Raw genomic sequence first — 65662 nt, forward strand, 5'->3', positions numbered from 1 at the left:
GGCCTAATTTTTCTTCCCTTTGACCAAGCTCTCTAGATCTGCTTCATTATTCCTAGGGCAATGCCTAGTAACAGTGTCTGGCCTTTAGTAGGTCCTTCATAAATATGTTGAATAAACTGAAAGGAGGTGGCTTTTCATCCGCAGGTTCTGCTCCAGGCAGGGGGCAACGGTAGCCTGCCCTTGGTGGACGACCGCGCAGGCAGGCAGGATCAATCACAGAGCCTTTCGGACTGAATGGGCGCACAGCGAGCCGACTCCTCCACTCTTAAGAGTCCTATAGAACAGGATCCCCAGTCCTACCCCTAGGACACGTCTGAGGTCGCACTCGTTAAGGAAGGATACGGCTTTCCCCATCCTCCCATTTTAACTTTCTTCTCCCCTTTCAACACTCGAAAATGAAACATTCCACGAAGCTAGACTCGCAGCTTCTCCCGCACAGCACTGTAATAGCGCGGGCCCAGAACCCTCTTGGCCCCGCTACTTCCCCCTCCCCCGCCCTGGAGGACCGTGGGTGGACGCTCTTGCAGAGCGCCTCTCTCTGGTCGGGGCGGGGGTGGGCGGAGCCTGCGCCGCCCAGGCTGTGGAAGCAGAGGGTGGGGACACTCTGGCCCGGCTCTCGGTGGTGCGGGAGCGGGCGGGAGCAGCGGCCGCTCTGGTCGGCGGACGTGCTGCCGAGCAGTCCCGGAAGCGAAGCAGCGATGGCGGAGAGTCCGACTGAAGAGGCGGCGACGGCGACGGCGGGTGCCGGAGCGGCGGGCCCCGGGGCAAGCGGCGTTGCTGGTGTGGTCGGCGTTAGCGGCAGCGGCGGCGGGTTCGGGCCGCCTTTCCTGCCGGATGTGTGGGCGGCGGCGGCGGCGGCGGGCGGGGCCGGGGGGCCGGGGAGCGGCCTGGCTCCGCTGCCCGGGCTCCCGCCCTCTGCCGCTGCCCACGGGGCTGCGCTGCTTAGCCACTGGGACCCCACGCTCAGCTCTGACTGGGACGGTGAACGAACCGCGCCGCAGTGTCTACTCCGAATCAAGCGGTGAGCCGGGGTTTTTCCTCCCCCAGCCCCGAGTTCCGGGGCTCGACCTTCCCCGCCCCCAACCCTTCCTCACTACCCCGCGGCCCGGTTCCCAGCCCCAACCTTGCCAGCCCAGTGCACCTGGATCCTAGTCACTTCTCCCCTTTTCCACCCCGCCTCCAGAGCCACAAGCCCTAAACCCCTCCTCGGGTGCCCAGGTCGACCCCGCCCCTCGGCAACCTCCGGTGAGCCCTCAGGCTCTGTTCCGGACACCCTCCCCCACACCCTTACCTCCCGCCCGAAACCCGACCCCTTCGCGCTTCAGTAACACCCCCTCCCGCCCTCCGCGCCGCCCCTCTTCCCCCTTCCTCTCCTCACACTACCTAGGTGCTGCCCGCAGGCCGCACCCATCGGTCCCCCCTGGTCTCCTCTAGAGCTCGGTTTGTAACATACTGTTTGCTCTCCCCTGCCGCACACTCGAACCAGCTTCGGTTTTACCCTCGGTTTCCTCAAATCCCCACCACATAGCCCCTTCCCTTGGTCTAAAGCGCTGCCCTCACTCATTCAGATCTTCCCTTTCTGGTATCCCAAAGCTGTCCACTCTCTCACTTGTTCCAGAAACTCAGGTTCCCTTACCCTCAGTGTCACTCTGGATTGTAATATCCCATTCAGAACCTTTTTTCTTGTATTCCCCCCACCCCCCGCCGGGGTCATGTGGTTAACTTTTGTGAAGTGAATGTACTCAATTCAAATATAGGAACAAAGGCCTAAGTCCTTTCTGTACTTACTTGTTGGGTGATTGATCTCAGATCATATCATTTAATAGGTAATATGTTTTGCAAAAGTGTTTAGCATAGTACTTACCGAATAGGAGAAGGGTAATACTGGTTAGGTGCTATTAATACTGACATCTGTTTCCTTGTGACCAGACTGATACTATGCCCCCATCACAGAATCCTCATCTAGGTATTATCTCCCACTTTCCAAGTTACTTAATATGTCTCTCTACCTACTTTTCAAGGTTATGATGAAAATTAAACATTACAATGTGTGTAAAGTACCTGGCACAGTGCCTGACACAGGATGCCAACTTCATAGGGATTGCCACCTCTAACTTAAAACTCAGCACTCAACTCTTACATTCCTTCAGCCATTTCATTCCTAATATACCTTTGAGTTTAGCACATAATTCTTTGGCTCTGCTCTGTCACCTTTTTACACTTTTTATGCCCCTACCCACCCTGGCAAGTCCCTAGATATTTCCTCATATAGAATGTATTTTTTCCTTCAACCTATTGCTCTCAATTGATCCATTACAGGAGGTATGACCTAGAAATTCTCTCATCTGTAGTAGTCATTATGTGTTTATCTTCCAGATGTGAGATTCTAACGATATCAGAGGGTCTCCCTCTCCCCAGCCTGAAAAGATCGCTACCCTATTTGTCTTCTGGGCAAGAAGATCACTGATAATCTTGCTCCCTGTAGCTTACTTGTTCTTATAATTACCTTACCAATAAGGGGTCCTCTGTATGGTTTATGAAATTAGTTTTTTAGTGGAGTTAATTATGCCTTCCCAGTTACTAAAAATGAGCTTCATTTTGCATTCAGCATAGTACCTGGGAATCTGGGAGGTGGAAAGTGAATGAGTTGCCATGTGGGAGGAAGTGAGAGTAAATGGGATGTGGCTCTTCCAGGGTGATATCTGATGCCATTGGGATCTCTGATTCCCCCCCACCCACCCACTCTTCCTACCCTCCCCCTAAGGAAACAATGCCCCTTTGATAATAATTTGCTTTCTGCCTGCCTGACAAGTACTGAAATTTCTCAGCCAACAAGGCAGTGCAAACATTTGTGGTACCTAGTACCACTTTCTCCAACCTGGGCCTCACTGAGGTGATAGCTGTCCTGCTCAAGGGATTCCCTTTTCCCCTCTTCCCTCACTCCTTCCCCCACCTCCTCTTGGTGTTATACAGGGATATCATGTCCATTTATAAGGAGCCTCCTCCAGGAATGTTCGTTGTACCTGATACTGTTGACATGACTAAGGTATGTAACTTTGGGGGGGTTGGGGGTTACTGGGAAATGGGGCCCATGAAGTTGGAAGACCCTAAAAGAGATTATTCAGCTCACCCCTCTGGTTATAAATGAAGAAATTAAGACCCCAAGAAGATAAAATGACTTGCCCGAGGTTGAATAGTGAGGTAGAATAGAGCCTTGAGCAGGTGTCTGTTATCAAGATGCACATAAAAACTGATTGGCTTGGAAAATCCCAGTTCATGTCTGTTGTCCCAGCTTAACTATTAGTAGGCCACTCTTTCCCTCTCAAAAATGCTGTAATCTGGCTGATAAATTATATGGTCACCCTATCCATTGTACTACACAGCTCTTTCCCAATCTGCCACTCTCGACTTTACCTGTGGTACTGTAAATCAGATCCGGGGAAAGTTGGGGATAGGGCCAGCTTGGCTGCAGCGTTTGTAGTTAAAGGGCCTTTTTTAGGTACCTGTCCTTTCTGGTTGTTATTGAATGTACCTACCACCCAAAGACCATTCCTCTCTTGTCCTCCACACAGAGAACCCTTAGTACATAATGTCTAAAATTCTTCTGGCATAGATACCTGGGCTTCTCTGTCATTAAGTGCTCCAAACTCAGGAGTGAATTCTTATGTAAACTGATGTTGGGAAGAAATTAGATTCCCTATATCTAGTGTTAAGTAAAAACTTAGTTTCAAATTTCTTAAAGTAGAAATTTGCCTTTCTTGTTTGTATATTCTTTCTAATTTTGAACAGACTTCCCTTTAAATCTTTTTTTTTTTTTTTTCTTTTATGTGATTGGGAATGTTTTTCCTGGGACATCTTGTCTCTGATCAAATACTAGTGTTAATATCATGGTTCCTGGGGTTCCAGAATTGATGCTATGTTGAAACCAGTTGAGTTTGCTATTCCAAATGATTGGGGGCTAGAATATTACCCAAGGTGTTCCCTGGGAAAGGTAGGGACTACAGCTTGAGGCATGGGATTGATTGCAAGGTTCTTTTCCTCTTTGCTATTTGAATTCTGAGCAGACTTAAGTGTTTAGGAACCTTTGAAATAGACATATAACTGAGTCACTTTAGGTTTTCCTCCATTTAAAAAAGAAAATCTTGTTAATAATTAGGGCTTGAGGAAAAGAGAATTTAGAGTTCTGTTTAATGCTGATTTTATTTATTTATTTAGGGAAAGGTCTGGGAATGGTCTAATAGCTTGAGTGGAAGCTGAGTTTTTTCCCATTTTTCTCAGCTAGATGCTGCCTGAATCACATCCTCCACAGTAGTTTTGATCCTCTGGAGGAAGCAAGTGGACACACTAGATATCATTGTAATCCTCAGGTCTACACTGGCACTGGGAGTGGTGCTGTGGCCTCCAATTCCTTTTGTCTTCCATTCAGCATATCTCCCCTTCACACAACATAAAAGTGGGCTGGAGTTGCATCATATGCATATTTATCCTAGGCAAATGCAAACATACATACTTAGTAAAAATAGGTATGGGTATCTTAAAAATGCTAACATTACATTTTGCTTTAGTTTTTTTTTTTTTTTTAAGTTATAGATGGACACAAGACCTTTATTTAATTTTTTTTATTCTTATGTGGTCCTGAGGATTGAACTCAGTCACTCACACATTCGAGGCAAGTGCTGCACCACTGGGGTACAAGCCCAGCCTAATGCTAACATTACATTTTACAGACCCATATTATATCTTACACACTGATGTTCTGTCCACTTGTTGTTTGTAATACTGATAAGGGAGGTCCACAGAAAAACCAGTTTTGCTGGGCTTATTGGTACAAGCCTGAAATCCCAATGGCTTGAGAATCTGAGGCAGGAGTATCATGAGTTCAAAGCCAGCCTCAGCAATGGCGAGGTGCTAGACAAATCACTGAGACCCTGTCTCTAAATAAAAATACAAAATAGGGCTGGGAATGTGGCTCAGTGGTTGAGTGCCCCTGAAATTAATCCCTGGTTCCCTCCCCCACCCCCCAAAAAAAAGGCCTGGGGATGTCGCTCAATGGTTGAGCAACCCTAGATTCAATCCCTGGTACCAAAAAAACAAAACCATGCTTGAAGGGAGGGACACTTGGGTGATTTTGAATAGATTCAGTTTTCACCTTGGGATTTACTTTAGAATATGACCACTGACTCAGATGCTACTCCACTGTAATGTGATTTTTTAAAAAAATGTCAATCCTTGTGTGAGTACAGGATGTTCATTTTGCATAGTGAGGATATGGAATGTGGACGCCAGACTGTGAACCCTGCTTCTGCCAGGGGTACAGGTGGAAACCAGGAGGGGTTGGGGTCGGGCATCACCTCACAATTTTGAGATGGGGTTTTATTTTGCAGATTCATGCATTGATCACAGGCCCATTTGACACTCCTTATGAAGGGGGTTTCTTCCTGTTCGTGTTTCGGTGTCCGCCCGACTATCCCATCCACCCACCTCGGGTCAAACTGATGACAACGGGCAATAACACAGTGAGGTTTAACCCCAACTTCTACCGCAATGGGAAAGTCTGCTTGAGTATTCTAGGGTAAGAGGAGACTTCTAAGTGGCCAAGTTGGTTTTTAGAAAACAATTACTGTAGGACACTTTATCAATTCTCCCTAGGGTGGTATATCATTGGTATTATGCTAGATGCAAAGGAGGGAAGTTAACTTATTACATACAAGGGATGTCTTATGAAATGGTTCTCAGAGCATGGTCCCTGAGCCACGGCAGCAGCATCTGGAGATTCAGGGGATCCACCCTAGATCTACTCTATCAGGAACTTTAGAGTAGGGCCAGCAGTCTGTGTCACATCCTCTAGTTTGAGAAACACTCCCTTAGGAGACTAGGGCCTTCTGTCCCAAACAAGTTGAGAAAGGCTGCACATCTGAGCCATTCAGTGTTGTGGATATCTTATTTGAGTCTCTCAATGAGTGACTTTGGAGGCGGCGACAGTGGTGGTGGTGGTGATAATGGTTGTAATTTAACAATTGAAAATGGCTGATGTTGAAAATCCTGTCATATATGAAACAAAACTATATCTTCCTGGGTGCTATGGAGATTTTACTTCATGGAGTTTCCGTTCATTTCATTTTATTGCCTTTGTGAGTTAAAACCTCTGAATGAAAATATTTTCTAGCATATTGTGGATTAATCTTTTTGTTGTGGTCTGAACTTCTCTGGGGTGGAGAACAAATATAGGCTGAAGGTTGGGAAAGTTGTCTAAACTGGTGATCCTGTTTCTTTATTCCTTTCAAGACATTTCCAGGTTTGTGTGGAGTTTGAAAGGCAGCATACTAAAGATATGATTCATTTTTCTAGATAGAACTTTATATCAAATACGGGGTTATGTTCTACTATGATTGTGGCAGTAAGGCAGTTCTTTAAAGGAGGTTCCTTAAAGAAATTTTTCATCTTATTAGAGTACATAATTGTCTGCACTGGTGGGGTGGTTGTGTGTGTGTCTCTGTATCTCTCCCATGATGGAAAGGAAATTTAGTAATGGCTTCTGTATGAAGTTTGTTCATGAAAGTGTGTTTGTAATAGATTCTCCCTCATTAAGCCAATATGAAGCTCCTTGAGCAAATACCAGCTCACAAAAGAAACAGGGAAAGTAAGTGGTGAGGTGAAATCAGCAGAGGTGTGTTGTATGGAAAAAGAGAAGTTACCCAGAAATTGAAATTTTGCCAAGCCAGACATGGTGGCACATGTCTATAATTCCAGAGCCTTGGGAGGCAGAGACCGAGGCTGAGGCTGGAGGAGCATAAGATCAAGGCCAGCCTTGGCAACTTACACCCTGTTTCAAAAGTTTTTAAAAAAATTGAAAGGTCTGGGGGTATAGTTCAGTGTTAGAGCACTGCTGGGGTCAACCCCCTTTACATAAAAAATAAAGAAGGAGGGGCTGGGGGGATAGCTCAGTTGGTAGAGTGCTTGCCTTGCAAGCCCAAGGCCCTGGGTTCGATCCCCAGCACCCAAAAAAAAATAAAGAAAGAAAGAAAGAAAGAAAGAAAGAAGAAAGAATGACAGTCAAAAATTCCCACGTGTTCTTAATTGACTAAGAACATTATCATTTTCAGCCTCGTTGCTTCCCTCCCTACCTAGAAAAAAATACTAGGCTAACCCACACACAAAAAAGGAGTGAGAATTAACCCTAATGATTTGAATTTCCAAAAAGTAAAGTCATGGATGGCAGGGGTAGAGGGTGAGCAGATCTAAAAGAGAGCAGTTTGGAGGCACTTCAAAGCAGCCACTGATGAAGTTACTATTGCTTGTCACTAAGTTAGGCCTTTCTTGAGTGTAGCAGAGAAAGGACCGTGGCTGGTTAACTTGAACAAGCCAGTTCTGATTGAGGTTTTGTTCAGCTTTCAGCTCCAGTGCCATCTTGTCAATAAAGCTAAAATTAAATGTTATTAACTGACTTCTTCATACTTGATTAGGTTTATAAAAGGAGCGGTTTTGGTGTTTATCTTCATGTTCAAGTTGTTTTCCGTATATACTTCGTTTCTCTTCCTCCTTTGGCAGTCTCATGTGGTCTTCTGAACACTCATTGAGGGCTTGATACAGAACTGGATCCCTGATCATCAGTCCTACCAAATGGCCTCTAACCAGATGGTTTCAGTCACCTGTGTGCTTCTGTGCTCAACTACTTTCCCCTCACTGACTCTGTCACTACCTGTAAATAAATAAATAAGCTCTTTGTGGTCCACAGAAGTTAACATTTAGACAACCTTTAGTGTTATTTTCTTAACTTCTTTCATTTTGATATGGTAACTTTCCCTGGCTACTGTTTCCTTTCTAGCCCAAAGTTACCTTGCTTGCTTTTCAATTCTCTTCTGTCCCACTTGATATAAGGATTAGACAGTTTACTGATTTTTGGTGAATGAGGTTGAGACAGAGGCTAGAAATTCAGAGTATTAATAGTGAAACAGAACCTTATGGTAAGTCAGTTTACCATGGTACTGCTGCTGTCTGTGCTCCTGGTTATTTTCTGCCTTACCCTTTTCCTCTGCTGTGTTGCAGTACATGGACTGGCCCTGCCTGGAGCCCAGCCCAGAGCATCTCTTCTGTACTCATCTCTATCCAGTCCCTGATGACTGAGAATCCCTACCACAATGAACCTGGCTTTGAACAGGTAAGACTAGGTGTGCTCAACTCTGGGGTGTGCTATATTGGGTGCTTTAAGAGAGCTGAGAAACCAGGCGTAGTGGAACACACCTGTAATCCCATCTGAAACCAGCCTGGGCAACTTGGTGAGACTTGTCTAAAAATAAAACTGTAGCCAGGCATGGGGAAGCATGCCTGTAATCCTACTAGGGAGGCTGAGGCAGGAGGATCAGAAGTTCGAGTCCAGCCTCAGCAATTTAGTGAGACCCTGTCTCAAAATTATAAGTAAAAAAGTCTGGACTGGGGTTGTGGCTTAGTGGTAGAGCATTTGCCTGGCATGTGTGAGGTCCTGGGTTTGATCCTCAGCACCACATATAGTTGTTCATCAACAACTAAAAAATGTATATATTTAAAGAAAAAAAGTCTTTAAAAAATAAAAATAACAAAGTCTGACGATAAATCTCAGTGATTAAGCACCTGTGGGTTCAGTCTCCAGTACCTAAAAATGTAAAAGACTGGGAATATAGCTCAGTGGCAGAGCACTTGTCTAGCATGCACAAGGTCCAGGGTTTAATCCCTAGTGCCACAAAAAATGAGATTTGAAAAATCTGTTTTGAGTCTTTTTACCTGGTGTGACCCTATGCATTGTGCTTATGGTAGGAGTAAGAGGGAGCTAACATGTATGTTCCTTAGTAATGCCTTATTTCATTTGAAGAATTACAGTGGTACTGTTAAGTGTTTGACTTGTATTAGTCTACAGTGGAAGTCAGCGGAGTCATTTGGAATTAATTCTTCTTCCTTTTTTTTTTATTTTTTAAGTTAAAAATTCCTTAATTTTTTATTCCTGGTCCACTACCACAATTTATAGAGCAATATACCTGATATAATGAAAAGAAAAAGAAAAGGCCACAACAGATAAAAGACCTCAGGAATGTACATCTAATTGACACTACATTGTATTAATCAATAGCTGCACTTTTTGCAAACTGTGACTATGACAGTCCTGAACAAGAAGGGTTTCCTGTTTAAGCTGCAGTAACTTTTCTGACTATGGATCATCGTTCCTTCTGTGCTAGATTTTTACAATTCCTCTAATGCATTTGGGACGACTGTCTCAAAGTAACCTGCAGCTTTCCTGACAACTCCTTGCTTGCTCTCTTCTTGTTCCTGCTAAGAACTATAGCCCTTTTCTGCTGTTTTTAAAAATTTCTGTTACCACGTCCACCACTTCCACCACCAGATCCATAACCTCCACCATAGGGACTGCCAGAGCTTCTTCCACCAAAACTGTTCCTGCCATAATTTGATTGCTGTTGTTCACTATAATTTCCAAAATCATTATAGTTCCCATCATTACCAGTTACCACCACCAAAATTTCCTCCTTCATTGTAACCATCATATCCTCCTCCACTACCATGTCCACCACCACCATAGCCTCCTCTACTACTATAACCAGGACCACTGCCATAGTTGCAACCATCACCTCCAAATCCAATATATCCACCATCACCTTTTCCCTAACTACCTCTGCTGCCACCACCTGTACCACGATAGCCTCCTCTTCCACCAAAGTTTTCACCAGGGCCAAAGTTACCTCCACCACGTCCCAAGTTTCCTCCATGACCCATAAAGTTGCTAAATCCACCTCCACGACCACTTTGCATCTGTTATTTAGAAAGGGCCTTTTTTCACTTCATAATTATGCCAATTAATAGTGTGGTATTTCAGGGCTGGGGAGATAGCTCAGTTGGTAGCATGCTTGCCTTGTATGCACAAGGCCCTGGGTTCAATCCCCAGCACTGCAAAAAAAAAAAAAATAGTGTGGTATTTCTGAGCAACAGTTTTTGTCAACTGTCATGATCATCAAGTTACAAAAGCAAATCCTCTTTTTCCCACTCTGCCTGTCTTCCATAACTTCTATGGTTTTAGTCTTGCCATACTTTTCAAAGTAATCTTTCAGATTATATTCTTCTGTATCTTCTTTAATACCACCAAAAATTTTTTCTTCACTGTTAGATGAGCACCAGGCTTTACAGAATCCTCTCTAGAAACAGCTCTCTTTGGTTCCACTACACGTCCATCAACTTTGTGTGTTCAAGCACACATTGCTGTGTCCACCTCTTCAACTCAAGAGTAACTCACAAAACCAAAGCCCCTGGAACATTTTGTTTGGGGGTCTCATTACCACACAATCCGCGTGCCCCATTTCTCAAAATGTTCTCTTAAACTATCATCTATAGTTTCAAAGCTCAGAGCACCAATAAACAGCTTCCTCAACTGCTCTGGTTCCTTTGGATCTTGCCCCCCCCCCTCCAGCTGCCACTGCCCCCCACCCCCCAACAGGGATGACTAGAGTTGGGCTGAAGTGACCATTTACCTCCATTTTAAGACTAGAGTCACCTCTTCCAACTTGAGTTCAATATCTGAAATTAATTTTGAGTCTACTTTTGGGGGTTGTTGAAGCCAGTGGATTAGTAAGTATACCTATATTCTGTAGCATCTCCATAAGGTGCTCCTGAGTGACTACTGCCCAGCCAGCTGTTCTTCTGGAGTTTTGAAGTACTATTACCTGTGGGGCCAAAAGAGGTAGTCGTTAGTTAAGACACAAAATTGAGTCAGCACTGTTAAAGAGAAGACAGAAAACACTTTTTCCAAAGATGTGGTGTTTGCTAGACACTGCCAAGGTTTTATATATGATTTCTTGTTTAATACCTTCTGTTTTTTTGTTGTTTCATTTGTGTGTGTTGAGTAAGTGTGTGTACACATACATGTGTTTTTGGTGCTGGGGATCTAACCCAGGGCCTTGTGCATTTTAGGCAAGTAATTGTTTAAATTTCATGGAGGCGTGTATTGTTTCTATTTCCAAGTGAAGTTATAGTGATTCAGAGAGGTTATTTAACTTTCACAAGGACACAAATCAGTGTAGGACTCAAAATTTACACTGGAGCCCAAGTTCTATTTCTTTTTAATTACTCAAACACAGGAAAAAAGTTCCATTGATGTTCTTAGAAGAAAATAATTCCATTTCAGTGATTAAAATTGGTTGATTTTTTTTCTTAACTGTTTTTGGTGCTGAAGATCAAACCCAGATCTTTGCATTTGTAGCATGTCCTCTATCACTGAGCTATACGCCCAGCCATTAAAACAGAGATAACAGAGACCTGAACAAAAGGGAATGAATTCCCTTTAAGAATGAACAAAAATTATTCCCTAAACCATCCTTTCCAGTGTATTGACTTCAGGAGTACATAGTAATAGAAGTGAACCTCATTGGCTAACCGAGGCACAGATTTGGGAGTTTTTCCTTGTTTGAAAATTGAAGAAATGTCTCTCTCTTTTCTCAAGACAGGGTCTTACTGTGTTGCCCAGGCTAGCCTCAAACTCTTGGGCTCAAGTGATCCTTTTGCCCCAACCTCTTAAATATCTGGGACTCTAGGCACATGCCACTGTGTCTGGCTGTGACTTTTTAGTACTCACAAACATTTTGGGGTCATATCACCCATAGTATCTTAGTGGGTTCTTCAGAGTTCCCCAAGGAAAAACCACTCTTCCATTTATTAAGTAGTTAGGTCTTAAGCAATTAAGTCCAAACAACTTGCTTCTTTCTTAAATAACTGTTAATTGCATAGTAGGATGTATGTACCTATTATGCACTGCACAGCTTTTAAAATCTTAGAATTAGGACTAGGATTGTGGCTCAGTGATCGAGCCACTTACCTAGCATGCTTGAGGCACTGGGTTCAATCCTCAGCACCACATACAAAAATCAAATCAAATAGAATTATTTAAAAGATGTTTTAAAAATAGACAAAAACCAAGAATTCATTCTTTAAAAATTTTGGAATCAGATTGGACCTCATATTCCCATTTCCTGTTCCCTGTTATGTTCACATGGTATTTACTTTTTCTCAAAGCAGTGGCTGAAAATCCAGTTTCACAAAGATAAATTGTCAGGGCTGGCCAGGCATAGTGGTACACACCTATAACCCCAGCAACTCAGAAGGAGGAACTCAGGTTCAAGGTCAGCCTTGGTACCTGTGAGACCACATAAGGGTGGGGATGTAGTTCAGTTGTAGAGTATGCCTATTACTAAATAAACAGTAAATAAAAACTCAACTGCCTACCTTAAGCTAGTACTGCTCATGATTTTTGATAGGTGTTGAATACTGTAGTTATCTTTTTTCAGGGGTGGGTACTAGGGGTTGAACTCAGGGGCACTCAACCACTGAGCCACATCCCCAGCCCTGTTTTGCATTTTATTTAGAGACAGACACTCAGTGATTTGCTTAGTGCCTCAACCTCCCAAGCCACTGGGATTACAGGCATGTGCCACTAGGCCTAGCTATTGTGTTTATCTTTAGAAGTTTAAAATATCTTTCTATGCCCCTGTGATTTCACAGTAGAGCAGTTTAGAAACCATGATAGTAGGCTGAAGGTTTATGTCACTTTCCTGGTCATCATATGTTATCAGAGGCCTACACTCTATAAACAACTAGGAAAGTGGGAGGGAGAAGTCTTAAAAAGCAAAGAGCGGGGTACAGTGGTGCACGCCTATAATCTCAGCAGCTCAGGAGGCTGAGGCAGAAGGATCACAAATTCAAAGCCAGCCTCAGCAACTTAATGAGGCCCTAGGTATCTTAGCGGGATTCTGAATAAAAAGGGCTAAGGATGTGGCTCAGTGGTTGAGCGCCCCTGGGTTCAATCCCTGGTACCAAAAAGAAATAAAGGAAAAAAAACCCTGCTCCCTTTCATTCACACTTGCACATTCATAGGAGTTTTATAGGCCAAATTTGGAGTTTTTCAAAATCTCAGTTCTATTCCTGATAGATTTATTATAATAGTGGATTCAATGATGGTAGAACCCTACAGACATGGAAAGGAGTTAATCAGAAGTATCCTTCACTGATTGATCCCTAAAGGTTTTCCACACCAAGACTCCTAATGTCATTTGTACCTTTCTGTCCCACCATTATTTCATTTCTATTATTTATTTGTTTGGTATCAGGGATTGAACCCAAGGGCACTGAACCACATCCCCTAGCCATATTTTTAATTTTGAGACAGGGTCTAAGTTGCATAGAGCCTTGCTGAATTGCTGAGACTGACTTCAAATCTACTTCAGATTCCCAAGATGCTGGGATTATACCATGCCTGGCTTTGGTGAGCAGGACATAGGAAATTTGTTTGTTCTTGTTGTTTTGGTGGTGTACTGAGGATTAAACTCAGGAGTTTAAGCATGCTAGGCAAGTGCTCTATCACTGAGTCATATCCCCATCAACCACTGATACTCTACATGTGGTTATTTCCCACTTAATTATTTCCTGATGGTCCTTTCGCTTTGGGTTCAGGAACTTTAGATAGATCTAGTTTGCTGATTATAGGATCTAGTTTTTTGTATCAGGATGGATGTTGGTACATATGGGGGAGGTAAGTGGTCTCGAAGGGTTAAGCCAGGCACTGTGGTGCACACCTATAATCCCTACAACTTGGGAGGTTGAATCAGGAGGATCACAAGATTGAGGCTGGTCTTGGAAACATACTGAGACCCTTCCTCAAAAGTAAAAAAGCAACCAGGCGTGGTAGCGCACGCCTGTTATCCCAGCATCTTGGGAGGCCGAAGTAAGAGGATCACAAGTTCAGAGCCAGCCTTGGCAACTTAGTGAGGACCTAAGCAACTTAGCAAGAGCCTGTCTCTAAATAAAATATAAAAAGGGCCTGGGGTGTGGCTCAGTGGTTAGTGCCCCTGGGTTCAATTCCCAGTACCAAAGGAAAAAAAAAATTTTTTTTTAAAGACAGGGGGTATAGCTCAGTGGAAGAGCACTCCTGGGTTTTATCCCCAGTAGTGCAAAAACATAAAAATACAGACTAAAGTTTAGTTGTTCTTCATTGATCTGCTCTTAGTTCATTTACCTTTATGACTCCTGAAGTCTCATTGACTTCTCTATGCCTAAATTTTGTATTTGGTTACTATGGCATTTATCAAATTACAGGAGAGACATCCAGGAGACAGCAAAAACTACAATGAATGTATCCGGCACGAGACCATCAGAGTTGCAGTCTGTGACATGATGGAAGGAAAGTGTCCCTGCCCTGAACCCCTAAGGTATGTGTCAAGAAGACCTACTGAGTATTAGATGGTTTGTACATTTGAGGATCATTGGGCAGAGTCCATTGTTGAGAGAAAAAGGAAGACAAAATGTGGCTCATGTTTTTAAATACCAATTGGTTTGAGGTTACTCATGAGAAAGTTCAGAGTTTCTCAGTTCTTGGAGATTTCCAGGTTGGTAGAAAAGGTAGTCCATGCCCTCAGGGAGCCCCATTTTAATGAAAGCTTGAACATACTAACTGTTCTACAAGCAAGTGAGGTATGGTTGTAGAACACTTCATAATAAAGCTGTTTCTTTGTGTTCAAGTTCATTTCTAAGTGCTAGGACTGGACAAAGTCAGAGTTAATTAAACTTTTAGGAGGATTTTGAGTAAGGTTTGGGATTAGTTATGGCCTATGGAAACAGTAGAGATTGAAAATGTAACAAGTTGAAATTCCAATGGTGAGTATTACAGACACTCTTTGTATTATCTGAGGCATAAGGGAAATCAGCCATGGCAGTCACCTGTTCCTTTCCCATTTTCCATTTAAAGATCTGTGTGGGAAACCAAATCCAGTCTTGGGAATTCTAGCTATTTAATTTGGTATTAAGATTAGGAGGTGAGCCAGGTGTGGGGGTGCACACCTGAAATCACAGCAGCTTGGGAGGCTGGGGTCACAAGTGCAAAGCCAGCCTAAGCAAGTTGGCAAGGCCCTGAGTAATTTAGCAACACCTTGTCTCAGAGAAGGATGTAGCTCAGAGGTTAAAACACCCCTGGGTTCGATCCCTGGTACTCAAAAAAAGATTAGACTACAAAAGGGACCTGAACCTCAAGGTTTCTAACCTCTCTTCTTGTTTTCTAGAGGGGTGATGGAGAAGTCCTTCCTGGAGTATTATGACTTCTATGAGGTGGCCTGCAAAGATCGCCTTCACCTTCAAGGCCAAACTATGCAGGTAAAACAGCCTCTGCTGCTAATTCTAGAAGCCCCACAGCAGACCATGGACACCCCTCTCCCCAAAGGTGACATTCACTTCTCTCGTAGAATGTCACAGCTAAAAGGAACCTGTGTCATTTGAGGAACCTTGGCCCAGAGAGGAGACTGATTTGCTTAAAGTCATGTGGAGTTGTTTCCTAGTTCCTGGCATAAAGTAGGTACTCAGGGTAGGATCTTCATTGTCCTACCTTCTTGGTCAATAGACTTTTCAACCCAAGAACATTTAACCCTCTCAGAACTTAGGGATGATAAAAATCATTATTGGCATTTTATCCCAATCCCTAAAGGGATCACAGAGAAAGTTGACTTACAGAAATAGTGACTGTGCAGTGTCATATACTGAGGTTCCTGTTCCAAAGATGGTAGCCAGTTGTTCATTCTCTGCCCTACTGGGGAAATGTGCTCTTACTTCCAATAAGAATGCAGAGTCAATCTTATTTTAATGAAGAGATTCTTTTTGATCAAATTGTAGGTGGACTCACCTGGTTATTAAGAGGTCCTGTCCTCGGAGGAGCATTTCTTGTGTCTTTGCATCATTCACTAGTAGTCTTGCTTAGACATGATGACTTGAGTAACTAAGATCTCCTAGCTCTTGTGCTGTTTCTACCCACTGACACCAACAACATTAGAAGTAGATGTCTTGTTTCCTTTGGGGCTGCTGCTAAGATTGTAGCTTCCCTATTCTGCTTTCAAGGATTTCCCACTCACCTGCCTTACCTAAGTGCAAAGGACAAAGCAGGTTCAGAGTTAACAAATTTCTTGAACTCCCTCTTTTATTTTTGTGGTACTGGAGATTGAATCTAGGGCCTTGTGCATGCAAGGCGAGTGCTCTACCAACTGAGCTATATCCCCAGCCCTCTTGAACCCTTTTTGAGAATATACTACGATATACTGCCATGTCTGCCCTAGTTTCTTCCCCAGTAGGAGTTCTCATTGCTGGTGTCCAGCAACATTACCAACATTCAGTCTCTGAAGGAAGAACAACTCTTTTTTGTGGTGGTGCTGGGGATTGAACCCAGGGCCTTGTGCATGCCAGGCAAGCACTCTACCAACTGAGCTATCTCCCCAGCCTGAGAAACAACTCTTGATGAGGAATGGGATAGGAGGGGCTCCATCTGGAGAGGAAGGGAATGGGGGGAAATGGAACCAAAGACAAAAGAAGGAAGATATGGAGCATAAGAGTGGAACTTCGCCTCTAAGGAATATAACCTTCACAAGTATAAAGGTGGGCTATAGTCATAGTGACTATAACTATCACCCAATGATACCTTGCTAGTGAGGGTAATGTATAGGACAGAAATGTGGGAACAGGACCCTGGGGTATGGCTCAGTGGTAGAACACTTGGGTAATATGTGTGAATCTCGGTGTTCATCCCTAGTACCACCGGAAAAAAAAAAAAAAAAAGTGGAAGGCATTTTTGTGAGAGGAGAGAAAACCAGAAGGAAAATACAAATTCTGTAAACTTTTTGTGACTACCAACGAAAGATCAGTACTTGTTTGAACTCTGGCCGTACCTCTTTGCTGCCAAAGTCACTATATAGCATTTTAAACTTTTGTGCCCGTGTGTGTGTGTGTGTGTGTGTGTGTGTGTGTGTGTGTGTGTATGTATACACACATACACGTTTATGTCCTTTGTCCCAAGCATATTCATTTTTGAGACTTTGAGGACAGATAAACCTTTCTGTAAAGTGTTTAGAGATCTTTGATCTAGTATGACAAGGACTAGGTGGCCCTGGAGTGATGCCCAGGAACCTGGACAGGAATGTACTGATGAGTCTCTGGGGAAGAGTACCTGTGTTTATCTGAAAGTCAGAACTCTTGAATTCTAGACTTGCCTGTGACCTTAGAAAAGAAAGATGTCCTTTTTTTTTAAACTAGGGACTGAACTCACAGACATATTTTATCACTGAGCACACACACCTAGGGATGCTTAACCACTGACTACAGCCCCAGCCCCAGACCTTTTTATTTTGAGAGGGGTCTAAATTGTTAAGACTGGTCTTGAACTTGATCCTCCTGTCTCGGCCTCCAGGGATTGCAGGCATGCTCGCCACTGTGCCTACCACAGAGTGTCTTTTTTTGACTATAGGGAATGAAAGATAATTGCACCCACTTTGGCATTTAGAAGTTGGTTGAAAACACGGGCACACTTAATGATTACAATTCTGGTCTTGGATTTCTCTTTGCTAGCTATCTAATTCCAGAAGCCCCATAGAAGACTGTGTAAGATCCCCCCACAAGAGTGACAGCCACATCTCATAGAATGTCTCCCATGCTTCCTTCTGCATATTCACTTTCAAGGAATGCAAACATATTTTAATGTCAGCCCAAGTGACATCTGTCTGGGGTAATAAACATGCCATACCATTTGGGACTGTTTGGGTCTCCCTGTGTTGCACTGTGCCCTCCTCTATTCCCATGACTCAGAAGATGAGCTTGCATTTCATATGGGCCCAAAGCTGCTCTCCAAGCTAAGCCACCCAGACTTGAATCTTCCATCCCCCCTGTTTCCTTTCCCCCACAGGACCCTTTTGGAGAGAAGCGGGGCCACTTTGACTACCAGTCCCTCTTGATGCGCCTGGGACTGATTCGTCAGAAAGTGCTGGAGAGGCTCCATAATGAGAACGCCGAAATGGACTCTGATAGCAGCTCGTCTGGGACAGAGACAGATCTGCACGGGAGCCTGAGGGTTTAGACCCTGCTCCCTTCTCCCCTCCCCCCACTCGAGTCCCAGCAGAGCCCCTTCCCCCCACCCCAGGGATGGAGAGGCACTGTGTATCTCCCTCCACACGTGACGTCATTCTGCAAGATGGCAAGAAGCAAGCAAGCTTGGATCCCAGGGTGTGGGAGTGGGGGGCTATTCCGATCTGACCTCCTTGGCGCTGGAGCACCTGGGGCTGTGTTCATCCTGGATCAGGGCCAAGGTACCTTTACAGGATTACCTAGAACAAGGGCCTCTGGCAAAACAAAACAACCAACACACCTCTCTGCAGGGCCAGCTCCTTAGAGTTAAAAGACAGAAATTGCAGTTCTAAGAGGGAATGTGCCCAAATGGTTTATGGGGGTATCTGGAAGGAAGCTTTGGGGTAGGGGGCTGTTTGACACTTACGCAGTCTGGGTGGTTGTCTGTGTCTGTCTTTATTCTTAAAGCAGGGCTTCCCATTGCCCTTTTCCTCCCTGCACCCCCCATTATTTCCCATGGGCCAGCATAATTTTGTTTTTCCCTAATTTATAGTCACTGTTCTAGACAGACCAAAGAGAAGGAACAGTGGTGGAGTCTAGGCTGCTGATCAGTAAGCTTTACCTAGCACCTGAGCACCTTTCTCCCCTACCCCTCATTCCCTTGCCCTTTTAGGTTTCAGACAGAACGTAAAACAGGACCAGGACTGAACCAGGTCTTGGTGAAGCCTGCACAGGCACCATGAGAAGCCGGAAGTACTGTGTGTTCCCGAAATCACTGATTTGAAAAGTTCCCAACACAGGCAGCTGCAGTGTGTATGGGATTAGAGCCACTACATAGAATAGTCTTAAAGATTTTCTTTAGTACTAGTCACAATGAGGATATTTTCTCTTGGGGGTGGGGTCAGTAGGGGAGACTGATGCTTGTCCTTATTGTATTTTGTTTGGTTGACCTTGTGTATTTTTACCCCAGCCTGTAGTCCCCTACCTCACTTCAACCCCCAGGGATTTGCGGGGAGCCGGAGTAGCCAATGGCAGAAGGGGATCTGGGCTGGGACTCTAGAGACTCCTTCCCTTCTCTCCCCTCCCCCTCCCAGCTGCTCTTTGTCACTGGCTCCATGGGTGTTTGCCTGGCTGTGTTGCTTCTCTATTTGTATTTAGCTGCAGTGATCCTTTTAACTGGTTGGCTCAGAAAAGTGTTTTAGGCGCCCTATAATACTGGGCATCAAGGGAATTCATCCTTCCCCCTTTTTGCTGTGTTCTCCCCCTACTTCCAGATTCTTGCTGTTATGGCCCCTCATGGAGTGTTGGTGATCCATGTGACACAGGGCCCAGTCAGTATCCAGCCATGGGCAGAAGAGAGGATAAAATGTACCTGCCCTGCCCACTGCTTTTAAGGTCTCTGCCTTATGGATCATGGGACTGCCCTGGGGGGAGTCATGGGTGAGGGGAACAGGGCACAACGGAGAGCATCCTACTTAGAAGGGCAGGAAGCAGAGGAACTGGGGAGGGAGTGGTACACTTGGGGAACAGAAGTTTTATCTTGGCTATCTGAAGGCTAGGTCTCTTCACATGGAGACTGAAAAAGGGACCCTGCTTCCAATGTCCTTCCATTTCCAGAGCTAGCCCAGGGCTGAGAAGAATGCCCTTGGTCTGTGGGTCCAGTGTTGTCTGTCATCCATCTAATTGTTCCCACTTTGAAGTGACAATCTTCTCCTTGGCCCTGCCATGGGGCAGAGCATGTCTGGCATAGCAGCCTGACTTTTACGCCCTAATCTTGAGTTGAGGAAATATATGCACAGGAGTCAAAAGAGATGTCTTTATATCTGACTGTACATAAATGAAGTTTTTTTTTTCTTTTTTCTTTTTTTTTTTTTTTTTTTTTTTGGTGCAATAAAGTTTGTTTTGGCAGAAGGAGGAAGCGCCTATGGGTATGGGTGGGGGTTTCTGCAAAGGAAGAATGGGATCATCTCAACCACCATGCTCACCTGGGCCTGGATCTGTTAAGGAGATATGCTCAGTGAATAGTCTGGAAGCTGAAGACACGGTGACATGGTGGAGGCAGGACTATTGGTGATTAGTTCTCTACCTGTTAGGAAAGGAGGGGCTTTTAGAGGGTGGCTGTGGCTCTGGTAGTCAGTGAGCAGACCAGTTTGGCCTCAGTGACTTCCAGAAGTTTTGAGAAGTGAGCAGTGCTCTGTAACAGAAGTAGTGATGGACCCATGCTACTGCTGGTAAAGAGGATGTCAGCATGGAGAAACCACTGGGATTTTTAGTTTCATAATACTAAATGAGCACTTCGGAAGAATGAGGACTCAGCTATAAAGTCTGCCTTGTCCCTCACCATCCTTGTTATAGCAGACTCAGCTATAAAGTCTGCCTTGTCCCTCACCATCCTTGTTATAGCAGTCTTGCTTCCTGGGGCACAGGCTTTTCCTCTTGGCTGGCCACGTGTGTAGAAGGCATTGTACACACATTATGTTCTGCCTGCCTGTACTGTGCAAAGCAGTGATACAGGGAAGTGTGGGCTCTGGTTAATAGACCTAGCTCTTTCTTTGGTGCTGCTTAAGCTGGTAGCCTCTGTCTGGTAAATTACTTTGATTTGTCATCTGTGAAGTTAAGGATACCTATTTTTATTAATGCAAGGATTAAAAATATATATATAAAACAGCACAGGGTAGGTGTTGAATAAAATTTCTACCATTGAATTTAGAGGGTCCTGGTATTCGGTCTAGAGGGAGAGCTAGCAGGGAATTTGAGGACCAAAGTAGTGTTCGCTATTCTCTGATTCTCCTCAAATTCTTTTTTCTTTCCTCCAGCTTAGCCACCACTTAACGCTGACTCCAGTTTCCTTCACACTCAGTTGAATCTGTCATAATTTAGATCCTCTACAGAGAAAGCTAGAAGAGACTGAATCAGAACTGACTGGTTCACAAGGGTCTGCTAGTGTAGGAACATGGAATAGTGAAGAGTTCTTAACTAGCGCAGTGGTAATTTGTTTGATGGCTACAGAAAAAAACTAGACCCTATAGCCAGGAGGTGACCTGCATTCTGGGCCCAGTTCTTCCATGACCTTACACATGACCTGCACAAGTCATTTTATATGTGCTTGCTATACTTGTGTTACTCAGGTTCTCCTTATTGGATAAAGGAAGCTTCCTCCAAAAAAGATGCAATGTGAAGGCACTTTTAAAAAATAAAATATCGGGGGAAGAAAGGAAAACTTGGAACTTCTTTTATAAACAACATTGTCCAGGTTTATTCACCAACAGGTCCTCCCTCTTCTCCCTGCCTGCTGTGCATCCCTTCAATACTGAGTCAGGGGAGGGCTTCTCTGGCCTCCTCAGCTGTAATCTCCTGTGAGTAGAGATCAGTGAAGAGAGCTGGCAACCAGTAGTGGGCCTCCCCTGGGGCCTGCAAGTCCAGCCAGGCCAGCCCTTCCTTCAACAGGTGTTCCTGGAGGGAAAAGAAAAAAATGACTTGAGAGCGACGGTTCCATGGGTAAAGTTTGGTAGCTAAGCAATCTCCAAACCTATTTTGGCTTCAGCAAGGCTTTCAAATGACCTCCACGTGCCTTCGCACATTTACACAACCAAACTGGGATGCTGTTTGGTCTTATTTGCCTGAAGTGTGAAGATATTCCACCAAGTCACTTAACTTGTGCTGCTAGTGAATAGATAGAGCCTGAATAAAGTGGGATGTAGTGGGAAGGATGCAGGGCTCCAATATTTATTTTATGGCCTTGAGCAAATCACTGCTTCCATTCTCCCTGGAGAGAAATGGAAATCACTGTTCTAGCTGTGGGTTAACTTGCTAGGAACAAATGTGAGGGACCACATTTATACTAAAATAGACTGAGTTCCTTTTCCTAAGATGGAAATATGCTCAAGATGGCCTGGTACTATAAGGCAGATATTTACGTTCTCCCACTTTATAGATGAAAAGTCCAGATACTAAATTGCCTGGGTAAGGGAAAAGCTACTGAAGGCAGGGCTCCTGCATTCTCATGCTGCTGCTTCCTCTTCACAACAACAGTCTTACATCAGTACCATGAATATATATAAAACTGTTATGTAATATGCAATATATTGTTTAGTATATACTTATATAAGTAGTAAATTCCCTTCACTCTGTACTAGTTACTTCCAGCAAAAACTATATTAAGCTCCTGACCAGCAACTCCAGCCTCAGTATGTCCACGGGAGTAAGTGGGCATTGGTGGTTTCCCCAACAGCAGGGGCAGCTGCTATTAGTGCACCCCAGGGTCAGAGGCCTGCCTTAACAAGTTCTACCTTCTCAGTGCCATCGGCAGAGAGATAATGGGCTTCTCCTAGGGTGGAAACTGCAGCCTTCAAGGCAAGAATGAGCAGAGCAAGACTAAAGTTCCTGCCTATGTGGTACCCACCCCCCAACCAGGAAACCATCTTTTCTGAGCCAAAATCACATACCAGCACTTGGCGCGCTCGCTCGGTCTCCCATTTAAGACTGGCTTTGATTTCACTGACAGTCACGTACCCATTTTTCTGAAGGAAGGAGCAGTGGGGACTGAGTCAGTTAAGAGTGCACTCACCTAGAGCCCAGCACCTACCCAGGAGCAGCACAGTTATCCAAACAGGAGAAAAAGCTGCCCTTGGGCCAATCCTGAGAAAGCATGGGAAAAGAATGTTTAGAGAAATGACTTTCAGGATGACAGGGGTAGTCTCGTGGGTTCAGTCTTAAAGATGTGGGTCCCAGGCAGTAAGATACTAGGTTAGACTTCCAGAGAACTCTTAGCATATGCCAAGGAGAGATTGAGAATGATAACTGATAGGAAGGAATGGTGATAATCATCAGCTGTTAATAATTAAAATATTTAAATATTCAGCCCTTACCCTGCCCCACCCAACCTGTTCCCACAAATAAAAAAAGCCTCTTCCTTATTTAGTTTTGTTTTCCATTACAGAATTGGGGAAATGAACATGTCTTCCCTAAAATACATGATGGGGTTCTGGGGGAAGATGGTATTTGCTTCAGGCATGCTAAGGAATGAGAGATTTGGCAAACAAAAGTAAAAATTTATTTTGAAGAATCCACAAAGTAGCTTAACAGGACATCAGAGAGTGCCTACCCCAGGAAATATAGTTAGTTGTCTGCATGTCTGTCTACCTGACTAGACTGTAAGCTCCTCGAGAGCAGGACTGTATTGGACCTCTCTCTATATCTGCCCCACAGCGTAGCCCAGTGCTTTGCACTGTAGCTGCTCAATAAATGTCTGCTGAATGAGCACAGGACTGAGTAGTTCATCTGTAAGACAGACTGCAAAAGACCTGAGCAGTGGGGAGAAAAAGATGAGAACAAGCTCACATGCTCTCCAAAGGTGCACCAGTACCTCTGCCAGCTGCAGCACCACGGTGTGATCCATATTCAGCTCAGCTGGAACAGACTGAATGAGGTAAGTACCGCCCACAGGGATGATGCCGAAGCCAGTGCCCAGTGCCTTTAGTTTCTTGATGGCCCTGATCAGGTCGTCTCTGAGGTGAGGAAGAGCAGCTTAAAGACCCTTGGCAGATCAGACCTGACAACAATGCAGTTTCAGCTCTGCCCGGGGCAGGGTACCCTGAGAGAAGAGTCAAATGGCACACAACACTCAACTACCTCAGTAAAACAGCAGTTAAAGAGCACCAAATAGTGCTTGGACACTTAAGGAAGATAGTACAGAAGTCAATCGCGCACTTAGCAAACCATTCCACCACCCCAAAAAGCTAAAAAACAGAATACATGACCAGTGTAACTCCACATCATGTACAATCACAAGATGGGAAGTTAGACTCCATGTATTATATGTCAAAATACACTCTACTGTCATATATAACTAAAAATAAAATTTTTTTAAATAGTAATAAGCCTACTGAAGCTCATCAGGAAATATGGGTAAGTTAGTTGAAGACAATAGGGAGTAGTGTGAACTGTGGAGGTTTTTTTTTTTTTGGTGCTGAGGACTGAACCCATGGCCTCTCACATGCTAGGCAAGCATTGTAAAACTAAGCTACATTCCCAGTCCCTTATCCTTTTTTTTTTTTTTTTTTTTTTTTTTTGCAGTACTGGGGATCAAACTCAGGGCCTTGTGCTTGCTAGGCAAGCACTCTACCAGCTGAGCTATCTCCCCAGCACCCCCTATCCATTTTTTGATGATTGTCATTTGGAAATTCAAGTCCAGCATTGCCAGATTTTCTGATTTCTCAATTGACAACAAACTCAGGAAAAAACTCACAAAATGAGGTCATATATCCAGCCCACAAATTGAAGGTTTATAAGCTCTGCCAAACCCCAGAAATATATCACCTAATCAGCCAGGGAAAGAGAACTTGTAGGTAGACTGAAGTGCTTTCTCCAGCCCCTTAGAAGAGCAGATTCAAATCTCTCTTGCCAGGTATGAAAGCATACACGTGCAATCCCAGCAACTTGGGAGGCTGAGGCAGGAGGATTTCAAGTTCAAGGGCAGGCCCCGAAATTTAACCAGACCCTCAGCAACTTAGGGAGACGTCTCAAAATAAGAAAAAAATAAAAAGACTGGGGATGTATTCAGTGGTAAAGTGCCCCTGGATTAAATCCCCAGTAATCCCTGCAAAATACAATCTCAAATGCACTAGCTCACCTCTTCATGGGAATTAAATCTGTAGTGAGTATGGTTAGTAATCTTGTCATCACTTCCGTTTTGAATATTCCTGGTCTTCATGATCCCATTCTGGGATGGCTCTTTGGGAGCTACATCTAAAACCACCACTCATTTTTTCTCAAGTTGAACTCAAACATAAGAGGCTTGTGAACCAGGTCAATGTACCACATTATCTCACCCCCACCTCTATGCCCAGAATTTCTAAGGGCCTACCCCTTTCTCCTTGGCTTCCAATAATCTCAAAAGCCATGTACATTCCCCTAAGTTAAAAACAATAAATATGTATGAAAAATGCTAATACCCCAACATGTATATAAGATGTAATCTCTTAGTTGAGAGAAAAAATGATTTTTTTGTTTGTTTCCTTTTCAGGTTTGTTTGTTTATTTGTTTTTGTGGAACTGGGGATTGAACCCAGGGGCAGTTAAGCTCGGTTAAGTGCTGAGCCACATCCCAGCCATTTCTTCTATTTTATTTAGAGACATGGTCTCACTAAATTTGCTGAGGCTGACTTTGAATTCATCATCCTCCTGCCTCAGCCTCCAGAGCTGATGGGAATACAGGCATGTGTCACTACGCCCAGCCAAAATGAGGTGTTTTTATCTTTTTTTTTTCAGTGCTGGGGATAGAATTCAGGATCTCACACATGCTAAGGATATGTTCTACTACTGAGTTATATCCCCAGCCTTCTTTTTTTAAAAATAGGTCTCTATAGTTTTCTTTTTTTTTCTTTTCCTTTTTTTTTTTTTGCAGTGCTGGGGATTTGAACCCAGGGCCTCGTGCTTGCGAGGCAAACACTACCAACTGAGCTATATCCCCAGCCCGGTCTCTATAGTTTTCTAATATGAAATTTTTTTTTTTTTTTCTGATCATACAGAGCAATAAAAACAGTTCATAGCTGGGCATGGTGGTGTGGCCTATAATCCCAACAGCTTGGGAGGCTGAGGCAGAGATCAAAAATTTGAGGCCAGACTCAACATATTAATGAGACCTTCAGCAACCTGGCAAGACTATCTCAAAAAATAAAAAGATATATAACTCAATGGTAAAACACCTCTCGGTTCAACCCCTAGTAATGAAAAAAATAAAATTAAAAAAAGAAAAAAAGTTCCGAAGCTAGCTTACACATGAGGAGTAGGAAGAAAAGATTTACATCTGGAGCAGGGCCTAGTGGAACATGCATGCAATCCCAGAGACTAGGGACACTGAGGCAGGAGGATGGCAAGTACAAGGCCAGCCTCAGCAACTTAATGAGGCCCTAAGCAATTTAATGAATCCCTGTCTCAAAATAAAAAGGACTAGGATGTGACTCAGTGGTTAAATGCCCCTGGGTTCAATCCCTGGTACCAAAAAAAATCTTAATGAATAAAGGCTTTCCATCTGACTTGAAAGACCTCTATAAGTGGTTAGAAGACAAGACTTACTGGCTGACATCCTGGGCAAACTTGCCCCTTCCTTTTAACACCTGCTGATGTAGTTCCTCCAGAGTTATCAGACCTGTTAGAGGGGGAGACAGAAAGCAAATGAAGAGAGTACCTTTATGGCTGCAATGTTCTTGATATCAGGGCTGTATGTGTTTAAAGCCAATGATTTACAACTGGTTTTTACATTTTTGTAAAAAAAAAAAAAAAAATATATATATATATATATATATATGCATATGTATACATATATATACATTTTCTTAAGTCATATAGGACACAGTGTCTTTATTTTTATGTGGTGCTGAGGAATGAACTCAGTGCCTCACACAGGCTACGCAAGCACTCTACCACAGAGCTATAGTCCCAGCCCCTACATTTTTTTTTGGTATTGGAAATTGAACCCAAGAGCACTTTACCCAGCTCTTTTTAATTTTTTATTTTGAAACAGGGTCTAAGTTGCTCAGGGCTTTGCTAAATTGCTGAGACTGACCTTGAACTTCTATTCCTTAGCCTCAACCTCTTGAGTAGCTAGGATTACAGTCATGTGCCACCACACCCAATTCATATGACTATTTTTTTAATTAAATATTTTTTAGTTGTCAATAGACCTTCATCTATTTATTTATAACCAGTGCCGAGAACTGAACCAGTGCCTCACACATGCTAGACAAGTACTCTACCACTGAGCTACAACCCAGTCCCACCAGATGACTATTTGTAACATCACATTTTAAGGAATGCAGACTCAGTTGGCATCCCTACACTTCAAACATGCAATGCAGGCCTATAGTTACTAATGAAAAACTCATAACCAGATGCATCACACATCATGGGAAAAAACCTACTTCCTACCTCCCTCCTATTTTCTGTAATGATCCAGGGCTGGATCTTCCCAGCCAAAGGTCTTTACAGATTAGAGACAATCAGCAAGGTACAGTGGCACATGCCTGTAATCCCAGCCACTTGGAAGACTAAGACAAGGTCACAAATCTGATGCCAGCCTCAGCATGTTATGAAGACCTGTCTCTGGAGGGGAAAAAAAAAAAAAAAAGGGACTTGGGATATAACTCAGTTGTAAAGCAGCCGTGTACTAGCAAAAGGAAAGGTGGAAGGTGGGGGTGGAAACAATCATTCAGGTAATTCTAGTGACACTTGGCTCTGGAGACATGCCACGGATTCAACTGCATAAAACAGCTAAGATGTATCTCAAGACCTTGCAGGTTTGCAGACTACAGGATGGCAAAGATAATCTTCTCAGAGAAGTTCAAAGCCCAATCCACAGATTCTAACCACAGCCCTCACCTCCATTCCGGTGCTTTAGAGCCAGGCATACTTCGATAATCTGGACGCCCAACTCATAATAGAAGTCCCCCACGCCCAGCATCTCAGACCAAAATCCTTTTCCAGCTATAAGAGAGAAAAACAAAAATTAAGTTATTCAGTAATTTTCATCCCTTGTTTTTCCAACAGTGGACTGAAACATCTGTTTTTCGGGAAATCTTATTGCCTAGCTTTATGTCCTGCTCCATTGCTACTCTGTGACAACCTGTCTCTTGAGAACTCCTGCTTTACAGGTTTGAGGGCTGGGAATATAGCTCAGTGGATAGAGTGCTTAACTTGCAAGCACAGGCCCTGGGTTCAAATCCCCGGCACCACAAAAAATAAAAAAATTTTTAAAAATTAAGAAAAAAAAAAAAGGTCAAGGAGAAAAAAAAAAAAAAAAAAAAAAAACAGGCTTGGACAGTTCCAAAGGGTGGGCAATATCAAAGTCCTTTTTGGGGCTGAGGTTATGATAGTTCAGTGGAGTTTTCCTTTCCCAAAGTATACAGTGAAATACAGTGGGAGATATGATCCAGACAAGGCTAAGAGAAAAAAACATGCAAACTTGGCATTCAAAAATCCACTGAAGGGGCTGGGGATATAGCTCAGTGGGTAGAGTGCCTGCCTGGGTTCAATCCCCAGCACTGGAAAAAAAAAATTTTTTAGTAAGTCCAGAGTAGTATTGTAGGCTTGTCATCCCAGCAGGGCAAGAGGATTTCAAGTTCAAGGAAGAGTCAGCCTCAGCAACTTACCAAGGTCCTAGGTAACTTGTTGAGACCCTGTCTCAAAATGAAAAATAAAAAAGGGCTGGGGATATAGCTCAATGGTAAAGCACCCCTGGATTCAATCTTCAGTACAAAAAACTAAACATTTAATACACCTAACCTATGGAACAGCATGGGTTAGAAACACAGTACACTGTAGAATATGTTATTTACTCTTTTGATGGAACTGCTGCTGCCCAGATGACAAGAGTATTCTACCCACATATCATTAACCTAGGAAAAGATCAAAATTCAAAGGATGGTTTCTAGTGAATGTCAATTGCTTTTGCAGTACTGCCAAGTTGAACCATCCTACAACAGGAACCATCTGTATCTTTTAACTCTCAGTGTTACTTACCTCTGCAATTACAGGACAGGGTCAAGCTTAAGACCCTGGGTTCAAATTCCAGCACTGCTCCCCCGCATTGTAGAACAGTAAGAAGACTCCCACTTCCTTTTTTATATAGCTCTTTGTTGACTACATGACCACATAGTACTTTCATTAAAAGTAGTTTGTTTTTTTATTTCAAATAAGGGAAAATGCCATTAAAACAACAAGTACAAAACTCCACTACAGATCATCTGATCATTCAAGGGAGAATCATGAACCCTGGCTACTTGGTCTGCATCCTAATCTTTCCATCTTCCCAGCAGAACAGGTACTAGCCATCCTGCTAGGTACTCCTAAAGAGGACATCCTCTGGATCTTCTCACAGGCCCTTCTAAAGGGTTAGTGGGCACCCTGACCATGGTGATGATAAGTAGATAAGCTTCTGTCCCTAAGAACCTTATGAGGACACTGGACCCCTACAGACAGTTTCTTACAAGCCAGAGGATCCACTCCAATAGTTGCACACATGTCCTGGAACTGCACCCGGAATTCAGGATTCTTCCTTATCTCCTGCTTGTGCTTGCTGGCAAATTCCTCCAGGTTGGTCTTAAACATGTCCAACTGTTTTGACATCTGTTGGAAGAACAAGGGGGAGCTTAGGAGCAGCCCATGTGATAATTAGTTACCTAAAATAAGACCCTGGCAGGGAGAAAAACCGAAATAACCTGTCTCCTTCAGGCCTACCATTATGCTGTTTACTGTCTCCTCTTTTTATCCTGCCTCTCCGGCATAGCTGTCAGCAGAAGTGAGATACTGTACTTTTTCCTCAATTCTAAACTATACATTTTTCATGTATCCCTGTTCTAAAATCAGGATGCATCCTATAATAGTCAACATGTATGTCTCATGTGGTATTTCTTTCCTTTTTCCCCAAAAAACTGTTAATAAATTGAAGGTACATCTAATCCCCTTTTCTTCAAAATAAGGGAATGCAGTATTCCCACAGTGGAAAATCTTCAGTCACTGATGGAAAAGCTAGGTAGGAAAAAAATGAAGCCTGGCATGAATTAGGACTATAGTGGTTATTTAACCACAGTCATGGCTCTCCTTGGGGATCCAGTCCACATAAAGAAATGGGGTGTGGGGGAGGCAGCTATCAAAGCAAAAACAATGTTTTGTGGATGCTATGAATTTTTATTTGTATAACCACCTCTCTTTCTCTCTTTCCCTAATTAACAAAGACTATTTCCCCCAGCCCTGCTTTTTTTTTTTTTTTTTTTTTTTTTTTTTTTTGGTTCTGGGGATTGAATCCAGGGGTGCTTAACCACAAAGTCACATCCTCAGGCCTTGTTAATTTTTATTTAGAGACAGGGACTCACTAAGTTGCTGAGGCTGGCTTTGAACTCATAATCCTCCTGCCTCAGCCTCCCAAGCCACTGGAATTATATGTGTGCCACCACACACAGCACAAAGACTATCTTCTATCCTACCAAATCAACCATGCCTGGCCCAACACCTCCTCATTTGCAACATAAAACTATCAGAAGCTGGGCACAGTGGCACATGCCTGTAATTCCAGCTATTTAAGAGGCTGAGGCAAGAGAATCTTAAGTCTGAGAACAGCCTGAGCTTGAGGAAACCTGGTCTCAAAATTGTAAAGGGCAGCCAGGCAGCTCGAGAGGTTGAGTCAGAAGGATCCAGAGTTCAAAGCCAGCCTCAGCAAAAGCAAGGAGCTAAGCAATTCAGTGAGACCCTGTCTCTAAATAAAATACAAAATAGGGCTGGGGATGTGGCTCAGTGGTTGAGTGCCTCTGAATTCAATCCCTGGAAACACCCCCCCAAAAAATAAAACATCTGCCCAACAGCTGTTCAACCTTAGACTGACACCACTCTTGTTATTAATCACTGTGACCAAGACTATTGTTTCAAAATATTCAATGTAATCCTCTTAATTTTCATCTTTGAAACACTCCCTTTGGTTTGGTGTAGTGTTACTTGCCTGTAATCCCAGCAGCTTGGGAGGTTGAGGCAGGAGGATCGCAAATTCAAAGCCAGCCTCAGCATCTTAGTGAGGCCCTAAGCAACTTAGCAAGACCATCTCAAAAAAAAAAAAAAAAAGGGCTGGGGATGTGACTCAGTGGATAAGTTCCCTGGGTTCAATCCCTGGTCCAAAACCAAGAAACAAAAAAAACAAAAATACTTCCCTTTGCCTCAATCTCTTTGTATATGCCCATAATTAACTTTGGCATGTATATTCCCAATGCAATGCTATTCCCAATAAGTATCAGTATTCTTTGGATAAACTGATTTTGTTTTAAGTTGACATGAGATTTTAATGAGGACTGAACAAATTGGCATATGTAAAGAACTAGACACGGGAAGGCAGTTCAGTGGTAGAAGGCTAGCCTGTACAAAGTCCTGGGTTCAATCCCCAGCACCAAAATAAACAGACAAATAAATAAACAGACAAGAGCCTGCAACCTAATAAGCATTTAATTACTCAAAAATGTTAGCTAGTGTTATTAGCAAGTTGCCTAAAAGATCACAGCAACCCAGAAATCCGGATTTGCCAAATGCCCTACTTTTACTTCAATCTAAACAATGCAGTTTACATCAATGGTGAACTGACCAGCCCTGTTTGGTCTCCCTTCCTGCCTGGAGCCCTTCAATCACTCACCTGGGCCAGCTGGTCCTCTGCCAAGACAGTCCCTCGCTCCTTATACTTGGCCTGTCAGACAAAGAAACCAGCATGAGCTGAGGAAGTGGGGCTATGGAGGCCCCCACTTTTACTGCCTCAGCTGAAGTTTGAAAAGAGAAGGGTCTCTCTTTAAAGTGTTTTTTTAGGAAGGACAGGGTGAGGGAATATAGTGGACGGCTTCCGTCTGTGGTCAAATTAGGAAACTCGGGAAAGGACAGGTGGATCGGGGATGTTGACACGTCAGTCCACCAGGAGATGGAGAGACTCGGTTCCCAGGCGCCCGAGAATCCTGTCTTAGCGTCTGCTGCAAGGCGATTTAAGGGTACAGAACTCTGCACTGGAAGAATTCAGTCTCACGGGATAGGGGTGGGCTGGGAGTCGACCTCTTCGCCCTCACCTCCGCAAGCTTCTTCTTGGCGATGGCGCCGGCTCCCACCCCGCGGCGGTGCATCCCCGCCCTGGGCCCGCGGGCCGCCCCGCTGCCGGCACCCCAGGTTTCCTCGTCCCGGGTTCCGCCACCGGCTCCCAACACGGAAGCCCGGGCAACGCGTCATCCGATCGCGCCGGAAGTCACCCTTCCACTTCCTGCCGCGGGGCTAAGGGTCTCCCTCCGCCACGGACCCCGGCCCCGCCTCACCCTGGTGGCAGAACTCCGAAATGCCCTTGCAGCAGCGAAGGGTCGCCGAGCGCTGCAACGAAAACCCCGACCCCCGACCCCTGTCGTACTGTTCGTCGCATCCTGCGCCCTTTGCCGCCGCAGGTCCTGGAGTTCCCGCAACCACCTCTCCACTGCCGGGAGGTCGAAAAATCCTCCACTTGACTTTTATATATATATCTGATAAAGTTACGAAAGAACTAATTTTTTTTTTTTCGATGTTGGGGGTCGAACCCACCACGGGCGCTTTACCACTAAGCTACGTCCCAGCCCTTTTAATTTTTTGAGGCAGTGCCTCGCTCAGTTGTTCAAGCTGGCCTCCAACTAGTGACCCTCCTGCTTAAGCCTTCTGAGTCTTTGGGAGTCTAGGCGTGCGCCTGGTTTTGAGAAATACCCCAAAACCGCCTGCTGCATGCCAGGCACTATGTTGACCTTTCAAGGTTCATTCTGAGCAAAAGCCAGAAGCCATTCCACTCTACTGGAACTTCACTTGTTGGAATCTCATGCAGAAATTCTGATTTGGGAGGGCCCTACAGTTAACATGACTTTTGGAGTCAGATTGCTTGGCACCACAGCTCAGTTCCACTTCATATGGTTCAGTAACTCAAAGCAACTTCCTTTATTTCTTGTGTTTTATTATCCACAATTGTAAAAATAGAATAACACCTATATGTGAATTGTGAGGATAGTAAGAAATTAATGTAATAGAGCATTTACTACAATGCCCAGCATAAAAGTAAGAGTTGTTATTATTCATCGTCTTGGGTGGAATCTGTCATTTTTGTGTTTAGAAAGCTGCACAGGTGATTTTGATAGCATTATTGAGCCTAACAAGGAACTATTGGAAGATGCTTTTTGTTACTTTTGAAACAGGGTCACACTATATTTGCTTAAACTGCTGGGTCCAGGTGATTCTGTCTTATTCCAGTACTGGAATGACAGGCATAGGCCACCTTGCCCAACCATGGAGGAGTCTAGGCCAGGGAATAATAAGATCAATTTTTTTAACCAGGCACTGTGGTGAATGCCTGCAAACCCAGCAACTGGGAGGCTGAAGCTCTAGAAGGGTCAAAAGTTTGAGTCCAACTTCAGCAATTTAGTAAGCCCCTGTCTCAAAAAGGGGCAGGGGCTGGGGATGTAGCTCAGTAGTACTGCACCCCTGGGTTCTATTCCCAATGCTGACAAAAAAGAAAGAAAAAGAAAAAACTTGACTCTAGTCAAAGGATAAAATTATAAAGATTGTAAATGACTATTTTCCATTCTGGAGTTGGGCAATTCTTCATCCTGTAAAATAAAGTGTTGCTGATGGTCACAGCTGAGAAGACTGGGTTTATAGACAGAAGAGATAGAAGAAAGCAGAAACCAAAAAAAAAAAAAAAAAAAAAAAAAAAAAAAAAAAACAGATTGATTATTTCAAAGATATTTTCCTGTAGTCAAGTGTGGAGGTAAGCCAGAGGGAGTTGTATAGGCTTGTATTCACAGCAACTCCTAAGGCTAAAGCAGGAGAAGCTCAAATTCAAGCCAGCCTGGACAATTTAGTGAGACCCTGTCTCCAAACAAAAAGGGCTGGCAGGGCTGGGGTTGTGACTCAGTGGTGCATGTGTGAGGCACTGGGTTCAATTCTCAGCACCACATATAAATAAATTAAAGGTTCATCCACAACTAAACAAAACATTTTTTAAAAAGGGCTATCACCGTAATCCCACAGTAGAGTGCCACTGAGTTTAACTCCCAGGATTGTAAAGTGAAGAGGAAAAAAATAAAAAAGAAGAAGAAGAAGGGGAAAGAAAAGGAAAGAAAAAGGGATTAAAATAGGGAACTTCATTATCAGGCCAGTAAACCTGGCCTTCTGGGAATTTTGGCAACTATCTGCCTAATCCTGATTTCTCAGGTCAGATAAACAGCTTAGTTTCACCTTGGTAATATAAAACTTTATCATGAGCAACTCCATTTTAATTTTTAGCTTGGTTTGTTGGAACCTAGTATAGGAGTTTAGTCCAAAACAATGGCTTTCTGTAATTTTTACTTGGGAGGGAAGGTACTAGGGAATTGAACCAGGGACATTTAACCACTGAGCTACATCCCCAGCCTTTTTATTTTTTATTTTGAGACAGGGCCTTGCCAAATGACTGAGGCTGGCATCAAACTATTGATCCTCCTTCAGCTTCCCAGGTTGCTGGAATTACAGTTCACCATTGTGCACATCTGGCTTCCTGTAATTTTCACTGAGCACTCTTCATTTGCACACTCTGATTTCATATCCTCATACTCTTATGTCACCCCAAACACAGAAACACAGTCCCTTAGGTACTTACTGACACCAACTCAACTACCAGCTTCCTGCCTTGCTGCCTGACTCCCAGTGTATGACTCCTTAAATTATACACACTCACCCCCTCTCTCACATTCACTTCTTACTATTCATACCCCCTCAACTATACACTTGCATACTCCCTTAGATACAGTTCCTCTCAGTAAATGTGACTCCTAGTCTCCCTTAAGCACATGTGCTCTTCCCTTTATACGGACACATTTTTACCTTTAATGGTGTTAGAGAAAGTATACTGACCAGTACTATATGCTGGTCAATGTTTAACAACCATGTCTCCAGGCTGGGAGGGGAGACATCTGATTTGTAGCCTTTGCCGATATCTGTGATGTAAATACTCTGACCATGGCCAGTTTCAAGTTACCCAAGATTTCACAACCTGTTCACAGAATTCCAGGGGATTTAACACTAGCTCTTCCATACCCTTTGCTCCATCACACCATTGAATGCTGACCATCCCAGATAGCCTCACTTGCTTTAAGTGACTCATTGACCTTGTGGCAAGGTGGCTGACTGCATGGATTTTTAACTTTCTACCTTAAAAAGGCAGTGCAGTACACAGTTAACATCTATTATTAACAGTTAACCCTTTAGGGTTGTGATGAGGCACTGACTTTTGTTGTTTTTGTTGTTTTTAGTTACTGTGGATTGAACACAGGGGTGCTCTACTACACCCCCAGTCTGTTTTTTTTATTTTGAGACAGATCTCACTAAGTTGCCCAGGTTGGTCTCAAACCTGCAATCTTTCTGCATCAAATGGCTGGAATTGCACCACACCCAGCTGTGCTGAGGCTTGAAGTGAGGTCATTTCCATTAAAGAAAGAGAGAGCAAGGAGGAAGGAAGGATGGGAGGAAGGGAGAAAAGAAAGGGAAAGGGAAAGGAAAGGAAGGAAGGAGAAAGGAAAGGAAAAAAGAAAGGAAGGAATGAAGAAAAGAAAGAAAAGAGAAAATAAATGATGTTTATTAAAAGTTTTTTGAGCCAGGCTTAGTGTCGCACACCTGTAATCTCAGTGGCTCTGAGGCTGAGGCGGGAGGATCACGAGTTCAAAACCAGTCTCAGCAAAATTAAGGTGCTAAGCAACTCAGTGAGACCCTCTCTCTAAACAAAATACAAAATAGGGCTGGGATGTGGCTCAGTGGTCAAGTGTCCCTGAGTTCAATCCCCTCCCAAAAAATGCCTTTTGAGCCAAGAGTCTAAGTACAGGTTTGTGATCCCAACTACTCAGAGAGGCTAAGGCAGGAAGACTACCAGCTAAAGGCCAGCCTGGGCAATTTAGTAAGACCCTTTCTCAAAAAAAAAATTGTTTTTCACAGTGCTTGGTCCATAATAAATAAGAACATTGTACAAATGGGGAGGTGGGGGACTATTCCTTTTTGATTAATTGACTAATCCCCAGATACCCAGTACCCCAGAAGTGTAGATCCAAACTTATCCCTAAGACTTTTTTTTTTTTTCCCCCACTGGGTATCAAACCCAGGGGCACTTTACTGCTAAGCTACATCCTCAGCCCTTTTTGTTTTAATTCTGAGACAGGGTCTCACTAAGTTTCCCAGACTGTCCTGGAACTTGCCTCTTCCTATCTCAGCCTCCCAAGTCACTGGGATTGTAGGTGTGTGCCACTGCACCCAGTCCCAAGACATTCAGTTCCTATTATTAAGAATCACTGTAATGTATCCTCTAAAAGACAATTTTTGGCATCATGTGGTGGTACAGGTCTCTAGTCCTAGCTATTCAGAAGGCTGAGGTGGGAAGATCACTTCAGCTCAGATGTTAGGGGCCAGCCTGAGCAACATAGCCAGACTCCAGCTCAAAAAATAAGTACAAATAAAATATATCCCCTGAGCAGAGGTTGTGATGGGCTGACAGATCTGGCTCCATGAGAATGTTATAGGCCAGACCATAGGGGAAATGACTAAACAGACTCCATTTTGCTCTAAGATTCCATGTTATGTAGAAAATAAGCTTCTCCCACGGGAACATTCTGTCTCTGTACCCATCCTCAGTTACTTAGCATGACATGTTTGGCAATACAAAATGACAATTCTTCCCTATGTAAATTTATGATTACACAAATGGTATGCCTTTACGCCATGTACAAACAGAGAAACAACATGTATCCCATTTGTTTACAATAAAAAGAAAAAAAAAAACAAAAACAAAAAAAAAAACAAAAACAAAAAAAAAAAAAAAAAAAAAAAAAACAAAATGACAATTCTTATGTAATGAAAAATTGCTCTCTTTTGATCTCTATTGCTCTTAAGCAAGGTACCATGTAAACAGTGATTGTATAGATGTTATTAGCCATTCTTTAGTTTGTACCTGGGTAAGGGTCATTTTGACCCACTTCCCCCTCTGCTGATGATCTAATGATGTTAGTTTGTAATTTCGAATCATAGCAACACTTATGATTGATGTGATTTTTGGTATAAGAACCCCTACAACCCTATGGTCGGAGCTGTTCTCTCAATAGCCATTTTTTAGGGGCATTGTGTGAGACAGTCAGCCGGCCGGCTTAATAAAGACTCTCAAATTTGGACTTCTCAGTGGTGATCGGTCTGTTCTTAAGTTGCACCCCAAAACAAGGTGTGCACTAAACTGTGTGTGCTCCAGATGAGGAGCTCTAGGAGTTTAGAGGAAAGGAAATCAAGAATATTAGAGCGGGGCCAACATCATTCTTAATGGAGAAAAACTGAAAACATTCCCTTTAAAAATGGGAACAAGACAGGGATGTTCTCTTTCACCACTTCTATTCAACATTGTCCTCGAAACTCTAGCCAGAGAATTAGGCAAAGAAATTAAAGAAATTCCTCCAGAAAACTTCTAGACCTCATCAATGAATTCAGCAAAATAGCAGGCTATAAAATCAACACGCATAAATCTAAAGCATTTTTATACCCAAGCGACGAAACAGCTGAAAGGGAAATGAGGAAAACAACTCCATTTGCAATAGCCTCAAAAAAAAAAAAAAAAAATACTTGGGAATCAATCTAACCAAAGAGGTAAAAGATCTCTACAATGAAAACTTCAAAACATTGAAGAAAAAATTGAGGAAGACCCTAGAAGATAGAAAGATCTCCCATGTTCTTGGATAGGCAGAATTACTATTGTCAAAATGGCCATACTACCAAAAGTGCTATACAGATTCAATGCAATTCCAATTAAAATCCCAATGACGTACCTTACAAAAATAGAGCAAGCAATCATGAAATCTTGAAATCATGAAATCTGGAAGAATAAGAAACCCAGAATAGCTAAAGCAATCCTTAGCAGGAAGAATGAAACAGGGGGTATCGCAATACCAGAACTTCAACTATACTACAAAGCAATAGTAACAAAAACAGCATGGTATTGGCACCAAAATAGACAGGTAGATCAATGGTACAGAATAGAGGACACGGACACAAACCCAAATAAATACAATTTTCTCATACTAGACAAAGGTGCCAAAAATATGCAATGGAGAAAAGATAGCCTCTTCAACAAATGGTGATGGGAAAACTGGAAATCCATATGCAACAGAATGAAACTAAACCCCTATCTCTCACCCTGCACAAAAATCAACTCACAATGGATCAAGGACCTTGAAATCAGACCAGAGACCCTGCATCTTATAGAAGAAAAAGTAGGTCCGGATCTTCACCTTGTTGGCTTAGGATGACTTCCTTAACAGTACTCCCATAGCACAAGAAATAAAAGCAAGAATCAATAACTGGGATAGATTCAAACTAAACAGCTTTCTCTCAGCAAATGAAACTATCAGCAATGCGAACAGAGAGCCTACAGAGTGGGAGAATATCTTTGCCACTCATACTTCAGATAGAGCACTAATTTCCAGAATATATAAAGAACTCGAAAAACTACACAAAGAATACAAATAACCCAATCAACAAATGGGCTAAGGATATGAACAGACACTTCACAGAAGAAGATCTACAAGCAATCAATAAACATATGAAAAAATGTTCACCATCTTTAGTAATAAGAGAAATGCAAATCAAAACTACACTAAGATTCCATCTCACCCCAATTGGAATGGCAATTATCAAGAACACAAGCAACAATAGGTGTTGGAGAGGATGTGGGGAAAAAGGTACACTCATACATTGCTGGTGGGGCTGCAAATTAGTGCAGCCACTCTGGAAAGCAGTGTGGAGATTCCTTAGAAAACTTGGAATGGACCTACCATTTGACCCAGCTATCCCACTCCTTGGCCTATTCCCAAAGGACTTAAAATCAGCATATTACAGAGATACAGCCACATCAATGTTCATAGCTGCTCAATTCACAATAACCAGACTGTGGAACCAACCTAGATGTCCTTCAATTGATGAATGGATAAAGAAACTGTGGTATATATATACAATGGAATATTACTCAGCTATAAAGGATAATAAAATTATGGCATTTGCAGGCAAATGGATGAAATTGGAGAATATCATGCTAAGTGAGATAAGCCAATCTCAAAAAACCAAAGGACGAATGATCTCACTGATAAGCGGATGATGACACATAATGGGGGGTGGGGGGCAAGAATGAAGGAAGGAGGGACTGTATAGAGGGAAAAGAGAGGTGGGAGGGGTGAGGGGGAAGGAAAAAATAACAGAATGAATCAAACATCATTACCCTATGTAAATGTATGATTACGCGAATGGTATGCTGTTACTCCATGTACAAACAGAAACAACATGTATCCCATTTGTTTACAACAAAAATAAATTTAAAAATAATAATAAATGAATAAAATAAAAAATAAAAAATAAAAAGAATATTAGAGCTGGAAGAAACTTAAGAAGTTGACTGGAAGACTGGGGTGTAGCTCACTGGTAGAGAGCCTTTTCTCTGCCTACCTAGCCCAGCCCTTCAGCCAACCCAGTTTGCCACACCTGAATTCTAAACTAATGCTCTCATTTTTTTTTTTTAAGATGAGGAAACGAGCTAAAGTGTGACAATCATAATAACCAAACAATGTTTATTGATGACTTACTTTTACTTGTGCCACTTTGTGCCAGGCATTATCTTTGATTTCAACCCTATGAAGAAGATGGCCTTTTTTTTTTTTTTGATACTGGGGATTGAACACAGGTATGCATTCCCACTGAACTACATTCCCAGAACTCTTCTTTATTTTTTATTGTGAGAGAGGATCTTGCTAAATTGCTCAGAGCCTCACTAAACTGCTGAGGAGGATGCAATCCTCCTGCCTCAGCCTCACAAATAACTGGAATTACAGGTGTGCACCACTGTGCCCAGCTTGAGCAGGATTTTTTTTTTTTTCCCAGCACTGAAAAAAAAAAAAAAAAAAAAAAAAATCCCAGTCCTTTTTTGTTTATTTTGAGACAGGGTCTCACTAATTGCTGGACCTGGCCTCAAACTTGTGATTCTTCTGCCTCAACCTCCCTAGCTGCTGGGATTACAGAGGTGCGGCACCAGAGGGAAGATTGAGGTTCATAAAAAGAATTTGCCAAGGCCGAGACCTATGAAGTGACTGGAATCTCTAGGTGCGTTTTGCTCTAGCTGGCCAACACTGGACTAGAGTAAGAGCCGAGGGAGGATTCCAGGCAGCGTAGGCAACCCCTCCCTCTCCTCTTCATCCAGTCCAATGATTAGCCAGGGGGAAAAGGAGCGCGCCCTGCCCTTTGTGAGTGGATAGCACCAGGAGACGGCAGCGCACTGCAGTGCGGAAAGCTTTACCTGCTGAAGGATGACGTGTGAGCTCTTAACAGTTGGCCCACTTTCCTTCACCCCGACTACTACCACCCTGATCTGAGTCACTATAATTTCTTCCTGAAATAGTGCAAAAGTCTCAGAATTTTCCTTTCTCTTGACCTCATCCCCCCTTAATCTCCATATAATCCTCTCTGTTTTAGGAATGGTTATTTTATAATGTAAATGGTCCTCCCAGACATGCCCTTCCTTGAAATCTTTCAAGAACTTGAAATTTGCTGGGTGTGGTGGCAACGCCTATAATCCCAGCAATTTGGGAGGTTGTGGTGGGAGGATCCCAAATTCAAGGCCAGCCTGGACCTTTAGCCAGATCCTGTCTCAAAATACAAAGGGCTGGGGAGGGGGATGTGTAGCTTGGTGGTAGAGTGCTTGCCTAGGATGGGAGAGGCTCTGGGTTCAATCCCCCATAGTACTACAAAAAAAAAAATGGTTAAAGTCTGTCAGGTGTGGTGGCACATGCCTATAGACCCGGTTGCCCCGAAGGCTGAGGCAGGAGGATCACTTGAGCCCAGGAATTCAAGGCCAGCCCAAGCAAACTAGGGAGATCCTAAAATGCCTGAGCCAGGCATGGTGGGGAACACCTGTAATCCCAGGGGCTCAGGTGGCTGCGACAGGAGGATCACAAGTTCGAGGCTAGCTTAGGCAATTTAGCAAGATCCTGTCTCAGAATAAAAAATAAATAAAAAGTACTGGGTGCCAGGTACAGTGGCACACACTTGTAATCTCCGTGACTGGCCACAGCTTCAGTCATTTAGCGAGGCCCTAGGCAACTTAGTGAGACTTAAAAGTACAGGGGATGAAGCTCAGTGGTAAAGCACCACTGGTTTATTGAATCCCCAATACCAAAAAAAAAAAAAAAACCAAACTACCCAGGCACCATGGTAGACTGGGGAAGGCTAAGGCAGAGGATCCTACATTTAAGACCAGCCTGGGGGCTGGGGAGATAGCTCAGCTGGTAGAGTGCTTGTTTCGTAATCACAAGGCCCTGAGTTCGATCCCCAGTGCCGCAAAAAAAAAAAAAAAAAAAAAAAAAGTCCAGCCTGGGAAATTCTGACTCCGTCTCAAAATAAAAGGACTGGGGATGTAGCTCAGTGGTAGAATACTCCTGGGTTCCATCCCCTTAGGGGGTGAGTGTGGGAGGGGAGATTAAGGCAAGTGTCTGTTGCTAGACCTGAAACTCCTCAGGGACAAGCCTTGTGTCCATTTTCTTCACTGCTGTTTGTACACTATATTTAGCAGAGTCCCTGCCTATGTTGCTTCCGCTAAGTGTTTCAATGAAGAGATGAATTAACAGATGTGTATCCCTTTTTATGGGGAGCCGTAAGCACACAGATACCCACAAACACAACCTGTTATTGCTCGGTTGACATTTGAATATATTTTCACAATGGGCACAATGATTTATTTCAGCTTCTACTTTATTGGTTTGGTTTCTCTTGGGGACTCTGGAGTTGGGCGGAAGCAGGGGCTGAGTAAGTGAAGGGCAGAGTCCAGTCCTGAAACTGGGTTTGGTCAGTCACTGAGACCTGGGAGAATGGAGAAACAAGAGGAGGGGGTGGAGGGGAGTCGTTATCAACTAGGAGTCAGCTCAGCAAGTTTGTTTATCCTAGCACCCAGCCATAGCCAAACCACTCCCATCTTCAAATGATCTTTTTAATGATAAATAATCAAAATAATTCACAACACTACAGAGACAGTTACCCACTTTTCTGTGGTGATTTTCTCATATCTCTTTTCTATTAGGTTGGTCACATTCCCTTTTTACCCTCTGGCAGATGCTTTTCCAGATTTTCCCTCTCTATCCCTTCCCAGTTTCCCAGTATTAAAGTCTGGATGTGGTTCAGTGTCTGTGCCTTGCTTGGCGTCTGCCTATCGGATGGGTGTCCTGTCTCATCCTCAGGTGCCTGAGTCTGTCGTCTTTAGTCCCTTTCTCCAGGACTGCATATATAGACTGAAGGATTTTCTAGCTTGTGACCACTGAGACCATCAGTGTCTGCAGAACAGGGCAAGGGGCCTCCGACTACAGGGGTTTTCATCACTGGGAAGGTGTCATGGCCCCAGGGTCCAGAGGGAAATTTGAGAATAGGATGGACAGCTGAGCTCTGGGGAGGAACTGGGACAGGAGGTCAATGAGAGGGAAATTCCAGTAGTAATGACAACTGCTAATACTTCTCAACTCTTATTATTCCTCTCAGCTCATCACTTGCGTTATCTTATATAAATTTCACCACGATCCATTAATAAGCCCTCCATTCCATCCCCAAACCTATGCTGAGAATGGCATGGTAGGCAAGTGCTCTACCACATGGGTAAACCCCAGCCTCCCATGAAATGGTTTAAATAGCTCTCATTTTAATGAAAACACTGAGGTTCAGAAAGGCTAAGTAATTTGCCAGTGTGTATTGGGGTAGAGATCTGACTAGGGGCTGGGGTATGGTTCAGCTTGCTTAGCATGCCTCAGGCCCTGGGTTCCATGTCCCTAGCACTTGGGGTGAGGAAATCTGAATTCATGAGTAACCCAGAAACTCAAGCTTCTAATCACTGTGCAACATGCCCAAAGCCACTATTCTCCCCCACCTGAATCTGCAGAGCTCTGTCTGGTCCACCATCCAGGCCAGCAGCTTTTGAGTCAACAACTCCTTTAGTAGATCTTCATCACAGGGGTTCTTGGGTGGAGAACTGCAAAGAAGACAGCCTGTGGGGAGCCTGCTTGAGTATGGACCTCACCCAGAGAAAGCAAATACAGGACCTGGGACCTCAAGGGGCCCTTGGAAGCGGGGACAGAGCCAACACAGCTGCCTCTTGGTTATCTCTGTTCTCAGATCCTGCCTCACCCAGCTCTGCCTGCCTGGGCAATAGGAGCTCTTCAGTACAGGCAAAGTTAAACAGGAATCTACTGCAAGGCCAGGCGTGGTGCTGCATGCCTGTAATCCCAGTGACTAAGGAGGCTGAGGCAGGAGAATCCCAAGTTCAAAGCCAGACTCAGCAATTTAGCAAGACCCTGTCTCAAAATAAAATATAAATAAAAAGACTTGGGGATGTAGCTTAGTGGCAAGCATCCCTGAGTTTAATTCCCAGTACCAAAAAAAGAAACCTGCTTGCTGCAAACCAGGCATGGTGGTGAATCCCTGTAATCACAGTGGCTTGGGAGGCTGAGGCAGAGGCAGGAGGATTGCAAGTTCAAAGCCAGCCTTAGTAACTTAGTGAGGCCCCAGGCAACTTAGCAAGACCCTGTCTGTCTGTATAAGCACCCCTAGGTTCAATCCCTGGTACTAAAAAAGAGAGAGAGAGAGAGAGAGAGAGAGAGAGAGAGAGAGAGAGAGAGAGAAAGGAAGGAAGGAAGGAAGGAAGGAAGGAAGGAAGGAAGGAAGGAAGGAAGAAAGAAAGAAAGAAAGAAAGAAGAAAGAAGAAAGAAGAAAGAAAGAAGAAAGAAAGAAAGAAAGAAAGAAAGAAAGAAAGAAAGCCAACTCACATTTAAATGAATGCATCCTAGAGACCCTAGGTTCCCTGGGAGACATTCACTCTTTGTGCCACATTCCTCTTGGTTTCAGGCAGCAGGTAGCTGATTTCAAGGGACTGGGCTTGGGAGGAATCCCCCATTTCCCAGTCTTCCTGAGATTTGGCAGGGAGCAGTGGAGAATCCACATCCTAAGATCTCCCGTTCCTTGTCCCTCCTTGTCTTGTGAAACTGTGTGTACACTAGTCGTGGGTCTTAGAAACTACCCAAGAGCTGGGACTATAGCTCAGTGGTAGAACACTGACCTAGCATGCACAAGGCCCTGGGTTTGATCTCTAGCACTGTAAAAAAGAAAAAAAAATCCTAGCCCAGAAACTCGCACAACCCCTCCTCTGTGAGTTTGGTTTAACCCCCAGAAGTTTTTCGTGGTACTGGGGATTGAACCCAGGGGTGCTTTACCACTGAACTATCCCTAGTCCTTTTATTTATTTATTTATTTTGAGATCATGTCTTTTACTTTTACATTATGCATTTTAAAATTTTTGTAGTTGTATATGGGTAGAATGCCTTTATTTTATTTGTTTATTTTTATGTGGTATAAGGATTAAACCCAGTGCCTCACACGTGCTAGGCAAATGCTCTGCCACTAAGCTATACCCCCAGCCCACCCTTTTATTTTTTATTTTGAGACAGGGTGCAAGTTTCCCATGCTGGCCTCCAGTTTGCAATCCTCGTGCCTCAGTCTCCTGAATCACTGGAATTACATGTGTGTACCACTGTGCCTGACTGGAGGTTCCTCTTTGAAGTCTGGGGAAAAGAGGATGCTTATGGCAGAAGATGCTTATGCTCTGGAGTGTGGGAGAGATAAAAGTGAGATGGGGTGACCTGGGAGGCTCTGTTCCCTCCCTTTCCCCATGGGAGACTCACCTCAGCTGCTCTGCTGCCTCCTTATTCCCTTGAGATTGCCCAGCCAGTTCCAGGGTCTGGGCCTCCCTCTGGGTGATATTGTGTTTCCAGCTAGTAAGCAGAAGATTAGGGTGTGGATGGGCTAGAAGAGACTACAGATGTTCCCCTTCCAAGGACACTTAAACCTTTGGTACCTCAATCCTGGGAGCAAGGGTATCTCTTTCTCCACTCAGCCTCCCCACCATTTATCTTTAATTGCCTCCACCAGTGGCACCTCTTTAGAATTTACCAGGCAAGAGCACAGAAAGAGACTTGTTGTAGTAAGCAAGTACAGGGCAGTTTATTGCCAAAGTCTGAAGTGGCCACCACCAGTCATTGGAAGCTGCCCAGCCTCCAGTTTATATCCCCAGCCCCCTGGGGATCCTCTCTGAGTTTCCACATATTTCCCCAATTCCTCCTCTCAGAAGTAAAAGGTTGGAACTCTGACTGTGGGTAGCCACCTTGCTATACTAATCAATGCAACAAATGATTCTTCTAACAAAAAAGAAGGAAGAAGAAGAGGAGGAGGAGGAAAAGGAGGAGGAGAGGAAGAAGAAGAAGAAGAAGAGGAGGAGGAGGAGGAGGAGGAGGAGGAGGAAGGAGGAGGAGGGAGAGGAAGAGGAAGGAGAAAGAGAAGAAGAAGAGTAAGAGAAGAAGAAGAAGAAGAAGAAGAAGAAGAAGAAGAAGAAGAAGAAGAAGCAGCAGCAGCAGCGGAGGAGGAGGAGGAGGAGGAGGAGGAGGAGGAAGGAGAAGGAGAAGAAGGAGGAGGAGAAGGAGGAGGAGGAGGAGGAGGAGGATGGAGAGGAAGAGGAAGGAGAGAGAGAAGAAGGAGAAGAAGAAAAAGGAGGAGGAGAAGGAGGAGAAGGAGGAGGGAGAGGAAGAGGAAGGAGAAAGAGAAGGAGAAGGAGAAGGAGAAGGAGGAGAAGAAGGAGGAGGAGAAGGAGAAGAAGAAGGAGGAGGGAGAGGAAGAGGAATGAGAAGAAGAAAAAGAAGGAGGAGAAGGAGGAGGAGAAGGAGGAGAGGAGGAGAAGAAGGAGGAGGAGGAGAAGGAGGAGGAGAAGGAGGAGGAGGAGGAGAAGAAGGAGGAGGAGGAGGAGAAGGAGGGAGAGGAAGAGGAAGGAGAAAGAGAAGGAGAAGGAGGAGAAGGAGGAGGAGGGAGAGGAAGAGGAAGGAGAAAGAGAAGAAGAAAGGAGAAGGAGGAGGAGGAGAAGGAGGAGAAGGAGGAGTAGGAGGAGGAAGGAGAGGAAGAGGAAGGAGAAAGAGAAGGAGAAGGAGAAGAAGAAGGAGGAGGAGGAAAAGAAGGAGGAGAGGAGGAGAAGAAGGAGGAGGAGGAGAAGAAGGAGGAGGAGGAGAAGAAGAGGAGGATAAGGAGGAGAAACTGGCCCTCATCACCCCTAGACCGACTGCTGCCAGAGTCAGGATCTCCATTTCCAACTCGCCATCCTTATCTAGTGACAGGTGCCACTGGATTTGTGACCATGCTGCCTATGTGACTACATATGGCAACCTGATCTGAACACAGAAAAGCCAGGGCGTGTGGAAGAGGAGTGGGTACAGAATGACTCACTCATTCTTCTTCCCCTTCTGGGCCAGCAGCCAGTTCACAAAGTCTTGTTGGTGGATCTTGTCCATGGCAATACTGTAGTCACTGATGAAAGTTCCCTCTGCATACCTGGGGCCTCGAGGCCGGGAGCCACCAACCTTAGCATGGGATCTGAGGGAGGACAGATGAAAACCAGGATGCCAGAGAAGGGGCAGGAGCCAGAGATCATAATTTGGGGGCAAAGGATTGGATTGCCTCCAAGAGAAGTCAGGCATACAACAAACCAGCCCCGTTTCTTGGGAGCCAGTTTTTATGGAGACACCCTGTTGTCAATTCATTGGCAACTGAGGATAAGGTCCCTAGCTCTCTGGGACTTTTCTCCCAGTTCAAGTGTTCAAGGACTTTCTTCCTGCATTCTGTGTGTTTCCAGATTCTGGGCAAAGAACTGAATCACACATTCTCGTGATTTTTTTTTTTTTTTTTTTTTTTTTTCGTACTGGGGATTGAAACAAAGGGTTTGCTCTACCACTGAGCTACATCCCTGGCTCTTCTTATTTTTTATTTTGAAACAGAGTCTTGCTAAGTTGCTGAGGCTGGCCTGGAACTTGCCTCCTCCTGCCTCAGCCAATGGAGTTGCTGGGATTACAGGCATGCACCCCCATGCCCAGCTCAGTTTTCTGATTTCTTCCTCTTGCCTTGGTCCTGCCTGATTCAGTTCTTTGGTTCACTTTTAATCATCATCATCATCATCATCATCATCTCACAGAAGATCACTTCCTACTACTCAGGTTCTCTATAAACCCTTCAGTACATAAAATCATCTAACCCTTATAACATCCCTGGGAAATATCTCCACCCCAATCTCCATGGCCCGCTTTGTCAGTACTGGGAATGGAACCCAGGACCTCGCACATGCTAGGCAAGTGCTCTACTACTGAGCTACGCCCCAGCCCTACCCCATTGTGTGAATGAGGAAACCAAGGTGCCATACAGTGCAGGTGGCAGATCCAGGACTCACCACAGGCAAACTGGGCCCTGGGCTATAGCCTTAACGTCCACATGATGCGTCTCTCCTGTGTGTTTCTGACAGCTTCCCTCACAGGGACGACTTTACATGTGCCAAATTAACACGGACACGTGGTGTGTCCTTGCATCTGAGAAGGCCCAACTCTCCTTAGACAAACTCTCTCAGTCCTTGAAAGACCACCAGAGCCCCTGTTATAGTCACCATATTGTCGGCTTTTCATCCCAGTGCTCAGGACCATCTGCAATAGACCTAAGTGCTTCTTGTCTGTCTCCCTGAAGACAGGAGGCAGCAGTGGGTCACTGTTCACATACCCCTGTGCCTGAGCCCTGGAGGCTCTCTGTATGATCTAGTGAAGACATCCACCCATATCACCGAGTGGCTGAAGCTTTTACCAGAAAGGGAGAAGCTGGCTGGGTGAGGTGGCGCACGCCTCTAATCCCAGCAACTCAGGAGGCTGAGGCAGGAGGATTGCAAGTTCAAGGCCAGCCTCAGCCATTTAGCAAGGTCCTAAGCAACTCAGTGAGACCCTGTCTCAAAGTAAAAATAAAAAGAACTGGGTCTGTGGCTCAGTAGTAAATTACCTCTGGGTTTAATCTCTGGTACCTAACCAAAAAAAAAATAAATAAATAAATAAATAAATAAATAAATATATATATAACAAACCAAGGAGATGATGTCATCTTCTTGAGAATGCAGACATTGAGAAATCCTTCCTGAAATCCAAACATCTAACCAGTCTTTCCCACTGCGGCTGTAGCTCGTAAGTCTCTGGTCCCATCCTCATTCTGCACCCGGGCTGCTGGCAGACTTTTCTCCTACTTCTCTCCTCTCAGCTTGGGGAAGCTTTCTCACCTTCCCCGTGAACCCAGTCCTGAGCCTGGTTATTCCTCAACCCTCTGCCTTTCTACAACTCCTACCTGGAGAGAGCTTCTTCCTTCTCTCCCAGCCCCACTGCCAGGAACAGGAGCACCAACAGCAGAGAGCAGGTCTTCATGGCCATCATCTTCCAAGGGGGGTAGTTTCCACTCTGAGAAAGAAAAGGGTCAGGAGGAGAGGATGCGGGTGCAGCCCGGAAGTCGTGCAATGCCAGGACCTGGGCAGGTGCTGAAAGCTGGGGGAGGGATGACTCCAAAAGGTTGGGGCAGCGCCTTGGGGAAGGTGGAGTTGCCGGGATGAGAGGTAGTGACAAGAAGGGTCACTGGGCCTGACCAAGAGATGATCCTGCTTAGTTTTGTCTTCAGTGGACTCTGAATGGGGCGGAGAAGGGCAATGGTGGAAAGATCTAGGCGGAGTAAAGCAGTGAAGGCCTGTCTGCAGGGATACCTCCTTTCCCTGGCTCCAGAGGCCAGACACCATAGGTATCCAATTAAGCAAGTCTCTCCCCTTAGAGCCTCCCAGGTTCATGAGAGCCAGACTTCCTGATTTCTCACCTAAATCATTATAGCCCTCTTGCCCTAAATGAAAACCATGTACAGAAACATCTCCCTTCTTAGGCTTAACTATTGTGACTCAGGAAATGTCATCCTAAAGTCTGACCTCTCCCCTTCTTGTGGGAGTTTGATCCGTTTCATGGTGGTTCTTCAGTTGAGAGGATGAACAATGAGGAAACTTGTCACACTCTTTAATGGCCTGAAAACCAAAGCTAGACCTGAAGAGGTGTGGGCTGCAAGACCCGACCTTCCTTAGAAACCATAGGAGGTGACTTCCTGTTTCTCAGGGGAGAGTGAGATGCCTGGGAGCCCAGCATCTCAGGTAGCCAGAGTTCACCTCCTCTCAGGTCATTCCTTCCCTCCCTAGCCCAGCCGCTCTCTCTTACCTGACTTCCTATCTGGCTCTTCCAGAAGAAGGGCAGGATGGGATCCCTTCCTTCTACCTGCTGGCCAGTTGGAGCCTACCTCAAGAAAGTCTGCCTTGGCTCCTTTATATCCAGGCATTATAGACCCGCTGATTAGCCTAAAAGCATCTTATCTCAAGAAATTAAGCCCACAGCTCCCGCTACATTAAGCCCATTTTACACATAATGACATTGCCCTTCTACCTGGACTGTGCTAATTGGTGATTAACATTTGGATATCTCCAGCTGCTATCTGGGGTTGCCAACGGGCAGGGTACCTTAAAATACCCTATTTTCTCTTCTCCCTCCTCCCTTCTGGTTACAGGGTTCACTATTCTTCTGTGCCCTACTTCCTGTATGGGTAGCTCAATTGGAGGGTTAGCTTGGTGAGGGCAGACTTGGGTATGGTGGCTGCCTGGTGGTGCGGGGGCACTTCTAGAAAGCAATAGGCTACTTTTGGGGTAAGAGAAGAGGCTCTAGTCATTGAACACCCTACATTCTAGGGGGTGTCTGAGCAGGCTGGGGAAAGGCCTGGAGAATGCTATTGAAGTTTCCCAGTGATGGCTGCTTAGAGGTAGGATAGAATGAGATATATATTTGGGGGGGTGATGGAGGGGGTACCAGGGATTGAACCTGGAGGAACTTAACCACTGGGACACATTCCCAGCCGGTTTTGTATTTTATTTTATGATAGGGTCTTGCTAAGTTGCTGAGGCTGGCTTTGAACTTGCAATCCTCCTGCCTCAGCCTCCCAAGCCACTGGGATGACAGGCGCGTGCCATCGTGCCCAGCTTAGACTGAGATATAGTTACGACTTGGGAACTTGGAGGAAGGTGGGGCAACTACCATTCTATCTGTAAAGGTTCGTGAGACACAAGCCCCCTCCTCGATGCCTTACTCTTCTATGTGAGAGAAGTGTGTCGTGCTGCCTCCTCTGTCAGCATGGGGCCCTCTGAGGTCACACTGTGCCCTCTGTCATACTGGGCTCTCCGGGGCAGGGGCATCTTGTTTCTGATCAGGCTGTCTTAGAAAAGCAACAAGAGCCAGAGGTTGTGTCGTGCGTCCTTGGAGTGCTTTCTTTGCTTTTTCTCCACATGCTTAGCAGGAGGCTCTGCCTCCAGGAACTCTGGGTTTTGAAGGGGGCAGGGTGCGGACTGCATTTTTGGCAAACCCCTAAGGCATCCTTCCTGGGTCCTTCCCCCTGTGCACTCAACCTGAGTCTCTGGAACCAGAAACAGTTGTGCTCATGTTCTGCCTATTACCCCAGGGCTGATAAAGGTCACTTCGCTTCCCAGGTGGACGTGCTGGCCTGGGAGTAGATCTAGCATGAAGTTAAGTGCGTGGGATGAGAGGTCCCTGGACTAGGAGGGTTGCCCACCTCTGCCTCCTGGAAACCTAACCTGCCCACTTACTTATTGCTCATCATCTACAAAAACTTCTCCCAGAGCGAGCTCCTTAAATTCCATCTCCCAGCTACCCATGGGCAGATATTAGACATGAATTCAGATTCAACCTCCGGAGGGAATGGGGTCCCTGGATATTGCTTTCTGCTGAGCAACAGTTAATGGGCTCAGAATGATATGTCAAAGCCTGGGCACGCCTACCTGAAGGCAGAGGGTATCCAAGAAAGAGGACGTTGCTCCCTGGAACCCCCAAGTCTGGTGCCAAACCAGAGTCAGGGAAGGCTCTACCGTGAGTTCTAGTGGCTGTGAGTCCCACCTTTCTCTGGGTGTTTTTGGGGTGGGCTACTTTTAAGGTCATTTGCCTTAAGTGCCCATCCCACCCCTTCCACTTCTGTCTCCCAGTTTCACTTTGATCTTTGACCCTTGTTCCCCAAGTGGATAGACAAGAAAGGATGTATCCTGGGCTGTGGGAGGTGCAGGGTGGCCAGGGCAGGGGATATAGTGAGGGCCACCAAGTCCAGAGCACCTGTTCAATCCTGTAAGCGCCACACTCCTGGAGATCAACATGGGGAGGGACACAGGAGCAGATCAAAGAAAAAGTCAACTGCTCTCCCAAGAGGCACCGATATAGCACACCTGACCTCCACCACCACAGCAACTAGAGAGGCAGGAAAATGGAAAAGATGACCTTGGGAAGTTTCTGGGTATTGGTAGGACCTGCTGGACTTCTTATTGGGTTCGTTATTATTTGGTTGTTTGAGCTAGGTATTTATTTTTTTTGCAGTGATGGGGATCAAACCCAGGGCCTGAAGAATGCTAAGCATGCCATCTACCACTGCGCTACACCCCCCAACCCAGGGCCTGCTGGACTTGATCAAAATAGTTCAATAAATCCAACTGGCAGTTCAGTCAACCTGACCACATCGTAAAGAACAAGGCCCTGATGTGCAGAGTCCTGTGCAGTTTCGGGTGGGCTGGGGATGGGGAAACTCAGAAGGGAGCAGAGTCATCCCTCCCCCTGTTCCACTACAGAGAATTTCCAGGAACTGAGGATCAGAGAGGATGTGGGATGGGAGGCAGGGAGACATCCCAACTGGCCTTAAACTCAGATAGGTGGAGGGAATGTATAGGGGTGGGCATGGTGACATGGAAGTCAGGTGTTCACAAGGCAAGATAAGAAGAAGTGATGGGCCAGGGGACCCAGGCTCCTGCCTCCCGGCCTGTTGCATCTTGGGTCTGGAATATCCCCCCAGGGCTCCTGTGCTGAACGCTTGGTTTCCAGGGCAGCAAGGTTCAGAGGTGGGGCTTTTGGGAAGTGACTGGATGGCTGGGATCCCATCAATAGATGAGACTACTGATGGTTCATAACTGAACTGACTCTGGGGAGGTGGAACCTCGTTGAAGGAAGTAGGTCATTGGGGACATGCCTTGGAAAGGTTTGTCTTGTCTCTGGCCCCTTCCTTTCTGCTTCCTGGCTGTGATAAGGACAGGAGCTCTGTTCTGCCACATGCTCCCTGTCTTACCACTGGCCCAAAGTGAGAGGGCCAAGTGACCATGAACTTAATCCTCTGAAAATATGAGCCAAAATAGAATTTTTTTCCTTTTCTTTAAAATTGGCAGTGCTTGAGATTGAACCCAGGGGCTCTCTACCACTGAACTACATCCCCAGAATTGTCTTTTTTTTTTTTCCAAACAGGATCTCACCACCATGCCTGGCTCTTTTCTTCTTTAGTTGATTTTTCTCAAGGTTACTTTGTCATAGTGATTAAAATCTGACTGACACATAGCCCTTCATGGGTGATGAGATGGAGCCCCTGAAAGAGCAGAAGAACATTTGGTGTTTGCTGACTCTTCCAGTTCCCAGTGGTGACTCACTACCACCATCTCCCCGCAAGGCCACTGCAGACATTCCAGGCCCAGCTCGAAGCCAGACCAGCCTGACTCAGAGTGCTGGCCTCAGGCTCCCTGCTGTGGACGCTACTTTTGAAGTTCTTTTGGTCTTCAAACTCACTGACTGACTCAGAATGTCAACTTCCCTCTCTGATCCCTCTTTTACCTCCTGCAGACCAGCAGACAAGAAGTGACAAGGCAAGTGAGTCATTGGTTGTGCTGATTCCTAGAAGGACTACCTCCTGCTTTCCTTCCCAGTTACACCACAACCACAGTCACAGTCCCAAACATTTTTGACCATACCATCCCCCAACACCACTTAGGTCAAGAGAGATACTTTCCAGGTTGGTTTTCAAGTCTTTCCTGGCCATTTGCTAAAGCACTCACTTTAGAAATCCCCTCCCAGATCTTATCCCAATTCCTTTTGCTGTTTTCAAAGTCTTTTGTTTGTCAGGGAAATAGCTCGAACTTTAGCATTTGCTGCCTAATCCCTGGGAGGAGAAATGAAGAGTTAGAACTAGGAGGGTGGCCACCAGGTCCTCACTTCCAGGGAACCCTGCTGGAGGGAAGGGGGTGCACATAGGTGTGAATACCAAGAGGCAGAGATCATTGGGGGCCACCTTATCCATTTAGGATAAAAGACCAAAGGACTGAAGCTCCCAGGGAGAGAGGGATTCTGAGCCCCTCTGTCCCCTGGTGAGAACACATCCCAGGGAACTGAGGGAAGGGATGTGTTTGCAGGAGCCTGGGAGGTTGGAGCAGTTCGCAAACTCTCTAGTGGAACATCCCCCTCCTGCAATGGGTAGGAACATCTGCAACTCCAGAAAACAAGCCCCTTCTTAATTATATTAGGGAACATCTTGGTGGGGCACGGAGAGAAGATTTGGAGGATTCAAGCTCCAGCTCCACCTTCCCCTACTTCTAAAGTTAAGTTTGACTTTAGACAAAGCCCTTAACATTCTGAGTTTTAATTTGTCCCTAAGTTGAAAGGAACACCAAAATTTACCCTTCCTCACCCAGCCTGGTGGTTGGTGCATGGCTGTAATCCCAGCTACTGGGGCAGGGTAGAGTGGGGTGCTTTTAAGCAAGAGGATTGCAAAGTTTGAGGACACCTCGGGCAATGAAGCAAGATCCTGTCTCAAAATAAAAAATTTAAAAAGCTTAGTGGTTGAGCATCCCAAGTTCAATCCTTAGTACAAAATAAAACAAAACCTGTCCTGCCTTTTTTTACAGATAAGTATCAAGTTAATGTCTTGTTTACTTGAGGGAACCCTGAAAGTGTTGGCAGAAACATCTCCCCTCCCCATTAAAAAGGTACTGGGAATCAAACCCAGGGGTGCTTTACCACTGAGCTACATCCCCAGTCCTGTTTTTCCTCTTATTTTGAGGCAAAGTTTTGCTAAATTGCCCAGATCGGCTTTGAAATTGTGATTCTCCTGCCTCAATCTCTCAAGTTGCTGGGATTCTGCCACTGTGCTGGGTTTCCTTATTAAATGATATGAAATGAAATTAGGAAATCAGGCTAATTCAGCCCAGTACCTGGGACCTAGAAGGTTATGGAAGTTTATTTTGGCAGAAAGGGCTTTGGAGACAGACCTAACTGTGTATACTAGAAGGAAGATTTAGTGTTACTAGGAATTGAACCCAGGGGTGCTTTGCTATATCCCGAGCCTACCTTTTTTATTAATTTTTTAAAAATTTGATACAGTCAAACTGAGTTGCCCAGGTTGGTCTCACATTTGGGATCCTCCTATCTCAGCCTCCCCAGTCACTGGGATTACAGATCTGTACCATCATGCCCTAGCTCAAAAATTTTTTTGGTAAGAAACTAGGTCTTGGCTATGTTGCCCAGGCTGACTTGGAACTCCTTGGCTCAAGAAATCCTTGCTCCTCAGCCTCCTGAGTAGTTGGGGTTACAAGTACATACCACTTTGCCCTGTTACCTAAAGATTCTCCCCCCACATTTTTTGGGGTGTGTGTGTGTTTTGGGGATTGAACCTAAGGGTGCTGAACCACTGAGCCACATCCCTAGCCCTTTTATTTATTTATTTATTTAAGACAGGTCTCAGTAAGTTGCTTAGGACCTTGTTAAATTGCTCAGGCTGGTCTCAAACTTGAAATCCTCCTGGCTTAGCCTTCTGAGCTGTTGAGATTACAGGCATGTGACACTGTGCCCATCCTTCTTAAAGATTCTTCTTCTTCTTTTTAAAAAATATTTTTAGTTGTAGATGAACACAATAACTTTATTTTATTTTTTATTTTTGTGTGGTGCTGAGGATCAAACCCAGTGTCTCACACGTACTCTACCACTGAGCCCCATTCCCAGTCCCCTGGAGATTCTTAATTTTGAAACAATTTCAAATGTATAGGGAAATTGAAAAAATAATACAGAGAACTCCAACCCATCTTCTACCCAGAATGACCAACTTTTAAAATTTTGCCATTTTTGTTTTATCATTCATCTATCTGCCCAGGTAGACTACTCTAAACGTTTGAGAGTAGATAGTATAATGTTTCTTTACTACTTAATACATTAATGTATATTTTCAGATAGCAAGGATATTCACTTATGTATTCACTTATGTTACACAGCAAGTACACATATCCAATTCAAGAAATGTAACATTGATATAGAGTCCATAATCTAATTTTTTCTATTATCCCAGTAATGTCTTTTAGAGAATTCCCCTCCATTATTTGATCCATTCTAGGATCATGTATTACAATTCATTTTTATGTCTCTTTAATTCTTCTTTAATCAGTACTTCATTCTTTCTCTGTCATGATAGCAATTTTAATTTATTTTTTTCTTTTGTGGTACTGGGGATTGAATCCAGGGGTGCTAGACCATTAAGCCCCGTCCCCAGCCCTTTTTATGTTTTAATTTGAGACTGGGTCTTGCTAAGTTGCTTTGGGTCTCACTAAATTGCTACAATTGGTTCTGAACTTGCGATCCTCCTGCCTCAGCCTCCCAAATCATTGGGATTATAGGCATGTGCTACCGCATCTGGCTTGAATTGTTTTTATAGCTTTGTATAACATAAATTGTGATACAGATGTGGGTTGCACTGGGACTTTAAATGCTTTGAACACTGCAAAGCACTGGTATAAAGGCAAGAATAAAGACTTGGGCTCCAGGCACACCTGGGTTAAAATCCTGCTCTTGCCACTGATCTGAAGCAGAGTAGACCTATAAAGTAGGAACAATGATACAAGCCATGTTTTGAAATGTTCCTCTGTCTTGTCTTTTCTTCCCTCTCCTCTGAAAGTTCTAAAACTCTGGAAACTGGTCCTGGGTCATATTTCTCAAACCCTAGTCCTGAGATTGGGCTCTCAGAAGAAAGAAAGGAGGGTGCACTGGTTTATCTGTAGGACATCTAACAAACGGGACATCTGATCCAGGCAAGGCTGTGTGGGCAAATTCCAATGCCAAGTCTCTTTGCTTTTGGTGGAATTAGTGGAAACTCTTACCACTTGTGTAGAGCAGAATTTCTGCATGGCTATTCAATATGAAAGGTTGAATCCCAGCCACTAGACCACCAGGGAAAGGTTGGCCACCAATGTAAGAAAACTTTTTTTATTACTTGGATTGATGTAACTTTTTGCTATGTAACCTTTTTCAAAACACTGGACTAGAGCTGGGGTTGTGGCTCAGTGGTTGAGTGCTTGCCTGGCACATGTGAGGCACTAGGTTGGATCCTCAGCACTGCATAACAATAATAATTAAAAAAATAAAGAAAAAGTATTGTGTTCATCAACAACAACAACAACAACAACAAAAAAAAAAAAAAAAAAAAAAACACAAAAAAAAACCACTAGGCTCATGGAATGATAATTAAGGAGGTCATAGCTGGTGAAAATAATGGAAACCACTCACTTAGAGAAAGGAAGCAACATGGATCCTGCCCTGTGGTTTCCAGTGTTTTATAAGACATGTTCCCACACCAAGAAACTCTTGGACTGATGAGGGAGATGGGTTTCACTCTTAGAGGAGTTCAATGAATGCAAATGAAATGATCCCACTTGGGAATTGAAAACAGCAAGGAGTCTGCAGGATCCAAGGCAGACTGGGTACATGTGAATCTGCGGGCTTGCTCCCTGTTGTTTATCATGCTGGTCCTGAGTTTCAGCACATACCATCTCAATTTATTATGAATACATGTATAATTAATCAGACCTTTAGCTAAGGACAAGCCATGTTTGTGATTGATCAGGGTGAATTGCTACTAACCCTCAACCATGGATACTAACGGAAGAATTCTGGTGGAATCAAACCTTGGGGCAGCAGATGATCCCAAACTATTCCTTACTGGGCTTCAACAGGTACTCTGGGATGTTTCACTTGGGTATTCATTTGCTATTTTAATAGTTTGTTTTAAAAACATAATAGACTTAGTCTGGAAATCTTGGAAAATAGGAGTGGAGGAGAGAGAAACAGAGACACACACAGAGAAAGCACTAATATTCTCAAAGTCAAAAAGAATCACTGGTAACAGTTTCTCTCCAGATTCTTGTTATTTCAGTTTTTGCTATGAAATATTGATACTTAACAAAGATAAATATAAAATTTACCTGTTTGATTTCAAGAATAATAAAGTCGGTACTTGTAGAACTACCACTCAGATTAAAAAACTAGAACAATCAGTGTCTTTGAGGTGCCCAATGTGCCCTCTGAAATCAGCTCTGTGTGTATGGTACCTTTCCAGAATTAAACATAATCTTGAATTTTGCATTTATCATTCCCTTTGTTTTCTTTAATGTTTTCTCTCTTCTGGATGTATCCCTAAATAATATGTAGTTTAGTTTTGCATATTTTTTAACTTATATAAACACAACATTAATGTGCATATTCTTCAGTTTTAGTTGTTGTTGGTTTTTTGATCAACATTGTGAGATTCACCATGTTAGTGTATGTTGCTGAAGGTCATTACCAGGTTTTATTTCTACTTTTTCCTATTGATGGACATTTCTGTGATTTCTAGTTTTGTTATAAACAATGCTGCTATGAATATTCTTGTATGTCTCCAGGCTACTGTGCAAGAGTTTCCGTAGAGTAATTTGTTTCTAGTCTTTTATGCTCATGTAATTCAAAAAGTTTCCAATGAACAGAAATATATGAGCACAAATACTCGATTCTGTGCTGTACTCTTTTGATCATCTTTTCTTTAAGGATTTCTAAACCTTTTTGAACATAATATTTCATTTCATCAAGTGACTATAATAGAAGTTACTTGAATACCACCCTATTTTTGAGCATTTATATAATTAATAATTTTTTCTTGACAATTAATAAATAATATATCTTTGTTCATTTTTTTGAGATTTTGAAGCTAATTCTTTTTAAAAAAAATCGTAAAATATGCACAAAATTTTTACAATTTAATCTTTAAGTGTAAAATGCAGTAGCATTAAGCACATTCACTTTATTGTGCAAACATTGTACTGTTCATCTCATAAACTTTTTCATTATCCCAAGTTGAAATTCTGTACCCATTAAGAACCATTTAATATTTTCTTTTTGGGTCTACCCTATTTTATTTAGCATAACATTTTCAAGATTCATGCATGTTGTAGCAGGTAAGCAGAATTTCATTGCTCTAAAAGGGTGAATATTTTCTTAAAACAGAATTTTTGGTAGGAAAGTTGCTCAGCAGTGCAAATTCTAAGTTAAACTGTGACATTTTCAAGGTTCTTGTTTTAAACTCATCCTTTCACAGGGAACGGTCGCACACGCCTGTCATCCCAGCATCAGAGGCTGAGGCAGAAGAATCACGAGTTCGAAGTCAGCCTCAGCACAAGCAAGGAGCTAAGCAACTCAGTGAGACCCTGTCTCTAAACAAAATATGAAATAAGGCTGGGGATGTGGCTCAGTGACTGAGTGCCCCCGAAATTCACTCCTCAGTACCCACCCTCAAATCATTCTTCATGCACCAAAAATTTAAAACCATTTTTTTCTCCCACACAGCTATTTAGAATGTTTTATTTCACTATGTTCTTACTAGTAATAAATATCAGAAACATTTTTAAAAACCCAACTCTAGGGTTGAGATGTGTAGCTCAGTGGCAAAGCATCTGCCTCCCATTTGCAAAGCCCTGGCTTTGAACCCCAGTTCAAAAAAAAAAAAATCACCCCACCAAAAAATAAATAAATACGATTAAAAAAAACCCACCCGACTCTATTTTCATGACTTTGTTTCATTTTTGTTTTAATTCATTTCACAATAAATATTGGTTTGCCTTCTGAATGTTCACAGCTGGTACTGATAGCTAGAACATTCAGTAAACATCTAATATGGACAATTGGCCATACCAGGGGGCCAGGGAATCATTAAGAAAGAAGACTGTCTGGAGAGAAAATTTGACTTTGAGTGACACACAAAATGACAAATCTTGACATGGTTAATGGGGTGCAACTTGCTCTCCCAGAAGGAAATCCCTTAGATAGCTCTTAGCAAAAGGTGTTTGTGGATGTCCCCCTTGAAATTGTCATCTTGGCTGTGTGGCATCAGGAGAGTCCAGAAAGGCAACAGGGGTGCAGCAAGTAACTCTGAAGGTTGCCAACGACTACCTGAAATCCTGAGTTGAGAATTCTGACTAAATGATCAGACACCAGGAAGAGGATGTTCATCAGTTGACTCTGGATACAGGATTATCATAGTCACAGAACTAGGGAGTGACAAGCCCAGAGATGTCCCTTGGTTGCTATTCTTGATGGAGACCAATTAACCTTTCAAGTGACTGCATTAATGATATTTCATCTGATGACTGTGGTGTATCTTATTCATTAAGACTCTTTTTTTTTAAGACACTAACAGGCTGAACAGCACTTTAATCATACTGGTCATGTTTTCTCAGATGGTATCAAAAGATACTTATTCAAAATATTTTTATTGGACACCTCTGTGGCACTGTGTTAGACTCTCTGGGAGAGACAATAGTCTTTGCGCCCAAGGATTTGATACATAAAACACTTGTAACAAAATTAGTTTTAAAGAACATAAGATACACACACAAACTGATACAAAGAAGTAAAAGTGTCTAATAAGTGTTCAGACAACAAATGCTGGGAGTCCAGGGTGGAGGAGCTCTGGGGTCTGAATCACTCCTGGGTTCTCTTAAAAAATGCAACAAGTTTCCTATTTTGTGTATAAAATAATTCAAGCATCTTTGTATCCTTCCCCTTCACCAGAAATAACAGGCTGAATGATAACAAGTTTGTGATAGTGGGAGAGGGAGAAGGAGAGAAGAAAAGGATAGAAGTGGAGATCAACATTAATTAAAAAAAGAAGAGAAATGAGTTGAGGAACAGAGGAGTAGGAGAATAATAAAAGGGGGAAGAGAAGCAACAAAGAAAAAAGAAAAATTGAAAAGAGGATAAAGGTAAAGGGGGAGGAGGAGAGGAATTGACAGTGTCGGGAGCAGGAAGAAAAATGGAGGAACAAAAGGAGGTGGGGGGGAGAGAAAGGGGAGGGGCGAGAGGAGGGGCCGGGAGGAAGAGGAAGGGAAAGAGATGGGATTAGGAACCTCATTGGAAAGCAATTTAAAAATAACTCTAATATTTGTTTCCTACACACCTTATAGACACGTTTTAGAAACGAAAAGAAAAATCATAAAAAAAAGTATTCAGTAATTGATCATGTAAGTGCAGAGCAAATATTTTCAGGTTATATTTCAGAGTGGAAATTAATTTGTTAAAATTAAAATTCTTAAAAATTTTGAAGTGTTTATGGGAGAGGTGGATGAATCAAAACTCATTCTAGATTAACTAATGAGAACCAGAAATCATTTTAAGAATTCTATCCAAATTTAGTCAAACAACCAGTTTAAAACAATAACAACAACAACAAAACTATTATTAGGCTGATTCTCTTTTGTTTGTAAAACTGGCTTGTGTAATGAAGAGCAACTGAAGTTTTTAATGATTTTTTTGTGGTATGAAATACTTGTGAAACAACAGTTGTATAAATTTATTAAAAAATAAAAACTAAAAAGTCTTAGCAACATTTTTTCTTAAGAACTCTGAAATATTTTAGGCTGCCTGGGGGTGGGGGATGGGGAGAAATCCTAGAAACAAGAGTAAAATTAATAAATTTTAACAGGAGTAAAAAATTTAAAAACAAACAAAAATAATTTTCTTTTCAGTTAGAAAAATTCTTTTAGGCTTAAAACGCACAGATGTTGTATAGATAAACTCGATTTAATGTAGTTTGATGTTATAACTGATTAATTTTGAATTAACATGTTAATTTCAAGTACAAAATTATCTTATTAGTATTTCCATCTTAAATAATATTTAGGTATGGATTCCCTCTCTTTTGTTGCTTCTTATATTTTGTTTTGTTTTTGGAAAAGTTGATCTTTTCTTGAATTGTCTAGTTTTTCCTCAAATAAACCAGTGATCTATTTTACATTTGTGCTGTAAGAACTAAATAAAATTGTTCATTATCTTTTAACCAAATGATTTTAGAGTTAAATAAAATGGAAAAGGCAGTGTTAGTGTAGTGTGAAGAAGGTTCTTGACTATTCTACATTTGTCAATAGGGGTTAAGTGGAGTAGTCTGATTTACTCACAAAATGAATTTGGAAATGCCCATTTTAGAAAAAGTTAACAGAATAAACCATGTCCTTCTCAGCCTTAAAGTTTTCTACATTGTAAACCTGAGCCCAAACAAAAAACTTGAGGTTTTGTCACATACACTGTGTAACCCACAATAAAACAAACGATTGTCTTTAAAGTTATATTTTCCCCTTGAGTCTTCTATCTCTGTAGTACATTTCTTTTTCAGGCTTGAAATATGCTGAACACTTTTTGAATAAATGATAATTTGAAGAAGGAATATTTCCTTTTCTAGTTATGGTTCTCACATTTTATGAGACATCCTAAACACATAATTATCCTTATTTATTTGACAGGGAAAAATGCTGCATGTGCTTCAAAACTGGGACTAATTTACACTTTCTCAAAGTTTATAGGCATTTAAAAGAACCACACTAAGACTTCAAATTGCAGGAAGAAACAAAACACTCCAAGGTAGTAACAATGAAAAAACGAGCAAACAACCAAAAATAAATAAAATAAAACCCAAATAAATAAACAAAACCCCAAAACCTTTGAAGTCGAAGTTTTTCAGAAAATGTGAATTTTTCTTTTCCTGTATTTCATAGCAACCATAATTTTATTTCAAAATTGATTATTATTCATTAGGAAATATAAAATAAAAATCTTATTTATTTTCCTCTGCTTTCCATTTTTATTCTTTCATAAAATATGCTAAAATTTTTAAATAGAAAAGTCACTGATAAATGTTAGATTAAAAATGCAATATATATTCTGGATATTCAACCAAAGGAATTAATCCAAAAGAGGAAAAAAACTGTTCTGCACTATTTATAAAAGTTAAAAATTTGAATGTAACTTATATATCGAAAAACAGTGATTAATGATTTACCTCTATTGGAGTGAATGAAAATGAGTTATAAAAAATTGAGGAAGCATTGGAAAGTACTATGGTACAATAGCAAGTGAAAAATTAAGATAGAAAAATAAGATGACAAAATGTAAAACTATTACAAATGAACAAATGACTGAAACATTTAAGAGTACAACTAATTTTGTATGACAATAGTGGATATTTTGATTTTTTTTGAATTGTTGATTTTTTAAACCTTCTATTTCCAATTTTTAAAAAAGCTGTTTTTTTTTTTTTTTTTTTTTTTTTTTTTTTTTTTTTTTAAAAGCTGTTTTATTCTTTCCAAAAAAAGTTTTTATAGTTGTAGATGGGCACAATACCTTTATTGACTTATTTTTATGTGGTGCTGAGGATCGAACCCAGTGCCTCACGTGTGCTAGGCAAGAGCTCTAACAGTAAGCTATAACCCCAGCCCTTATTGTCATATATATTTTATCTGCATTTATTTGTATGTTCACATTGGAGGAAAATGGATCAGAATCCTATCTTTAAAATGGAGAATCAAGTTTCAGTGTTTCTGAATTCAGAGGGAAGTTGAAATCCATAAGTAGACCAAACATTTCTTTAGCAAAAATGAAGGAAGGAGCAGGAGGAAGAGGAGCCCAGCAATAAGAGAGAAAAAAAGTATAGTAATAATAATAACTATTATCATTATTAAAGAAAGAAAAAAATTTTCTGGCAGCTGTATTTTTGACTCTTACACAAACTAAATTAAACTCTGCATTAAAGAGTCATCTATTCCAGAAAGGTAATGTAGAAAAAAAATTGAAAATACAATGTTTGCTACCTGTCTTTAGTATAAACAAAACAAAACAAAAAACAAGAAAAGATGGAAAGGTTTGATACTCCAAGCCTATTCATTTCTGCCTTAACTTAGGAATGTCAGTCTTGACAAGAAAACACCCTTACTTCACGTTAATTTGAATGCTGGGCTCATCCAGAGGGGAGAGATGGAGCACCAATGAACACCATTTGGTGCCCCCCATCCCAACCCCAAATAGCCAGGTCTCTGAGGCAAAACTGAGGTGGGGACCAAGAACTGTCTTTCACCCCAGTTGCCTCCTCTCTTGTGTTCTTGAAGTTTTCACAGCCTCCAACTATACAAACAGAAGCCCCTTGGTGTGTGTGTTGGCGGGGGTGTTGGAGATTAGAATTCAGAGGAACAGCTGATTAAAAAAAAGAATCAATCAGTTTCAATTGACCAATAATTGCTACATTGTTAATTAAATAATTTAAAAGGATATTTAAGCAGATTGCTGAAGTCACTTTATATTTTCTCCTCTACTGTCATTTTAAATACATTTTTAAAACTAAGTGGTTTCAACTAACATTGGGGTTAATTTTTATTATATTGTTTTAAATGTAAAAGCTCATCTAAAAGTGAACTGAATTCAATTATTATTTTTTGTTTCTTTTTTAACTTTAATTAGTGGGCTGTATTTTGCAGGTCTGGATGGAGTATTTTTTTAGTGGGGTGTAACTTGCTTTTGTTTTAGGAAGAAAGAATGTAGTAGATGTTTCCCGTGGAGAAAATCTGAGAGGTGCTTTTATCAACACCTAAAGATTTAAACAACACGAAGGAAACAGCACTTAAAGTTTCTGGGAACTATGATGCTCTGTCTAGGGCATGTTCTTTGTTTCCCAGGACAACAGAAAAAAACGATTTAAGGAGATAGGAGCTACTATTTAGAAAAAGGCCAAGGAACATAACAGCTTTTTTGAGACCATTCACACACACCACCAGGAAAAGTCCCCAGGCAACAGACCCACACTTTCTGGCTAAAAGAACTCCCACCTCTGCCTACCCCCACCCCGGACTAATTTTTCTGAATTCTCTTTGCTATGCAGTTTGGTTTTCATTCAGAAAGTGTTTATTGAGTGCCTACTATGTGGCAGGCACCATTTCCAGCTCATTGGTTTGGTTTATTTTAAAATTATGTTTGTGGTCAAGAGTCGAGTAAATATTAAGAATCAGATCCAAGGGGGAGGGTCCGAGGAGGTGTGGGGGCTGAGACGCAGATGTCTCCCACCTTCTTGGGCAGAAAACATTCTTTTTCTACTCAGCAACTAACAGCTTATAGTATTTTAATCGCTGTTGCTTCATGGGGAGAAAAATGTCACAAAAATAAAAATTCTACAAACACGTGTCTGGCTAGAACAAAACGCTGATTTGGGAGGGTGGGTTCTGAAGGTGGTGAAGGAGATAGAGAAACCGAGTTGGAAGCAGTCCTCCGCCCACGTCCCAGCCCCATTTCTTTTCAGCGCGCAGGGAAAAATGGGGAGGGGGACAAAGGTGCTGGATGTTGTCTTTTAACTCCCGACTTTTGAGCCGCATAAAATCACCCGGCAGAGGGGCGGTGAGCCGAAGTGGGAGTTGGCTCACTGACCCTACAAACGAAAAATAATAACAATAAAAAAATTCAAGCCATTCACATCTGTGTAGTCAACACGTGTTACGAAGTCGGCCCGGGCTGCAGGCGACTGAGACAATGGGGTCGGACGGGGGAACGAGAGAGTAACCCCCTTCCTCACCTGTCCTCGCAGCATGCCTGCCCCAAACAATTATTCTCCCTCCCGCGGATCCAAGACCCAGCACCCGCCCAGTTCAGGGGACTCCGGCATTCCTGGGGGCCGACGCCCCTTTTCTCCCGATTTGCTCGGTGAGGGAACACTGGGGATCCCCCGGCAGGGCTCTCCGTCACCCCCTGGGGCCATCCCTGTCCCCGACGCTAGAAACTCGATGGCCTCCTTCGCCGCTCTGCCCGGGATCCCGGGATTGCGCGTGCAGCGCGCGTCCCGCGCTCCGCTGAGTATCCGGGACTCCGAAGCGCGCGGCGAGCTGCCCCCTCCCCCACCACCCAGACCGGGTGCGACCGCCCACGTGTCGCCCCTTGCCCAGTCGGGTCTTTCCCTCGGGCTCCCGGAGACTGAGGATCCGGAACGAGTTAGTCAAAGCCGAGGGAGGGGACCAGGGCGGATCCGCTTTACCCTCCCCAAGAACGGGCGGGGGAGGGGCCGCCGCCCCCTCCCCTAAGCTCCCGCCCCTCGCTTCCCCCAGCGCGGAGCGGAAATTGCCCCCTCCCCCCGCGGGTCTGACCTGGGGACGTGGGCGGGGCTTCGAGCTTGGCCCCAGCCCTCCGCCCCTCTCCCGCCTTCACGAATCCTGCACCCCAAACAAAGTTCGGAGACCCAAACCCCGAGCTGAAAAAGCTGCTGTCGGTGTCCCGGGTGGGGCGGGCGCAGGGGACTCCACCTGTCTGCCCCCTCATCAGAGAGGGAAAAGGGGACCATTTGAATCTCCACCCGGTCACTCGTCCCTAAGACCCTCCCCCTTTGGTTTGCTCGTGTTAGCCCAAGCGACCACCCCTCTATCTTCTCTCTCACCCTGCTTAGCTCCTGGGGTCATCTCGGGCCGGAGCTGCGGTTTCCCCCAGAACCCCAGAATGTTATTTAACAGCTGGACTCCCGGTGTGAGCCACCCTTTCTTTCGTGGGGCTCCAGAAACACGATTTCCTACGGATCACTCTTTCCCAACCACGATCCCCAATGCTCCCAGCTTCCCAGTGCCATGCTTGCAGGATCCCCCAGTCCTAGACCCCTGGAGACGGGGAGTCTTGTGGGGGTGGGTCGGGAAACGTGGAGACCCCTACTTAAATATCTAGGGAAAAGGCGCCTTTTTAAATAACTGGCTTGTGCGACCCCCCTCCTGAAGACCCCAGAGTCCTTGGCTTCTCTTTGTCTATCTCGGCCGTCCCCCGCCTGTCAGTCGCTAGCAGTTAACTGGGTGGGGTGGGCAACCCAGACCCCCAAAACGAATAAAAAATAATCGTGCATTTTACTCTTCGGAGAAATTTGGAGCTCTACCCCCTCCCCCAGTTCATCCCGGGGTAGGGGGAGGGGTGGGGGCGGGGCGTTTCCCTAGGGGCCAGGTTTTTGCCAAAGGGGAGGGGGCGAATAGAGCTTTGAGGACTCCACACCCACCATCCCATTTTACCCTGGGGGTGAGTTGAATGACCCACTCCCCCTCAAGAAGAAAGGTTGTTGGATTTGGCCGATTTGGAGGGCCGAGAGCCGGGTGGCGTCGGGGGTCTTCCCCTGCAGGGTGGGTGGGGGCTGTCACCACGTGGCTTCGCCTTTTTTTTTTTTTCCGCTCCATTTTTTTTTCAAGTCGATTTTATTTAGAGGCGGCGCCAGGGCGGCCGCGGAGAAACGTGACACACCAGCCCGCTCGGAGGGGTTTCGGACCGAAGGGAAGGAGCCGCGCTGCGTCGCCCGTCTCCTAGCGCACCACCGGCACTTCT

General features: G+C 43.7%; 3 protein-coding genes across 6 annotated transcripts; 1 reads left to right on the forward strand and 2 right to left on the reverse strand.

Annotated features, from left to right (window-relative positions):
• Window positions 1-588: 588 nt before the first annotated feature.
• Ube2z (ubiquitin conjugating enzyme E2 Z) lies at window positions 589-18764 on the forward strand. 4 transcript variants are annotated; one of them, XM_047543624.1, is made up of 8 exons: window positions 589-1021; window positions 2974-3046; window positions 5385-5572; window positions 8047-8158; window positions 14122-14234; window positions 15081-15171; window positions 15261-15366; window positions 17738-17874. In XM_047543624.1, the coding sequence occupies exons 1-7, from the start codon at window positions 699-701 to the stop codon at window positions 15351-15353; spliced, it is 993 nt and encodes a 330-aa protein (XP_047399580.1). In that variant the 5' UTR covers window positions 589-698; the 3' UTR covers window positions 15354-15366; window positions 17738-17874. The 4 variants fall into 4 exon arrangements, with proteins under 4 accessions (XP_047399580.1, XP_047399581.1, XP_047399582.1 ...); XM_047543625.1 differs by lacking the exon at window positions 17738-17874 and adding an exon at window positions 17404-17635; XM_047543626.1 differs by lacking the exons at window positions 15261-15366; window positions 17738-17874 and adding an exon at window positions 17404-17627.
• A 2359-nt stretch (window positions 18765-21123) lies between these two features.
• On the reverse strand, window positions 21124-31641 carry Snf8 (SNF8 subunit of ESCRT-II). Its single transcript, XM_047543627.1, has 8 exons — window positions 31481-31641; window positions 31063-31113; window positions 28880-29018; window positions 27273-27377; window positions 25971-26043; window positions 23261-23402; window positions 22341-22415; window positions 21124-21348 (listed from the first exon to the last, which is right to left on the reverse strand). The coding sequence occupies exons 1-8, from the start codon at window positions 31532-31534 to the stop codon at window positions 21211-21213; spliced, it is 777 nt and encodes a 258-aa protein (XP_047399583.1). The 5' UTR covers window positions 31535-31641; the 3' UTR covers window positions 21124-21210.
• Window positions 31642-41308: 9667 nt separating this feature from the next.
• Gip (gastric inhibitory polypeptide) lies at window positions 41309-47767 on the reverse strand. The gene is made up of 5 exons (XM_047543792.1): window positions 47682-47767; window positions 45762-45908; window positions 44177-44266; window positions 42370-42471; window positions 41309-41318 (listed from the first exon to the last, which is right to left on the reverse strand). The coding sequence occupies exons 1-5, from the start codon at window positions 47765-47767 to the stop codon at window positions 41309-41311; spliced, it is 435 nt and encodes a 144-aa protein (XP_047399748.1).
• Between the last annotated feature and the right edge of the window lie 17895 nt (window positions 47768-65662).

This window comes from Sciurus carolinensis, chromosome 3, assembly GCF_902686445.1.
Source record: "Sciurus carolinensis chromosome 3, mSciCar1.2, whole genome shotgun sequence".
Taxonomy (NCBI): domain Eukaryota; kingdom Metazoa; phylum Chordata; class Mammalia; order Rodentia; family Sciuridae; genus Sciurus; species Sciurus carolinensis.

Bases quoted from the DNA above. Each gene is read 5' to 3' on its own strand.
- Ube2z (XM_047543622.1), top strand. From the start codon at position 699: ATGGCGGAGAGTCCGACTGAAGAGGCGGCGACGGCGACGGCGGGTGCC. The intron at 1,022-2,973 runs GTGAGCCGGGGT...GGTGTTATACAG, and splicing joins TGTCTACTCCGAATCAAGCG to GGATATCATGTCCATTTATA. The intron at 3,047-5,384 runs GTATGTAACTTT...TTTATTTTGCAG, and splicing joins ATACTGTTGACATGACTAAG to ATTCATGCATTGATCACAGG.
- Snf8 (XM_047543627.1), bottom strand. From the start codon at position 31,534: ATGCACCGCCGCGGGGTGGGAGCCGGCGCCATCGCCAAGAAGAAGCTT. The intron at 26,044-27,272 runs GTGAGGGCTGTG...CCCCTCTAACAG, and splicing joins TCTAAAGCACCGGAATGGAG to GTCTGATAACTCTGGAGGAA. The intron at 23,403-25,970 runs GTAAGTCTTGTC...TCCTCACCTCAG, and splicing joins TTTGCCCAGGATGTCAGCCA to AGACGACCTGATCAGGGCCA.
- Gip (XM_047543792.1), bottom strand. From the start codon at position 47,767: ATGATGGCCATGAAGACCTGCTCTCTGCTGTTGGTGCTCCTGTTCCTG. The intron at 45,909-47,681 runs GTAGGAGTTGTA...GTCCTCCCTCAG, and splicing joins AAGGAAGAAGCTCTCTCCAG to ATCCCATGCTAAGGTTGGTG. The intron at 42,472-44,176 runs GTGAGTCTCCCA...TCTTCTTTGCAG, and splicing joins GAGGCAGCAGAGCAGCTGAG to TTCTCCACCCAAGAACCCCT.